This window comes from Bos javanicus, chromosome 3 (assembly GCF_032452875.1).
Source record: "Bos javanicus breed banteng chromosome 3, ARS-OSU_banteng_1.0, whole genome shotgun sequence".
NCBI classification, from domain to species: Eukaryota; Metazoa; Chordata; class Mammalia; order Artiodactyla; family Bovidae; genus Bos; species Bos javanicus.
The window spans coordinates 119,332,664-119,404,752 of NC_083870.1; the positions used below are offsets into that span (position 1 = coordinate 119,332,664).

General features: G+C 43.1%; 3 protein-coding genes and 1 pseudogene across 3 annotated transcripts; 1 reads left to right on the forward strand and 3 right to left on the reverse strand.

Annotated features, from left to right (window-relative positions):
• Nucleotides 1-10,694: 10,694 nt before the first annotated feature.
• LOC133245058 (olfactory receptor 9S13-like) lies at nt 10,695-11,675 on the forward strand. The gene has a single exon (XM_061412974.1). The coding sequence runs from the start codon at nt 10,695-10,697 to the stop codon at nt 11,673-11,675; it is 981 nt and encodes a 326-aa protein (XP_061268958.1).
• A 9,812-nt stretch (nt 11,676-21,487) lies between these two features.
• On the reverse strand, nt 21,488-22,343 carry LOC133245383 (acyl-protein thioesterase 1-like). The gene has a single exon (XM_061413262.1). It carries the CDS (start codon nt 22,177-22,179, stop codon nt 21,532-21,534), a length of 648 nt encoding a protein of 215 aa, XP_061269246.1. The 5' UTR covers nt 22,180-22,343; the 3' UTR covers nt 21,488-21,531.
• A 24,252-nt stretch (nt 22,344-46,595) lies between these two features.
• On the reverse strand, nt 46,596-48,957 carry LOC133245384 (olfactory receptor 9S13-like; annotated as a pseudogene).
• Nucleotides 48,958-58,330: 9,373 nt separating this feature from the next.
• LOC133245385 (olfactory receptor 9S13-like) lies at nt 58,331-59,303 on the reverse strand. Its single transcript, XM_061413263.1, has one exon. The coding sequence runs from the start codon at nt 59,279-59,281 to the stop codon at nt 58,331-58,333; it is 951 nt and encodes a 316-aa protein (XP_061269247.1). The 5' UTR covers nt 59,282-59,303.
• Between the last annotated feature and the right edge of the window lie 12,786 nt (nt 59,304-72,089).

Genomic DNA, 72,089 nt, shown 5'->3' on the forward strand with positions numbered 1-72,089 from the left:
GATTGAAATTTGTTGTGGCCACTGTACAGAAGGGTATGGAGTTTCCTCAAAAAATAGAAAAGAGAACTGCTATGTGATCCAGGAATTTCACTTCTGGGTATTTATCTGAAGAAAAGAATAAACCTAATTTTAAAAAATGTACACATTTCAATTTTTTTTTTCAGCATTCTTAACAATAGTCAGGATAAGAAAATAACCTAAGTGTCCATTGAGAGATGGATGGATAAAAAAATGTAATATACACATGTATATACACAGAGGCACAAACAAAATGGAATGAAACCCAACCATACAATAAGGAAAGCCCGCTATTTGGTACCACATTGATGGAATTAGAGGGTATTACCCTAACTGAACAGACAGCGAAAGTAAATGCCATATGAATTCACTTACATGTGCAATTTAAAAAGCAATGAAAAAAAAAAACAAAACTGAAGAAGACTCACAGACACAGAGAACAAATTGCTAGTTGCCAGAAGACAGGATGTTGAAGGGGATAAACATGTGAAGGAATGTAGAGGTATAAACCTTATGTATATAATAAATAAACCACTGGTGTGTCATACACAGCATAACAAAAAGTGGTTAGTAGTATTTTAAAACTTTGTAAGGGGTCACATGGCTATTAGACTTACTGAGGTGATCATTTCATAATGTATGTGAATGTCAAATCACTATGCAGTACACCAGAAAATAACATCGTATTAATCATAAACTATCAGTTCAGTTAAGATGCTCAGTCGTGTGCAACTGTTTGCGACTCCATGGACTGCAGCATGCCAGCCTTCCAGGTCCATCACCAACTCCCTGAGTTCACCCAAACTCATATCCGTTGAGTCGGTGATGCCGCACAACCATCTCATCCTCTGTTGTCCCTTTCTCCTCCTGACTTCAATCTTTCCCAGCATCAGGGTCTTTTCCAAGCAGTCCATTTTTCGCATCAGGTGGCCAAAGTATTGGAGTTTCAGCTTCAGCATCAGTCCTTCCAATGAATATTCAGGACTGATTTCCTTTAGGATGGACTGGTTGGATCTCCTTGCTGTCCAAGGCACACTCAAAAATCTTCTCCAACACCACAGTTCAACAGTATCAATTCTTTGGTGTTCAGCTTCTTTAGGTCTAACTTTCCCATCCATACCTCACTACTGGAAAAACCATAGCTTTAACTAGACAGACCTTTGTTGGTCTCTGCTTTTTCATATGCTGTCTAGATTGGTCCTAGCTTTCTTCCAAGGAGCAAGTGTCTTTTAATTTCGTGGCTGCAGTGATTCTGGAGCCAAAGAAAATAAAGTCTCTCACTGTTTTCATTGTTTCCCAACTATTTGCCATGGAATGATGGGACCAGCAAAAAAGCAAGAGAGTTCCAGAAAAACATCTATTTCTGCTTTATTGACTATGCCAAAGCCTTTGACTGTGTGGATCACAATAAACTATAGAAAATTCTGAAAGAGATGGGCATATCAGACTACCTAACCTGCCTCTTGAGAAACCTATATGAAGGTCAGGAATAAACAGTTAGAAATGGACATGGAACAACAGACTGGTTTCAAATTGGGAAAGGAGTACCTCAAGGCTGTATATTGTCACCCTGCTTATTTAACTTTTATGCAGGGTACACCATGAGAAATGCTGGGCTGGAGGAAGCCCAAACAGGAATCAAGATTGCCAGGAGAAACATCAATAACCTCAGATATGCAGATGACACCACCCTTACGGCAGAAAGTGAAGAGGAACTAAAAAGCCTCTTGATGAAAGTGAAAGAGGAGAGTGAAGAAGTTGGTTTAAAGCTCAACATTCAGAAAACAAAGATCATGGCATCCAGTGCCCTCACTTCATGGAAAATAGATGGGGAAACAGTGGAAACAGTATCAGACTTTATTTTTCTTGGTATTCCCATCTCTCTAAGAATTTTCCACAGTTTGTGTGACCCACACAGTCAAAGGATTTGGCATAGTCAATAAAGCAGAAGTAGATGCTTTTCCGGAACTCTATTGTTTTTTTGATGATCCAACACAAGTTGGAATTTTGATCTCTGGTTCCTCTGCCTTTTCTAAATCCAGATTGAACATCTACAGGTTCACAGTTCACGTACAGTTGAAGCCTGGCTTGGAGAATTTTGAGCATTACTTTGCTAGCGTGTGAGATGAGGGCAATTGTGTAGTAGTTAGAACATTTTTCAGCATTACCTTTCTTTGGGGTGGGAATTAAAACTGATCTTTTACAGTCCTGTGGCCACTGCTGAGTTTTCCAAATTTGCTGACACATTGAGTACAGCATTTTCACAGAATCATCTTTTAGGATTTGAAATAGCTCAACTGGATTTCCATCACCTCCACTAGCTTTGTTCCTAATGATGTATCCTAAGGCCCACTTGACTTTGCATTCCAGGATGTCTGCCTCTACATGAGTGATCACACCATCGTGATTATCTGCGTCATGAAGATCTTTTTTGTATAGTTCTTCTGTATATGCTTGCCACCTCTTCTTAATATCTTCTGCTTCTGTTAGGTTCATACCATTTCCGTCCTTTAATGAGCCCATCTTTGCATGAAATGGTCCCTTGGTATCTCTAATTTCCTTGAAGAGATCTCTAGTCTTTTCCATTCTATTGTTACCCTCTATTTCTTTGCATTGATCACTGAGGAAGGCTTTCTGATCTCTCCTTGCTATTCTTAGGAACTCTACATTCAAGTGGGTATATCTTTCCTTTTCTCCTTTGCCTTTAGCCTTTCTTCTTTTCACAGATATTTGTAAGGCCTCCTCAGACAACCATTTTGTCTTTTTGCATTTCTTTTTCTTGGGGATTATTTTGGTGACTGCCTCTTCTACAATGTCACAAACCTCCGTCCTTCAGGCACTCTATCAGATCTCATCCCTTCAATCTATTTGTCACTTCCACTGTATAATTGTAAGGGATTTGATTTAGGTGATACCCAAATAGTCTGGAGGTTTTCCCTACTTTCTTCGATTTAAGTCTGAATTTGGCAATGAGTTCATGTCCTGAGACACAGTCAGCTCTTGGTGTTCCTTTTGCTGGCTGTATAGAGATTCTCCATATTTGGCTGCAAAGAATATAATCAATCTGATTTCAGTACTGACCATCTGGTGATGTCCATGTGTAGAGTCTTCTCTTGTATTGTTGGAAGAGGGTGTTTGGCATGACCAGTGCGTTCTTTGGCAAAACTCTACTAGCCTTTGCCCTGCTTCATGCTGTACTCCAAGGCCAAATTTGCCTGTTACTCTAGGTATCTCTTGATGTCCTACTTTTGCATTCCAGTCCCCTTTAATGAAAAGGACATCTATTTTGGGTGTTAGTTCTAGAAGGTCTTGTAGGTCTTCATAGAAGCTCTCTACTTCAGCCTCATCAGCATTACTGGTTGGGGCATAGACTTGGATTACTGTGTTAATGAATGGTTTGCCTTGGAAACTAACAGAGATCATTCTGTCATTTCTGAGATTGCATCCAAGTACTGAATTTCAGACTCTTTATTTGACTATGATGGCTACTCCATTTCTTCTAAGGGATTCTTGCCCACAGTAATAGATATAATGGTCATCTGAGTTAAATTCACCCATTCCAGTCCATTTTAGTTCACTGATTCCTAAAATGTTGATGTTCACTCTCGCCATCTTCTGTTGACCACTTTTAATTTACCTTGATTAATGGACCTAACTTCCCAGGTTCCTATGCAATATTGCCCTTTACAGCATCAGACTTCACTTCCATCACCAGTACATCCACAACTGGGTGTTGTTTTCTGCTTTGGCTTCATCTTTTCATTCTTTCTGGAATTATTTCTCCACCAATCTCCAGTAGCATATTGGGCACCTTCCGACCTGGAGAGTTCATCTTTCAGTGTCCCATCCTTTTGCCTTTTCATACCGTTCATAGAGTTCTCAAGGCATGAGTACTGAAGTGCTTTCCCAGTCCCTTCCCCAGTGGACCATGTTTTGTCAGAACCCTGTGATTGTGGCTTTCATCTGTCTGCCCTCTGAAGGAGAAGGTTGTCCTTCTTTGATTCTAAACGTATTTTTCCCCTCCTACCATCTTGCTGGAGCTTCTCCTTTGCCCTTGGGTGTGGGGTATCTGTTTTTGGTGAGATCCAGCATTCTCCTGTTGATGGTTGTTCAGCAGTGAGCTGTAATTTTAGCACATCCTTCTACTCCATCATCTTGAAACAGCCACCAACTATACTACAACTTAAAAACTCTTCATGTAGCAACATCAACTATACTGAAACTTAAAAACTATTTATGTGGCAAGACTCACCTGAGATAACGGACATAAATAAAACAACTTAGATAATGGCTGGTATAGAAGAGATGATTGATGGATAAATATTCATTGTGGCCTGATAACTGATCATTCCAAAGAGAAATTAAATCTTTAAACTTTGTTCCTTGGTATTTCACCACAATTAAATATGAATGACCTAGTTTTAAATAGCAATAATAATTAAAATAATAATTTAAATACATGGCCAAAGTGTCCCCCTTGTGACTTTGATGTCAGTAGAAATAGTCTGGGCTTGAATGACTCAGATTTGACAAACAGTATCTCTCACAGAATAGAGAGGAGGGGGTCTGATGAAAAATCTTTGTTCCTGTTAGAGCAGAAGCTCTCTTGGGCTCCTGTTCAACCACCCTAAGGGCATGGATAACATTGCCTTGAACTCCAGTCATAGCATTCACATTTCTCATCTAGGATAGGAAAAATGAAGTATTCATGTCTGTATTTTATGTTTATATATTTATAGAAAAAAAAATCACCGCATCATACCTACTCATGGAATTCACCACAATCCAAGATAGATAAATATTTTTACCTAAATGTCATTGTCATTCTGCCCACTCCCAAATCTTGTTCTCCAAAGGTAATCATTATCATGACTCTATAAGTCAATGCCATTCATTCTTTTTCTTAATTTACTTATTTTTAATTGGTGAATAATTGCTTTACAGCTATCTATTCTTGATTCAGTTTTTACATAATGAACAAATTGATTGAAAATAGAACGCACCATGTCAAAGCATGTCCAAAGGACTTGGAAAAAAAGAAGGAGGATGGGGAGGGCGAGAGGCAGGAGGAGGAGGAAAAGAACCTGAAAAAATGAAGATTTCTTTTACTGACATCCCAATCGAAACTGCAGTGTTGTCAAATATCTAATAGAAAAATAACTAAATTCGACTACCTAAAAATACTTTGAAAACTTATAAGAACTCATTGGCAGTAGGAAACCCAAATGAAAATAAAAGGCATAGATTTAACACACTATCAGAATAAGAAAGGATGAGGAAAACAGACTCCTACTACTGGTTGTGATTCATTCAGTTCAGTTCAGTTCAGTCTCTCAGTCATGTCCGACTCTTTGCAACCCCATGGACTGCAACACCCCAGGGTTCGCTGTCCATCACCAACTCCTGAAGCTTGCTCAAACTCATGTCCATTTTTAAACCCACCTTGAACACCTGGGAGTCCTCAGCTGAGGGGGAAAAAAGTGTCTTATGCGTCTTTTGATTCAAGAATCCACATCTAGATATACACATTAGAGGTAGGGTAGGGGCGGGGGGCGGGAAGATCCATTACATAACATACTTTATTGAAAAAACAAAACAAAAACAAAGAAAAAGTGAGTAAATTAGTGTCTTTCTAAAGATGTGTTCACAAGCAGTTAGGCTATGTTTTCATGTTTAAAGCAATTTAAATAACTAAACTAGAAAATGGAAGGTTTGGGAAAGGTGATCAAGATCTATACAGAGTACATTTTGACATAAAGTTGGACAGAGGGCATACTCCTAAGGTAGGGAAATGAAGGTATATATTGCTGACCTTGCCAGGAGAAAGCAAGCTCCCTTACTACCCTCCTGTGTCAGTCACCAGGACCACCACACTAATTAACAAATCTCTAGGAAAACATTCTTCCTTGCCTCTACCTGGCTTCTGGAGACTCCTTGGCACTCCTTCCCCTGCTGCTGCATCACTCCAAACTCTGTCCCATCTTTACATGCCCACCGCCCTGGGTCTTGTCTCTGTATCATTTCCTCTTCTTAGAAGGACACCAGTCTTTGGATGTGCTGCTGCTGCTGCTAAGTCGCTTCAGTCATGTCCGACTCTGCACTACCCCATAGACGGCAGCCCACCAGGCTCCCGAGTCCCTGGGATTCTCCAGGCAAGAACACTGGAGTGGATTGCCATTTCCTTCTCCATGCATGCAAGTGAAAAGTGAAAGTGAAATTGCTCAGTCGTGTCTGACTCTTAGCGAATCCATGGACTGCAGCCCACCAGGCTCCTCCATCCATGGGATTTTCCAGGCAAGAGTACTGGAGTGGGGCACCGTTGCCTTCTCCTCTTTGGATGTGGGGCCCACCTAATGCAGCATGGGGCTTCCCAGGTGGCTCAGTGGTAAAGAACCTGCCTGCAATGTAGGAGACGTGGATTTGATCTCTGGATCAGGAAGATCCCCTGGACAAGGAAATGGCAACCGACTCCAGTATTCTTGCCTGGGAAATCCAGTGGACAGAGGAGCAGAGGGGGCTACAGTTCCTGGGGTCACAAAAGATTCGGACATGACTGAGCAACTTAACAACAATGAGCATGACCTCCTTCTAATAATTCATTAAAAAAAAAAAAACCTTAGTTCAGTGATATTTTATGAGTTTCAAGAGAATTTATATTCTGCAGTTGTGATTACAATGTTCTATCTATGCCCAGTAGGTCCGTTTAGCTAATATTTTGAACCAATTCTAACATGTGACTACAATTTTTCTGTTTCTTTTGTTAGTTACTGAATGAGATGAAAATCAACCATGATGGATGTTTTTCATTTCTTCTTAACTCTGTCAGTTTCTACTATGTATATTTAAAATCATATTGGTCACATAAAATTTAAACTTTCCAGATATGCACTTGGATTGAACATTTTCCATAATAAACATCCCTTTATAAGCATTTTTTCTCCTGAAATCCTTTTTGTCTAATGATTATTGAGATAGAGCTGCCTTCTTCTTATTTTTAGAATATTTATGATATTACTTTTTCTGCTTTTTACTTTCATACTTTCTGTATTTTAATGTTACACACATATCACCTTTATACTTTGGTTTTGGATTTCTGTCCAGGATTTAAATGTTTTGTTTTTGCAGACACATTTACTCAACCTGCACTGAAGGAAGGGCCACAGTATGACTTAGAGAGGGCTGTGTCATTTCCACAGGCACAGGATCCTGCACATCACCCTTCATCACACCAACATACCAGGATGAAGCAGAGGAAGAAGGCAGACTGTGGGCCAGGAGGACACACCTGCAGTCCTGGGGAAGCCTTTCCAAAGAGGGCCACTGGGTCGCTCTAAGTTAACTTGCTTCCCATTGGATTAACCCCAGTACTCCTGGAGGGAGATCGGGCTTCCTGTCTCCTCTGTTTGGGCTGAGAGGTATCAGAGGAAGTTTGGCCACAGGACTGCATCTTCCTGGGATCCGGGGAGTTGGGAGTCCCAGTGCACTTAGAGGCCAAGTAACAGCTAATTGGCCATTTGAGGCCAAGAGTCCCAGCTGCACCACACGGAGAGCATCTTCCCAGTACAGTGACCTAAAGATGCAGATGCCATGAATACTAGCCAGCTCAGGGGACAGGACAAAGAGGAACAGGTGAGTTGAGTCCATCCCACTTCCTGCTTGTACCAAGACTAAAGACCCGAGTGTTTCCTGCATCAACTTGGAGTACCTGGCCTGCCTCTCACTGTGACCGGAGGTGTCTTCCTCTGAAACCTTTCCAATCACACTTCATTGCACAGAAAGCTATACCTGAACAGGCTGGAGAGTCCTCTGTACCAACTCATCATCATCAACACAGCCCTGGGTCAGGAGCCCTGTCGACCCTGGGAGCAAAAGGTCCTTGGTGAGTCATGCCCCTTCTGACATCATCACTTAGCAGGGTGTGGGTCAGCATCACTGATAGATGAGTCCTGAGAGCCTGAAGCCTGATCAACACTCTCCCCCCACCCACCTACTACTATGAGCCGGGGTCCGTTATGGCAGAGGTCCGAAATTTAAAGCAAGTAGAAATAATAAGGGGTCTCATATAAATGCAGGCTTTAATCTAATGCCTGAGATTCTATATTTCTGACAATCTCCAGGTGATGCTGGTGCTGTAGAAGCAACAAGTTTACCTGAAGGACTCAAGTGTAGTTAATACAAATGGAGGCTTACAGACATCAGTAGACTTTTTGCTTTATCTGGGAAGGTACATCTCAGGCTCAGCTCACAAGTAGGTTTACTGAAGTTGCAACCATAAGCCCATTGAGTCATTTCAATAACTCAAGGCAATGTGTGAGTTTGTTTTCTCAGAAACCAAGCTCGGTTTCTGAGGTAAACATGTCAATCTCTACTCATGGGCTTCCTCAGACATCCTAGGAGTCACTGTTGTGATGATCAAAGGCCCCTGAGGTGGAAAAACTGTTCTGGAAACAGAACAGAAACCCCAGGGGACATAGAAGCAAGACAGCTGGCCTGGGGTGGTGGGGAGAAGATGGTCACTGTGGTCACAGTGAATCTATTGTGTGTATGGCCATGAGTGAACAGAATGGACAGCAAAAGTTTGGCCATGATGACTGCGACTGTTTGCACGGGACAGAGGTGGGAGGCAAGGGTGGGTGGCCATGGAGTGTAAGGCAGACCACCAACTCTGCTCTTAGCACCAGCTTCAAACACATATTATATTCAACCCTGCCTGAGCATCCAGGCCAGACTGTCCCCTCTGCCATCATGTGAGAGTTGGAGTCAAGTCTGCCAGAAGAGGAAAACTGGACAACCTACATGGTCATCTACCTTCTGTTTTGTTGGAAAGAATGAACTCTCTCAGACCACCTTCTAAGAAAACTTAAGGTTGAGGGAACTTCAGGATCATCAGTCCTCTATAGGCACCACTGACCACCCATCCTCTGCCCACACACCCCCACTCCAAGGCTAGCACTATGATGCTGCAGGTATGACCTCTAGAAAACATGAAAGAGCTCTAAAATTGACTTCCACCCTCTTACTAATCCTCTTTGTCTTCCTAGGAGGCACTATGGCTCTGTATCCATCTTCCTTCACCACTCCTTCTTATTTAGGATAGATCTTCCCCCAAGAATTCCTCTGGCCTTTACAGAGCTGGTTCCCATGTCCCATGTGAGTGTAGTGGTCAGCTCTGCTCAGGAAAGTGCTAGGCTGTGACAGGGACAGGAAGAAGCACCTTATGGAAGATCCAAAGGGTGCAGATGTGACAGTGTTGAAAGTGAAAGTATCAGTCGCTGAGTCGTGTCCGACTCTTTGTGACCCCATAGACTGTAGCCTGCCAGGCTCCTCTGTCCATGGAATTCTCCAGGCAAGAATGCTGGAGTGGGTAGCCATTCCCTCCTCCAGGGGATCTTCCTGAACCAGGGATTGTACACAGGTCTCCTACATTGCAGGCAGATTCCTTACTGTCTGAGCCACCAATGTTAATGGTTCCCATTGTTCAAAGTAATCAAGCCCTCGTGGTGTGCCAAGGAGCCAGATGCATGGAGTAAGGACAGAGAGATGACATACCCATGTGCTGAATGTGTGAAAGTGTCTGTCTTGCTGGGTCTGTGGCCATAGAGCTGGGCTGTCCCCTGTGCACAGATTGTCCAGTATCTGGACATTGCAAGAAAGAACCTTTAAAATATCAAAGATGCAGAGATCTCTAACAATGATTGCCATCAAGGTCCCAGCTCAGTGACAAAGATGCCAAGTTAAATCTCAGGGCCTGCGGGAGAGACAGGCAAAGCACCACACTAGCCTGGTGATGGCAGGGCCCTGATATGCTTGTAGATTAGCCTGGGGATAGAACTATCATTGAGTAACATCCTGATGGCAAGACGTGTTTAACACTTTCTGAAATTAAAGAATGAGTTAAAAAAAAAAGGGAAAGTGAAGTCACTCAGTCATGTCTGACTCTGCAATCCCATGGACTACAGCCTACCAGGCTCCTCCATCCATAGCATTTTCCAGGCAAGAGTACTGGAGTCGGGCGCCATTTCCTTCAGGGGCAAAAATGCAGGATAAGATACCAGAGAAGGTTCAGAAATGGCACAGCTCAGGATCAAACCCAAGGGAAGGGAGAACATGTCCTTTAAAGCAAGGACAAGGAGATGGAAGGCATTCTTACACAGCAGACTCTCAGCTGACGTGACCCCTGGAACCATCTCACAGCAAACACTCGGAGTCTCCCGCAGAGTCAGTGTTTCAAGCATACTTTGTTGCTGTTTAGGGGCTTGGTTGTGTGTGACTCTTTGTGACCCCATGACTGTAAATCTCCAAGCTCCTCTGTCCATGAGTTCTCCCAGGTAAGAATACCGGAGTGGGTTGCCATTTCTTCTCCAGGGGATCTTCCCAACCCAGGGATCGAACCTGAGTCTCCTGCCTTGCAGGCAGTCTTTACCTCTCAGCCACCAAGGAAATCCTCCAAGCACACTTAGATATTAGTAAATGAGAGGAAATGTTTGCCATTTCAGGTCAGTCTGAGTTCATCAGGAGACGAACAGGGCAGCTGGTGGTCTGTTGGTCAGTGGACTGTAAGGCCTTGAAGTGCTTCTGTTTTCCAAGAGAGTGTCCCCTTGTGACTTTGACCTGCTCCCTCTCACTGCGTCTCAGCTGCTCTCTGCTGTCTGCCGCTTGTTGCTCAGCTGAGAGCCATGTCACCCCAAGGCGATGGAAACCTCTCGGTGATGTCTTTGCAGGAGTTTGTGCTGGATGGATTTGAGGGTGGTCCACAGACCCAGGCCCTGCTCTTTGCTCTGTTCCTGGCCCTGTATGTGGTGGCTGTCCTGGGGAACATCACCATGATGGTGGTCATCACCCTGGATGCCCGTCTGCACTCCCCAATGTACTTCTTCCTCAAGAACCTCTCCTTTGTGGACCTGTGTTACTCATCTGTCATCGCCCCCAAGGCCCTGGTCAACTTCCTCTCCTCCTCCAAGGTCATCACCTTTGAGGGATGTATCATTCAATTTTTCTTTTTTGCCCTACTGGGCACCACAGAGGCATTACTCCTGGCCGTGATGGCCTATGACCGCTTTGTGGCCGTCTGCAGCCCCCTACACTACCCCATCTCCATGTGCCCCTCAGTGTGTGCCCGCCTGGTGCTGGTCTCCTACTGTGGAGGCTGCCTCAACTCCATCATGCAGGCCAGCTTCACATTCACTCTCCCGTTCTGCAGCTCCAACCACATCAACCACTTCTTCTGTGATGTGCCGCCTCTGCTCAAGCTTGCCTGTGCTGACACTACGACCAACGAGCTGGTCATGTTTGGCCTCTGTGGCTTTTTCATCGTGGACACCACACTCGTGGTTCTCGTCTCCTACGGCTACATCACAGTGACCATCCTGAGGATGCACTCAGGAGGAGGGAGACACAAGCTCTTCTCCACCTGTGGCTCCCACATGACAGCCGTGTCCCTCTTTTATGGGACCCTTTTTGTCATGTATGCCCAGCCGGGAGCTGTGGAGTCCGTAGAGCAGGGCAAGGTGGTCTCTGTCTTCTACACCCTGGTCATCCCGATGCTTAACCCCCTCATCTACAGTCTGAGAAACAAGGACGTGAAGGATGCCTTGTGGAGACTGGGGCAGAGACACACAGCCATGCGAAGGATGATAGCCAGAGAGACAGTGTCCTGAGAACAAGACAAGATAACTTCATGGAAGGGACTGGATTTGGTTTGGAAATTCATCCCCTATTTATCTAACCCACTCTTTCGTCCAGTGTTACATTCTACTGTTTATGAAGCAATGATGCTCCACAAACTGCAAGTGTGAGAAATAAAGATAGATAAGGCTTCTTCATTCCCCCTAGAGAACTAATGACCCATGTTACCCAAGACCTTAGTCTTGAAATCTGAAAAGCACAGTGGGCAGAGTGATTAGCAGAGAGTCTTTGAAACAGCATGCGTGTCCCAAGTTAAACTTCCTCTGGGGCAGGTATTAAACGACGCAAACTCTGATGCCTCTTTTTCCTTCATTCCTAAATCTATGTAATTATGTGCTCAGCAATCTCCCTGGACCACCTAGAAGAGGGCCTAGGACACTTGGCCTTGCCCCTTTCCTGGTGGTGGGCTGGGTCACCAGAGCCAATTAAGAGTTAGGAAGACCATGCTTCCCCACAATCCTGCATGTGCCTTCTCTTCTTCCACCTCTGCCTTCTGTTCACTGATGCTGCCACCCAACAAGGCAGCAGGGAGCACCTGTGCCCCTGCTTCAGAGGCTCCTAGTGCTCCCTGTCCTGGGTTCTCCCCTCAGACAGAGGCTGGGAGCCCTAGAGAGACAGCGTGGATACCCAAACTTCAACTGACACTTTATACCACCCAGCCTGGCAGGTGACACTTTCCCATTTGTGATCCTTCGTCAGCACAGACATCTCTGAATAAGGACGAAGGTCCTGGTAGCTGCAGCTGAGAGCAGGTGAGGAAAGGGAAGGTGCACTTTCTTGTAGAAAGCATAGCTCCTTGCTCTCTCTCACACTCCGTAGGAGCCTGGTCCCTTAAGCTTGAGCCGCATGTTCAGAGCTTCATCGTCATGCTCCATGGAACTCAACACACAGTCTGGACTCAGAACCCAGTGGCCTCCTTATGGCATCTTCTTTTGGAAGAGTCATCCACTCCCATGGTCACTACCAGGAGGTTCTCTTCTGGACACAAGGGTGGTCTGTCCCTAGTAGGGTCGGTCAGGATGGGCCCTGCCTCTCTGGTCACAGCTCTCCATCTTTTCTCTTTGCTCAGGAGGACCGTGAGGAGGGGCTCACACCCTGTCATCAGGCTGCCACTCACCGTTGCTCAGTTGGGACCTACTCAGAGGCCTCTATCCTATTCTTGTTCTCATTGTCTCATATTTGGGCTCCAAACTTAATTCTAAGTCTTCCATAAATTACTGTATTCTCTTGACATAATGATGCAAGTCTTTGAAAAGTTCCCCTAGTTTTCAGGAGCAAGATGACATGTCTCATGATTGTTTCATGCTGTATTATTCTATCTCCTATTTTCCTTTCTTCCTCTCTTTTGTCTCCTCTCTCCTCCTTTTCTCCCTTTCTTTCTTCCTTCTTTCTTTTCCTTTCCTTTCTTTCTAATCTCTCTCTTTCCCTCACCTATCTCTCTCTTTCATTTTATTGTTTTCCATTCCATGAAATTTCAGAAGAATTATCTTGGTCTTCTACCATATTAATTTAAATTTCTAAAGGAAACAGAAAAGTGCAATCTTTTTATACAAGTGTATATTTCTCATCAGACGTGCAAGTTAATGGTGCCAACAGTATAATGCCAGTGGTTCTTAGTAGAGCAACATTAATTTCCACTTTCAAATAAACCAGGGAAGCAAGTTAAGTATTAGAAGAAATAGAAATTGCCCTATACTGTGCAAGAAAATCATTTTTAAAACCCTGTAAGTTGGCTTTACTCTATGTAAACCTATGTTTCAGACTGTAGTGAAGGGAATTATACAATGTTAGAAGTAGTTTGTTTTTTGGTTCATCCTGTATAATGCTTTGCAAGCTGCTGACACATGCTTGGTTCTTTGTTCACATCTAATTCTGGTGTATAAATGGAGTTCAGTGTTAAGTAGACATTGAACTCCAAAATATACATGATTCAGCTCTCGTTTGCTTATTGTGTTTCAGTGGAAAATAAACACATCACATTTCAACACAAAACATTTTGCAGTTTTGATGCTGATCCTATAGTAAAGTTTAGAAGTTTCTACCTATTAATGTAAAAATCAATTGTTGTAACTAATTTTGAGTGTAGTTCAGTAGTGTTAGCATACTCACCTCACTGTGTATCAGATCTCCAGAACTTTATCATCTTGCAAACCTGGAACTCCATGCCCCTAAATAATAACTCCCTGTTTCCCCTTTACCTTCACCACTGGCGTTCACCATTCTACTTTCTGTCACCACACATGTGACTTCTTTAGATGGCCCAGATAAGTAAAGCATACGGTATTTGTCTTTTTGTGGCTGGTCTTTTCATTTAACATAGAATCCTCAAGGTTTACCATGTTGCAGCATGTGACAGGATTTCTATCATTTTCAGGGCTGACTAGTAATCCATCACATGTGTATACAACTTTTTGCTTATCCCTTCATCCACCTAGGAACACGTGGGTTGCCTCCACATTTCGGCTATGTTGAAGAACATGCTATGTAAATGGGCATGCAAATATCTCAGAGAGACTGTCTTTTTTCTTTCTTTTCTTTCTTTTAGTATATATTCAGATGTTCAATTGTATCATATGGTTATCTTTTCTCATTTTGAGGGAAATCTTATATGACTTTTCTAAGTGGCTGTATCATTTTGCTTCCTTCCAACAGTGCAAAACTCTTCCATTTTATCCACATAATAGTCAATATATGTTCTTTTCTCTTTCATTTGAGCCATCATAAATGATGGGGAAGTATTATCTCTTTTGCTTTTATTTCCCTAACCATTCGTGATTTTGAGCATTTTCTCATGTTTGATGGCAATCTATAGATCATCTTTTAGAGAAATAGCTTCAAGTATTAAGGTTTGTGCAAAAGTAATTGTGGTTTTGCATTGTTGAACTTGCCATTTTATATTGGAATACATTCTTAAATAAATGTGGTTATATTATACATCATTTCAATGCATGCTTCTCACTTTATATTTTTTGCTAATGTCATTACTTGCTGTGTATTTTATATTTATTTTAGACTAGAGAAATGCTGTTAGACAAAAAGTAAATCTGACTGATTTTCTTATTCAAGTTCAAAATGGATAGTAAAGCAGCAGAGACATCATGAGTAAAGCTCACAACATCAATAACGCATTTGGCCCAGGAATTGCTAATGAGCATAGAGTACAGTGGTGGGTCAAGAAGTTTTGCAAAGGAGATGGGAGCCTTGAAGTTGAGGGGGACGGTGGCCGGCCATCCGAAGATGACACCAACCAATTGAGAGGACCATCAAAGCTTATCCTCTTACAACTACACAAGAAGTTGCTGAAGAGCTCATTGTTGACCATTCTGTGGTCATTTGAAGCAAATTGGAAAGATAAAAAAGCTCAGTCAGTGGGTGCCTCATGAGCTGATTGCAAGTCAAAAAATCATTGTCTTGAAATGTCATCGTCTCTTAGTCTATGCAACAACAAAAAACCATTTCTTGATCAGACTGTGACTTGTGGGAGCGTACAGAGAAAGGTGGAAACATACATTACTATATATAAAATAGATAGCCAGTGGGAATTTGCTGTATGACTCAAGGAACTCAAATCAGGACTAAGTAACAACCTAGTGAAAGGTTGTTGTTATGAGAGAATGACACTGGGATTATTGGCCTCTGGAAGAGAGGAATTCATTGTGGGGCCAGTGACAAGGCTTCATTGATCAGAGCTTTTGTGTAACAAAGTTTTATTAAAGTATAAGAGAGATAGAGAAAGCTTCTGACTGACATCAGAAGGAGACAGAAAGAGTCCCCCCTTGCTAGTTTTTAGCAAGGAGCTATATACCTACTGCTGCTAAGTCACTTCAGTTGTGTCCGACTCTGTGCGACCCCATAGATGGCAGCCCACCAGGCTCCCCCATCCCTGGGATTCTCCAGGCAAGAACACTGGAGTGGGTTGCCATTTCCTTCTCCAATGCATGAAAGTGAAAAGAGACAGTGAAGTCACTCAGTCCTATCCGACTTAAGGACCCCATGGACTGCAGCCTACCAAGCTTCTCTGTCCATGGGATTCTCCAGGCAAGAGTACTGGAGTGGGGTGAGAGAAAGGAAATGTCTCAAAACTTAGAATTGCACCAGACACCTCACTCACAACATGCCTTTTGAGACAGCATTGGCAGAAGCTGAGTCATCCTGGGCCACAACACAATTGACATGAATCTTGAAGAAAGGCAGATTTCCAAGCAAATGCATAGTTCATTAACATAACTTAAGAAAGACATCTCCGTGAGCATTGGTCAGCTCAAGGTTTGAGATAAAGTTCAGTTCAGTCAGAACCAGGTGCTGTCATGACAACACAGAAAAGTAAAAAAATGTCATGGTCCAGGCATGGGTTGGAAAAGAATTTCCAGACATGAGACAGAATGAGAGGGAAATAAAGTTTATTAGAGTGGGAGATGTTGTTAGAACAGCAGGCCATCTCAAGGGAGATCCAACATTGAACAGGGGTCCTTAGTCCACTTTTATATTCAGGATACAAGAAGTAGGATAGGGGGTTTGAGGGTCATTTGCTGATTGGATGAGGCATGTATACAGGGCTGGGGGAAGAGTAAGGCAAACACCTTCTCCCTGTGTTGGGTAGAAGGGGAGACAGGTTACACTGTTCAGGAGGACCTGAAATCCATTAATAGTTACAACATGGAGGAGGGAAGGACGATAAGGGTCTGGTTTTCCATTCCTTATTCCAAAACCCTCCTTGGTTTTATTTGCTCTTTAGTCTCTGTGTCACCACGTTCCTCCCTCTCTTTATTTTTAGGGCCAATTCTTTGGCCCCTGTTGATACCCTGCTCATACCTACCTATCTACCTATTTCACTTCTCAGGCCTTTGGGAACCCAGTCTCAAAGGAAAAGAGGCAATGACTGCTTTGACTTCCTCAGGCTGTCCAGGGACGTACTGGGGCTCTGGGTTCCCTTTGTTTGCTCCTCATCAGGGTGCATTTATGGAGGGATCTGAGAGTCCATGGAGTGATAAGGTGACTTGTTTCAGTGTTGTCTGGGTGTTGGTGAGGGAATATTCTTGTCATACTACCACTTGGAGATTTGTTGTATTCTAGAAGAAATAAATGGCACCCCACTCCAGTACTCTTGCCTGGAAAATCCCATGGACAGAGGGGCCTGTTGGGCTGCAATCCATGGGGTCACTAGGAATCGGACACGACTGAGCGACTTCACTTTATTTTTTCACTTTAATGCATTGGAGAAGGAATGGCAACCCACTTTAGTGTTCTTGCCTGGAGAATCCCAGGGACGGTGGAGCCTGCTGGGCTGCTGTCTATGGGGTTGCACAGAGTCGGACACGACTGAAGCAACTTAGCAGAAGAAATAAACTTAACAAGAAAGTTAAAGGTACATGGTCCAAAGATTAATAGAAGTAGAAAACCTGCTCAGGGTTAGCCAGGAGAACCAGGAAGAGATATTGGTTTGTGACATTAGTGTTTCTCTAGGTACAAGAAGAGGCAAGAATTTGGGCTTATAAAATCTTTACCTGAAAACATCTGAGTTTCTGAAAGCCAGTTCTTCTGGGTTTTTCCCACAGTACAGAGTGCCTTATTTCTGATCTCCACCCTGAACTCTTTTCGGGGGTGTTGAAGGTCAGCAGTTTGCAGTGGTCATGATGAAATCTTTGTAGAAGCAGCTGGCAAGTGCCAACTTCCAGTCAGCAGGGTCCCTTCAGAGCCACATATTTGACCATGCTTTGGAGGCATTTCATGGCTGTTGTGTCCCAGGGTGCTGGGAAGGCTCATTCCCAGGTCTAGGGAAGATTCCATTGACGGGCCACACTGTGCTGTTATTGGACCAGGCCTTGCAAGTAGCAAACGTTTCTGGGCCATACCTTTCTTACTAGCCTCTTGGTCCAGGAAAATATTCCCTCTTGTTGCTTCTTCCCGTATCTAGAGTTACGTTATTAAAATCATTGATCTCATAAGGAACTTCATATCAGCATTTTATCACAGGCTCAGTCACACGTCTAGTAATGTCAGAAACAATCTTCTGAAACAAGTGACATAGAAAATAATACAGCTAGCAGGTATTAGTAAGGTCACAAGCAAGAATTTAAGTCAAGAGCTTTCATTAGATAAAGGTCAGTATACCCCAGGTCATCTGACTTAGTTAAATGATTATACCCAGGTATTAATCTCCTCGTTGTCCATCATGGAGCATCTGACCTTTATCCAAAGACTGGTTACTGCAGGCGGTCCTAAGATGTCAGAGGAATAGGACAGGGAGATCACTTTTTTCCCACAAATTCATCAAAAGAACATTTAAACGCTGAGTAAAATCCACAAAACAAATTCTGAATGCTGGCAGAGGACATCAGGCACCCAGATAAGCAGCCCATTGTCTTCAAAAGGAGGTAGGAAAATTATAAAAGGCAAAAAAAAAAAAAAAAGAGAGACAAAAGAGGTAGGGACGGAGCTCCGTCCTGGGAAGGGAGTCTTAAAAAGAGAGAAGTTTCCAAACACCAGGAAACACTCTCACTGCCAAGTCTGTGCTGAGCCTTGGAAGCACAGAGGACAACATAATAGGGAGGAAAAATAAGTAAACAATTAAAACCCACAGATTACGAGCCCAACGGTAACTTCCCCAGCGGAGAAGCAACGCAGATGCCTGCGCCCGCCACTAGCAAGCGGGGGCTGGGCAGGGAGGCACGGGCTTCATTGCTTAGACTAAGGATCAGGCCTGAATGCCCCCAAGGATAATCAGAGCGAACTAATTTGGGCTAGCAAGCCAGACTGTGGGATAGCTACCACGCGAAAAGCCCTAAGACACTGCCAGGCCCGTGCACAGAACAAAGGGCGGAACAAAACTAGCTGGCTGCAGACCTTCCCCCTCCGGTGACAGGCAGCCAGAGCCGGAAGGGGGCAATCGCAGCCCCAGAGAGACATTATCTATCAAACTGCAAGCAGGCTTCTTTGCTTACTAAGACTTCTTGGGGTTCTGGACAGTCATCTGCCTGAGAAGGTGCGCTGGTTGTAGACCCAGAAAACTGAGTGGCACGGACGGGAGAGGCGATAAGTCGCAGTGACCGTGCTCGCCAAACACCTCATCACCCGAGCTGCTCGGAGCTGGGAAGGGCACAAAACGCAGGCCCAACGGAGTCTGCACCTCTGAGGACTACCCGAGTGCCTGAACCTGAGAGGCTTAGACCTGGGAGGTGCATGCAGCCTAGGGCTGGCCTCCAGTGGTTCCCGGCGGAGCAACCTAGAGCCTGGGCTGTGTGGGCAGGGAGGGTGCACGCACCGTGAGCGGGGGCAGGCCCAGTGTGGCGGATACTGCGAGCACACGCCAGTGTTCCTCCCTCCCCACAGCGACGGAACAAGTGAGCCTAAAAAAAAAAAAAAAAAAAGGCGTCCACCACCGCCCCCTTGTGTCAGGGCGGAAATCAGACACTGAAGAGACCAGCAAACAGAAGCTAAAACCCAGGGAACCGCCTTGGAAGTGACAGGTGCAATAGATTAAAACCCTGTAGTTAGTACCGACTACATAGGAAGAGGCCTATAGATCTTGAGAAATATAAGCCAGACCAAGAAACTATCCGAAAATGAACTGACCCCACACTGCCCACAGCAACACCAGAGAAAGTCCTAGATTTATTTTTACTATTTTTACGATCATTCTTTTCTTTTTTCTTCTTCTTCTTGTTTTCTTTTCCTTTTCTTTTTTAACTTTTTTATTTTTTTTTTCAGAATTCAATTATATTTCACAATGATAGAAACCGCGAAAAAGACTTCCATTTTCCCACGTTACAGCACAGCATTTCAATGGAATATTTCTTGCCATAAGTTAGATCTTGCTGATTTGCGTCAGTGAAACAACAGTTTATATTCTTCAAGGTAAAGCAAAATGACTTAGTAAGTGATTGTTTAAAAACTGTGAATCCAGACATAAGCATATGGCTTCATCATTCACATGCTCTATGTAGTCCATACCAAGTCATTTCCATCATCAAGTAGCACCCATTTATGAAGATGCCATCCTAACACTGTCCTAACACTGCTGGAATACAGCAGAACAATGACCAGTTCAGAAATATCAAGTGTACATTTTTGGTGTGTATTAAACTGTGTGGTAACTACACCACATGTATTGAGTTCTGACTAACTGTTGTTACCCATAAATTTATTTTCAAGTAATTTTAACCAATAATTTGAAAAATCTGATTATTTAAAATTAAACAATTGCTATTTTTACATTTGCATAAAAGCTAACTTAAAAAGATCATTTGATACCATCTTTCTAAATTCCATATATATGCGTTAGTATACTGTATTGGTATTTTTCTTTCTGGCTTAATAGGTTCCAGTTTCATCCATCTCATTAGAACTGATTCAAATGTATTCTTTTTAATGGCTGAGTAATACTCCATTGTGTATATGTACCACAGCTTTCTTATCCATTCATTGGCTGATGGGCATCTAGAAAAGAGACACTGATGTATAGATCAGTCTTATGGACTCTGTGGGAGAGGGAGAGGGTGGGATGATTTGGGAGCATAGCATTGAAACATGTATAATATCATGTATGAAACGAGTCGCCAGTCCAGGTTCGATGCACGATACTGGATGCTTGGGGCTGGTGCAATGGGACGACCCAGAGGGAGGGTATGGGGAGGGAGGAGGGAGGAGGGTTCAGGATGGGGAGCACAGGTATACCTGTGGCGGATTCATTTTGATATTTGGCAAAACTAATACAATATTTTAAAGTTTAAAAATAAAATAAAATTTAAAAAAAATTTTTTAATTAGAAAAAAATAAAAAAGATGATTTAACTACAGTGAAAATTTTAAATGAGTCTGTTGGCAGAGAAAAGTAAAGCAAAATTTTTGAAAGGATTGTTCATTTCCTACAGCAGTCGGTTTCAAACATATGTGCAGAATAAGTAAATTCTATACTATGAGGAGAATCACCTTAGAGCAAATCATCTTAGAGACTGCAGTTTTTAAGATCCGTTTTAAATATTCCAGAACATACTAGAATATGAACTAACTATTCTTTCAGTTAATTACAGGAAAATACAACCACAGAATTATTTTCATTACCTGCACTGAAGATTCTAGTAAGTCTGCAGGTCCAAAATGTGGACTAAACTCCAGTTTAGGAAGTAGTGTACAAACTCTGAAGGGATGTCAGGTTTCTTTCTATAAGTATCAATACATTTTTAGCCCACCACATCTGTGATTCAGAATGTCAAATTACAGCATATATTGACTGTAGGTGTCCATGGCAAGGAGGCAATATTTGGTCTTTTATGAAGGATAAAAAGAAGAAAGAACATATTTCTAGAGAGGAAAAAAGAATATTAAATAGAACAGAAATTATATTCAGCAAACAAAAACCTGGTCCCCAACATAAAAGGGCCATAAATTCTAGAGAGCAATATTACTCTTTATGGACACTGAGAAGCATTATCCCTCTTATAAGGAATAATGTAATAACACCTCATTCTTAATATTATAATCATTAAGTATATAAGAACACATATATAAAAATATGGATACTGCATGGTGACTGTGTAATTTGGGGATGTGTCCATAGTCCTAAGCCACAGCACGTAAAAACCCTTTATGTCTTAACTGCTCATTTACACCTGAACAAGGTTTCATTAAGCATACTAGTAATTTTCAAGTGATGTAGTAAAAAAAAGTCCAGTTGCAGTATTTTATGATTTTGCTGAATTACATTTGGGAGAAAGAAGCTAGCTGCTTCATCTATTTTAATACTAGTGTATCCTGGATCATATCATACAAATACGTATAGATAAATGTCAAAGATCATACATTTCCCATGAGGAAATTTATTTAGTCTGTGTCATTGGTGTATATTTGCAAAACTTTTAACACTGCAAACATTAGAGGTTTCAAGGTCGGGCACAGGAAGAAGTGTGTGCTCCACTGGACGATGCTGGTGTGCACTTCTACACAAGGCCTCTTGGCAGCGCCAGCCAACTGGAGGTAGGAGCTTATCAATGAACTGCTTGATGTCCATCATTTCCTGTTGACATGAACTGTGCATCATGCCTGTGTAGGTTCTGAAGGTCACATTGGCTGGATTCACCAGTGTCTTCAGCTTCTCAGCAGTGAGAGAACCAAACATCAGGGTGACTAGAGGAACCAGGTCCCCGTGGCACTGAAGAATAGAAATCTCTCTGTTCACACCACTGGTAGGGCCCTGTGGAAACAAAGCCTGCAGTGGCAGCCAGTAGCTGAGAGTGGTGACCCCGGCCAGCTTCTGCTGTGTGGTCAGAGCCGTGTACAGAGATAAAGCTCCTCCCTGAGAAAATCCTCCCAAAATAATTCTGTTAGAAGGAATGCCGTTCTTCACCTCTTGATCTATCAAAGGTTTTACATTTTCTGCTGCCTGTTTAATTCCAGTTTCATCCTCCAGTGAATCTGGCAAAAGCCCAATAATGTCAAACCATGATGGCATGGCCATGTTCATATTTAATGTTACAGGCATAACTGGTGCATGCGGGCAGATGTATTTGATGTGGTCACTTCTGATCCTGGCAAAGGCTTCTGCCCATCCATGCCCTGTGTCTCCCAATCCATGAAGGAAGATCACGTGGGATTTTAGCACTTCTTGAGGTTCCAGTCAGATGTGCTTCTGGGCAAACAATCACATTCTACAGAACACAGTTGTCTCTTTCAGGTCAGACCATGAGAGTCTCACGGCAGCAGTGGCCTTCAGGATGGCAGGCACAATGGCGGGCAGCAGAGCCGACATGTTATTGTCATAAATACACCGGCTCCAGTGGCCGCGCCTAACTTTTTTTCAATTTTAAGTCCTCTATTACTCCTTTAATTTTCATTTTTATAACCTACTATTACTTTTCAAAAAAAATACTATTTTTTAAAGCAAACTTCATATATATATATATATATATATATATATATATATATATTTAATAACTTTTGTGACTTTGTTTTTTTTTTTTTCTTTTTCTTTTCTTTAATATTGTATTTTTGAAAATCTAACCTCTACTCTAGAATTTTAATCTTTACTTTTTGGTATTTGTTATCAATTTTGTACCTTTAAGAACCCAATCTTCAGTACCTATTTTAACTTGGGAGCGAGATTACTGGCTTGACTGCTCTCTTCCCCTTAGGACTCTCCTTTCTCTCCACTAGGTCACCTCGGTCTCCTCCCTCCCCCTTCTCTTCTCTACCCAACTCTCTGAATCTCTGTGTATTCCAGAAGGTGGAGGACACTTAGGGAACTGATTACTGGCTGGATCTGTCACTCTCCTTTTTATTTCCTCCTTTTATTCTCCTGGCCACCTCTGTCTCCTTCCTCCCTCTTCTCTTCTCTGTATAATTCCATGAACATCTCTGAGTGGTCCAGACTGTGGAGCGCACATAAGGAAGTGATTACTGGCTAGCTTGCTCTCTCCTCTTTTGATTCCACCTCATCTCATTCGGGTCACCTCTAACTCCCTCCTCCCTCTTCTCTTCTCCATGTAAGTCTGTGAACCTCTCTGGGTGTCCCTCACTGTGGAGAAACTTTTCATCTTTAACCTAGATGTTTTATCAATGGTGCTGTATAGAAGGATAAGTCTTGAGACTACTGTAAAAATAAGACTGAAAACCAGAAGCAGGAGGTTTAAGTCCAAATCCTGAGAACATCATAGAACACCTGACTCCAGGGATCATTAAGCAATAGGAGCTCATCAAATGCCTCCATACCTACACTGAAACCAAGCATTACCCAAGGGCCAACAAGTTCCAGAGCAAGACATACCACACAAATTCTCCAGCAACGCAGGAACACAGCCCTGAGCTTCAACATACAGGCTGCCCAAAGTTACTCCCAAACCATTGACATCTCATAACTCATTACTAGACACTTCATTGCACTCCAGAGAGAAGAAATACAGCTCCACCCACCAGAACACCGACACAAGCTTCCCTAACCAAGAAGCCTTGACAAGCCACTGACAAAACCCCACCCACAGCGAGGAAACTCCATAATGAAGAGAACTCCACAAACTGCCAGAATACAGAAAGGCCACCCCAAACTCAGCAATATAAACAAGATGAAGAGACAGAGGAATACCCAGCAGGTAAAGGAACAGGATAAATGCCCACCAAACCAAACAAAAGAGGAAGAGATAGGGAATCTACCTGATAAAGAATTCTGAATAATGACTGTGAAAATGATCCAAAATCTTAAAATCAAAATGGAATCACAGATAAATAGCCTGGAGGCAAGGATTGAGAAAATGGAAGAAAGGTTTAACAAGGACCTAGAAGAAATAAAAAAGAGTCAATATATAATGAATAATACAATAAATGAGATCAAAAACACTCTGGAGGCAACAAATAGTAGAATAACAGAGGCAGAAGATAGGATTAGTGAAATAAAAGATAGAATGGTATAAATAAATGAATCAGAGAGGAAAAAAGAAAAACGAATTAAAAGAAATGAGGACAATCTCAGAGCCCTCCAGGACAGTGTTAAATGCCACAACATTCGAATCATAGGAGTCCCAGAAGAAGAAGACAAAAAGAAAGACCATGAGAAAATACTAGAGGAGATAATAGTTGAAAAATTCCCTAAAATGGGGAAGGAAATAATCACCCGAGTCCAAGAAACCCAGAGAGTCCCAAACAGGATAAACCCAAGGCGAAACACCCCAAGACACATATTAATCAAATCAACAAAGATCAAATACAAAGAACAAATATTAAAAGCAGCAAGGGAAAAACAACAAATAACACACAAGGGAATTCCCATAAGGATAACAGCTGATCTTTCAATAGAAATTCTTCATGCCAGGAGGGAATGGCAAGACATACTTAAAGTGATGAAAGAAAATAACCTACAGCCCAGGTTACTGCACCCAGCAAGGATCTCATTCAAATATGAAGGAGAAATCAAAAGCTTTACATTCAAGCAAAAGCTGAGAGAGTTCAGCACCACCAAACCAGCTCTCCTACAAATACTAAAGGATATTCTCTAGACAGGAGACACAAAAACGGTGTATAAACTCAAACCCAAGACAATAAAATAAATGGCAACGGGATCATACTTATCAATAATTACCTTAAACGTAAATGGGTTGAATGCCCCAACCAAAAGACAAAGACTGGCTGAATGGACACAAAAACAAGACCCCTACATATGTTGTCTACAAGAGACCCACCTCAAAACAGGGGACACATACAGACTGAAAGTGAAGGGCTGGAAAAAGACTTTCCATGCAAATAGAGATCAAAAGATTGCAAGAGTAGCAATACTCATATCAGATAAAATAGACTTTAAAACAAAGGCTGTAAAAAGAGACAGAAAAGGACACTACATAATGATCAAAGGATCAATCCAAGAAGAAGATATAACAATTATAAATATATATGCACCCAACATAGGAGCACTGCAATATGTAAGACAAATGCTAACAAGTATGGAAGGGGAAATTAACAATAACACAATAATAGTGGGGGACTTTAATACCCTACTTGCCAGGAGCCGGTGAGGCATTCCGCTCGTGACAAAGGTCATGAGGAAGGAGGCTCGGCATATGCAAATCGAGCCTCAGGAGTCCGCCCGGATATTCTCGAGCATTTTCCCCCCAAAAACCAGAGTCTGCCTACTTTATTGCTTTGTGCTCTCACCTCTGACTTTACTGGGGGCTGTCCCCTACCACCATCTCGCTCTCTCTGTCAAAGAGTTAACTTACAGCTCCAATTAATAAAGTTCCTGGGCAATTAGGAGTGTTTAAATCCAAACCCCTCAGATGGCTCTCTAACTTGCCTGACAAGTTTACCTGGACTCCTACAGCTATGCATACGATTGTTTACAGTCTCCCAGCCTCAAGAGGCATGGGAAGCTTAAGATATTCAAATAGCTTACAGCCTCTCAGAGAGTTAGAAACTGTCAGAATAAACTAGTAAAGGATTTCATTCATGAGCCAATGCTTGTTGCCAAGTTTTCACATCCCCTGAATTGTATCCTTGAATATGTATTAATTAATAGTTGGTATGTAGAAAAAATAAGTAGTGGCCTTGGTGTTAGTAACTTTAGACCCTTAAGATAATAAATTCTTTTCTTTGTTGTAAACACATTACACATCCGCCCTATAGGAATGCAATTTTATCTTTGGAAGATGGCGCCAAACCTTAAAATAATTACTCTTAGAGAAAATAAGTCTTTGTTGATAAGTCCTTGTCAAGAGTCATAAAATGTTAATAGGCCTTCTGGCCAGAAGATGATGTAAATCACCTAAACCATTTGTATACGATAAATTTGCAAGAAAGAAACCGTGGTTTTTGATAAGAATCAAAGACTGCTGACTTTGCATCCCCTATTATCCTCTATGTGTAACTTAGGGTATAAAAGCCCCTGTTAAAAATAAAGCTACGGGCCTTGCTCACCAATGCTTGGTCTCCCCATGTCATTCTTCTCCTTAACTTCCGGCTGAAGTCTCCATCTAGAGCGTGGATATCCTCTGCGACCACTTATTTGCCTGGGCTTCTAAGACCCACTCGAGAAGGTGTCTAAGGTGGGGCACCTTCCGCTATTCAAGAGGGCGCCTGCGGCCTCCGTGGTCAGAGCTAACCTGGTATCACGGGTTATATTGATTTTCCGCATAAACCAAGCTACTCAGCCTCTTTTCTCCACTGAATTTTCCTACTGAGCTATCCTCATTCTATTACTCTTTATATCTCTAATTACCATTTGAATAGGTCGCCGTCGCCGTCTCCCCTTCGAATACCCTGGATCAGCCGGGGCTGGTCCTCGGCACCTACTCACACCTATGGATAGATCAACTAAACAGAAAATTAACAAAGAAACACAAACTTTAAATGATACAATAGACCAGTTAGACCTAATTGATATCTATAGGACATTTCACCCCAAAAGAATGAATTTCACCTTTTTCTCAAGTGCACATGAAACCTTCTCCAGGATAGATCACATCCTGGGCCATAAATCTAGCCTTGGTAAGTTCAAAAAAATTGAAATCATTCCAAACATCTTTTCTGACCAAAATGCAGTAAGATTAGATCTCAATTACAGGAGAAAAAATATTAAAAATTGCAACATACAGAGGCTGAACAACACGCTGCTGAATAACCAAGAAATCACAGAAGAAATAAAAAAAGAAATAAAAATATGCATAGAAACGAATGAAAATGAAAACACAACAACCCAAAACCTATGGAACACTGTAAAAGCAGTGCTAAAGGGAAAGTTCATAGCAATACAGGCATACCTTAAGAAACAAGAAAAAAGTCAAATAAATAACCTAACTCTACACCTAAAGCACACCCCACTCCAGTACTTTTGCCTGGAGAATCCCATGAACAGAGGAGCCTGATGGGCTGCAGTCCATGGGGTCGCTAGAGTCGGAGACGACTGAGAGACTTCACTTTCACTTTTCACTTTCTTGCATCAGAGAAGGAAATGGCAACCCACTCCAGTGTTCTTGCCTGGAGAATCCCAGGGACGGGGAAGCCTGGTGGGCTGATGTTATGGGGTCACACGGAGTCGGACACGGAAGTGACTTAGCAGCAGCAGCACACCTAAAGCAACTAGAAAAGGAAGAAATGAAGAACCCCAGGGTTAGTAGATGGAAAGAAATCTTAAAAATTAGGGCAGAAATAAATGCAAAAGAAACAGAAGGAGAACATAGAAAAAATCAACAAAGCCAAAAGCTGGTTCTTTGAAAGGATAAATAAAATTGACAAACCATTAGCCAGACTCATCAAGAAACAAAGGGAGAAAAATCAAATAAATAAAATTAGAAATGAAAATGGAGAGATCACAACAGACAACTCAGAAATACAAAGGATCATAAGAAACTACTATCAGCAATTATATGCCAGTAAAATGGACAACGTGAAAGAAATGGATAAATTCTTAGAAAAGTACAACTTTCCAAAACTGAACCAGGAAGAAATAGAAAATCTTAACAGACCCATCACAAGCACAGAAATTGAAACTGTAATCAGAAATCTTCCAACAAATAAAAGCCCAGGTCCAGATGGCTTCACAACTGAATTCTACCAAAAGTTTAGAGAAAAGCTGACACCTATCCTACTCAAACTCTTCCAGAAAATTGCAGAGGAAGGTAAACTTCCAAACTCATTCTATGAGGCCACCATCACCCTAATACCAAAACATGATAAAGATGCCACAAAACAAGAAAACTACAGGCCAATATCACTGATGAACATAGATGCAAAAATCCTTAATAAAATTCTATCAATCAGAATCCAGCAACACATTAAAAATATCATACACCATGACCAAGGGGGCTTTATCCCAGGGATGCAAGGATTCTTCAATATCCACAAATCAATGTAATACACCACATTAACAAATTGAAAAATAAAAGCCATATGATTATCTCAATAGATGCAGAGAAAGTCTTTGATAAAATTCAACATCTATTGATGATAAAAACTCCCCAGAGAGCAGGAATAGGAGGAACATACCTCAACATAATAAAAGCTATATATGACAAACCCACAGCAAACATTATCCTCAATGGTGAAAAATTGAAAGCATTTCCCCTAAACTAAGGAACAAGACAAAAGTGCCCACTCTCACCACTACTATTCAACATAGTTTTGGAAGTTTTGGCCACAGCAATCAGAGCAGAAAAAGAAATAAAAAGAATCCAAATGGGAAAAGAGAAGTAAAACTCTCACTGTTTGCAGATGACATGATCCTCTACATAGAAAACCCTAAAGACTCCACCAGAAAATTACTAGAACTAATCAATTAATATAGTAAAGTTGCATGATATAAAATCAGCACACAGAAATCCCTTGCATTCTTATATACTAATAATGAGAAAATAAAAAGAAAACTTAAGGAAACCATTCCATTCACCATTGCAATGAAAAGAATAAAATACTTAGGAATATATCTACCTAAAGAAACTAAAGACCTATATATAGAAGACTATAAAACAATGATGAAAGAAATGAAAGAGGACACTAATAGATGGAGAAATATACCATGTTCATGGATCAGAAGAATCAATATAGTGAAAATCAGTATACTACCCAAAGCAATCTATAGATTCAATGCAATCCCTATCAAGCTACCAACGGTATTTTTCACAGAGCTAGAACAAATAATTTCATAATTTGTATGGAAATACAAAAAACCTCGACTAGCCAAAGCAATCTTGAGAAAGAAGAATGGAACTGGAGGAATCAACCTGCCTGACTTCAGGCTCTACTACAAAGCCACAGTCATAAAGTCAGTATGGTACTGGTACAAAGACAGAAATATAGATCAATGGAACAAAATAGAAAGCCCAGAGATAAGCCCACACACCTATGGACACCTTATCTTTGACAAAGGAGGCAAAAATATACAATGGAAAAAAGACAATCTCTTTAACAAGTGGTGCTGGGGAAACTGGTCAACCACTTGTAAAAGAAAGAAACTAGAACACTTTATAACACCATACACAAAAATAAACTCAAAATGGATTAAAGATCTAAACGTAAGACCAGAAACTATAAAACTCTTAGAGGAGAACATAGGCAAAACACTCTCCAACATACATCACAGCAAGATCCTCTATGACCCACCTCCCAGAATATTGGAAATAAAAGCAAAAGTAAACAAATGGGACCTAATTAAACTTAAAAGCTTCTGCACAACAAAAGAAACTATAAGCCAGGTGAAAAGACAGCCTTCAGAATGGGAGAAAATAATAGCAAATGAAGCAACTGACAAACAACTAATCTCAAAAATATACAAGCAACTCCTACAGCTCAATTCCAGAAAACTAAACGACCCAATCAAAAAATGGGCCAAAGAACTAAATAGACATTTCTCCAAAGAAGACATACAGATGGCTAACAAACACATGAAAAGATGCTCAACATCACTCATTATCAGAGAAATGCAAATCAAAACCACTATGAGGTACCATTTCACGCCAGTCAGAATGGCTGCGATCCAAAAGTCTACAGGCAGTAAATGCTGGAGAAGGTGTGGAGAAAAGGGAACCCTCTTACACTGTTGGTGGGAATGCAAACTAGTACAGCCACTATGGAGAACAGTGTGGAGATTCCTTAAAAAACTGGAAATAGAACTGCCATACGACCCAGCAATCCTACTGCTGGGCATACACACTGAGGAAACCAGAATTGAAAGAGACACATGTACCTCAATGTTCATCGCAGCACTGTTTATAATAGCCAGGACATGGAAGCAACCTAGATGTCCATCAGCAGATGAATGGATAAGAAAGCTGTGGTACATATACACAATGGAGTATTACTCAGCCATTAAAAAGAATACATTTGAATCAGTTCTAATGAGGTGGATGAAACTGGAGCTTATTATACAGAGTAAAGTAAGCCAGAAAGAAAAACACCAATACAGTATACTAATGCATATATATGGAATTTAGAAAGATGATAACGACAACCCTGTATGCGAGACAGCAAAAGAGACACAGATGTATAGCACAGTCCTTTGGACTCTGTGGGAGAGGGAGGGGGGATGACTTGGGAGAATGGCATTAAAACATGTATAATATCATATAAGAAACGAATCATCAGTCCAGGTTCGATGCAAGATACAGAAAGCTTGGGGCTGGTGCACTGGGATGACCCAGAGGGATGGTATGCGGAGGGAGGTGGCAGGGGGGTTCAGAATGGGGAACACGTGTACATCCGTAGCAGATGCATGTTGATGTATGGCAAAACCAATACAATATTGTAAACTAAAATAATAATAATAATAATAAAAATATTAAAAAAAAATTTTAAGCCACATATATGTGAGGTCATATGGTATTTATTTTCCCTAAATGATTTCTTTCACAAAGGATGAAACCATCTAAATCCATCCATTTATCACAAAAAGCAGGAAAGGATTTCATTATTTTATTGTTGATGTAAGCGTCTTTTAATTTCATGGCTGCAGTCACCACCTGCAGTGATTTTAGAGCCCCCAAAAATAAAGTCTGACACTGTTTCCACTGTTTCCCCATCTATTTCCCATGAAGTGATGGGACCAGATGCCATGATCTTTGTTTTCTGAATGTTGAGCTTTAAGCCAACTTTTTCACTCTCCTCTTTCACTTTCATCAAGAGGCTTTTTAGTTCCTCTTCACTTTCTGCCATAAGGGTGATGTCATCTACATATCTGAGGTTATTGATATTTCTCCCAGCAATCTTGATTCCAGCTTGTGCTTCTTCCAGCCCAGCGTTTCTCATGATGTACTTTGGCATAGAAGTTAAATAAGCAGGGTGACAATATACAGCCTTGTACTCCTTCCCCAACTTTGAACCAGTCAGTTGTCTCATGTTCAGTTCTAACTATTCTTTCTTAATTCACATGCAAGTTTCTCAGGGAGCAGGTAAGTTGATGTGGCACTCCCATCTCTTTAAGAATTTTCAACGGTTTGTTGAAATTCACAGTCAAAGGCATTAGCTTAGTCAATGTAGCAGAAGTAGACGTTTGTCTGCAATTGCCTTGCTTTCTCCAAGATCCAACAGATGTTGCCAATTTGATCATTGGTTCTTCTGCCTTTTCAAAATCCATTTTGTGTATCTGGAAGTTCTCATATCATGTATTGATGAAGCCTAGTTTGAAGGAGTTCGAACATAACCTTGCCAGCATGTCAAGTGAGTAGTTGTAGGATCATTAAAACATTCTTTGATATTGCCCTTCTTGGGGATTGGAATGAGAACTGACCTTTTCCAGTCCTGTGGCCACTGCTGAGTTTTTCAGATTTTCTGGCATGTTGAGTGCAGCACTTTAACTGTGTTATCTTTCAGAATTTAAAATAGCTCAGCTGGAATTCTATCACCTCCACTAGCATTGTTTATATAAATGCTTCCTAATAATCACTTGACTTCACACTCCAAGATGTTCAGCTTTAGGTGAGTGACAACAGCATCATGGTTATCTGGGCCATTAAGATCTTTTTGTAGACTTCTGTGTATTCTTGCCACTTCTTCTTAATCTCTTCTGCTTCTGTTAGGTCCTTACCATTTTTGTCTGTTATCATGCCCATCCTTGCATGCAATGCTCCCTTGATATCTCATTTTCTTAAAGAGATCTCTAGTCTTCCCCATTCTATTGTTTTCCTCTATTTCTTTGCATAGTTCATTTAAGAAGGCCTTCTTATCTCTGCTATTCTTGAGACTCTGCATTCAAGTGGGGTATATCTTTCCCTTTCTCCCTTTCCTTTTGCTTCTCTTCTTTGCTCAACTACTTGCAAAATCTCGTTCTTTTTTACATTCTTTTTTTTTTTTTTTGATTTAGACTATCACGTGCCATTAAGTAGATTTCCCTGTGCTATCTAGCAGGTCCTTCTTGGTTATCTTTCTTATACACAGTAGTCTGTGTACGTTAATCCCAAACTCCTGTTTGATCATTTCTCTGCCTTGCACATTTTCTGTTTGGTAATTATAAGTTGTTTTGATATCTGTAAGCATATTTCTGTTTTGCAAATATGTTCAATGGAGTATTGCTCAGCCAGGAAAACAATGAAATAATGCCATTTGCAGCAACATGGATGGACCTAGAGATTATCATATGATGCAAAGAAAGTCAGACAGAGAAACAAACATTGTATCACTCATATGTGGAATTCCCTTGCTTTTTTTATGATCCAGTATATGTTGGCAGCTTGATCTCTGGTTCCTCTGCCTTTTCTAAATCCAGCTTGTATATCTGGAAGTTCTTTGTTCACATACTGTTGAAGCCTAGCTTGAAGTATTTTGAGTGTAATTTGGTTGGCGTATGAAATGAATGCAACTGTATGGCAGTTTGAACTGTTTGGCATGCCTTTTCTTTGCAAATGGAATGGAAACAGACCTTTTCCAGTCCTGTGGCCACTGCTGAGTGTTCCAAATTTGCTGGCATAGTGAGTGAAGCGTTTTGGCAGCATCATCTTTTAGGATTTGCAATAGCTCAGCTGGAATTCCATCACATCAACTAGTTTTCTTTGTAGTAAGGCTTCCTAAGGCCCAGGTGACTTCACACTTCTTGTTCTAGGTGAGTGACCACACCATTGTGGTTATCTGGGTCATTAAAATCCTTTTTGTATAGTTCTTCTGTGTATTCTTGCCACCTCTTCTTAATAGCCTATACTTCTGTTAGTTCCTTGCCGTTTTTGCCCTTTATTGTGCCTATCTTTGCTTGAAATGTTCCCATGGTATCTCTAATTTTCTTAAAGAGACCTGTAGTGATTTCTACCGGGGTCCAGCCCTGGTTGGATTCAGGGATTCCCTCAGGATGACGGCGTCGGTGATTAGAATAGCAATAGCTTAATTAAGTATTAATTAGAGATATTAGAGATATAAAGAGTGGTTAAATAGGGATAGCTCAGTGAGAAAATTCAGTGGAGAAAAGAGGCTGAATAACTTGGCTTACATGGAAAACCAATAAAACTCCAAGACAAGAGTTTGCGTCACCTACATAGGCTGCAGGCATCCTGCCATTCTCCCGAAGGAGAGGAGACACTAAGGCCTCCCTGGTCAGATCTTAGAAGCCCAGGCAAAATTAGTATGCTTGATGAGCCTCCATGCTCCAGATGGGAATTCAGCCAGAAGGTGAGAGAAAGAACGACATGGGGAGACCAAGCTTTGCTGAGCAAGGCCCATAGCTTTATTTTCAACAGGGGCTTTTATACCCTAAGTTGCACATAGAGGATAATAGGGGTGTGAAATCATGCAAAGTCAGCAGTCTTTGATCCTTATTGAAACCAGGGTTTATTTTCTGCAAACTTATCATATACAAATGATTTAGGTGATTTACATTATCTTCTGGCCAGAAGGCCTGTTAACATTTTATGACTCTGACAAAGGTTTGTCAACCATAAGACTTATTTTCTCCAAGAGTAATTATTTTAAAGTTTGGCGCCATCCTCTGAAGGTGTTAGATAAAGTTGCATTCCTATAGGGCAGAGGTGCAGTGGGTTTACAACAAAGGAAAGAATTTATTACCTTAAGGGTCTAAAGTTGTTAACACCAAGGCCACTAATTTTTCCTACATACCAACTATATTAATTAATAAACTTCCAAGGATACAATACAGGGGATGTGGAAACTTGGCAGCAAGCATTGGCTCAACAATGAACTCTTCTAGTAGTTCTATTCTGACAATTTCTAACTCTTCGAGAGGCTCTATAGTATTTGAATATCTTAAGCTCCCCGTGCCTCTCAGGGCTGGGAGACTGTAAACAATCGTATGCATAGCTGTAGGAGTCTGGGTAAACCTGTCAGGCAAGTTAGAGAGCCATCTGAGGGGTTTGTGAACTAAAACACTCTTGTCATGCCCAGGAACTTTATTAACTGGAGCTGTAAGTTAACCCTTTTTCAGAGAGAGAGATGGTGGTGGGGGACAGTTCCCAATAAAGTCAGAGGTGTAGGTGAGACCACAAAGCAGTAAAGTAGGCAGACTCTGGTTTGGGGGATAGATGCTCGAGAATTTCCAGGGGGACTCCTGAGGCTCGATCCTGCCTTTGCATATGTCGAGCCTCCTTCCTCATGATCTTTGCCACGGGCAGAATTCCTCACGCTGGCTCCCGGAAGATTTCCATTCTATTTCCCTCCCTCTATTTCTTTGCATTGCTCATTAAGAAGTCTTTCTTATCTTTCCTTGCTATTCTCTGGAACTCTGCATTCAACTGGGTATATCTTTCCCTTTCTTCTTTGCCTTTTGCTTTTCTTCTTTCTCAGCTATTTGTAAGGCCTCCTCAGACAATCACTTTGCCTTCTTGCAATTCTTTTTCTTGGGGATAATTTTGGTCACCACCTCCTGTACAATATGGCAAACCTCTGTCCATAGTTCTTCAGGCACTCAGGCTACCATATCTACTCCCTTGAATCTATTCCAAAAAAGCAAGGGAAATCCCAAAAAAGTCTACTTCTGCTTCATTGACTATGCTAAAGCCCTTGACTGTGTTGATCACAGAAAACTGTGGAAAATTCTTAAAGTGATGAGAATACCAGACTACTTCACCTGGCTCCTGGAAAATCTGTATGCAGCTGAAGAAGCAACAGTTCGAACCAGACATGGAGCAACAAACTGGTTCAAAATTGGGAAAGGAGTATGTCAAGCTGTATATTGCCATCCTGCTTATTTAACTGATATGCAGAGTGATATCTTACAGTGGCTGGTGTCAAATTCGTGGTATTCAAAGAAAATTTCACTCTGGGATCAAAGACACAGTCTCAATCATTCAGAGCTTTGTGCAGCAGAGAATTTACTAAAGTGAAAGAATAGGAAAGCCTCTGACATAGGCATCAGAAGGGGGAAGAAAGAGTACACCCCCCTCACTAGTTTTAGCAGGGCAGTATACACTTTTCAGTCAGCTGCTAAGAAGATAAAAAGAATACTTCAAGACTGTACAAGGTTGTAAGTTTTACCAGAATCCTTCTCCCACAGGGTACATCCCAAGACAACATCGATCCAAGGTTAGTTGAGGAGAATGGGTTCCTGGCAGAATATCTCTGGGTGAGACATATTGTTGCTGTGTAAGCAACAGATATGAGAAAACAGGTTCCCAGGCAAGATTTGCTACAATTATAATCATTAACATACAGACGAAGAAAACCATACCCATGATTAAGATATATTACTGCTGCACATTCATTAGTTCCATATCTAAAGAAAAGCCAGCTCTCTGGGGCAAGATACATTGTTGCAAAAGCCTTAATGAAAGCATGAGCAAGATATACTGTTGCCTGGGCAGCTTACATGATTAATGCAAAAGAATGTGAACAAAAATGTTCACCTCAACCTTAAAGGGGCCTTGGACTCCCTATCAACCTGCCTAAGTCTTAACTCTCTCAAGAGTACATCATGCGATATGCCATGCTGCATGACTCACAAGCTGGAATCAAGACTGCTGGGAAAAATATCAACAACCTCAGATATGCAGATGACACCACCCCAATGGCAGAAAGTGAAGATGAACTAAAGAGCCTCTTGATGAGGTGAAAGAGGAGAGTGTAAAAGCTGGCCTAAAGCTCAACATTCAAAAAACTAAGATCTTGTCATCCAGATCTCTTCACGTCATGGCAAATAGTTGGGGCAACACTGGACACAGTGACAGATTTTATTTTCCTGGACTCCAAAATCACTATGGATGGTGACTGCAGCCAAGAAATTCAGAGCAAAGGTATGACAAACCTAGACAGCATATTCAAAAGCAGAGATATAACTGCCAGCAAAGGTCCATCTAGTTGAATCCATGATTTTTCCATTAGTCATGTATGGATGTGAGAGTTGGACCATAAAGAAAGCTGAGTGCCAAAGAATTGGTGCTTTTGAACTGTGGTGTTGGAGAAGACTCTTGAGAGTTCCTTGGACAGCAAGGAGATCAAGCTAGTCAATCCTAAAGGAAATCAAATCTAAATATTCATTGAAAGGACTGATACTATGGTCTAAATGCCAATATCAATCTAGATCTGATAGTTAGAGTGCCTGATGAACTATGTAATGAGGCTCGTGACATTGTACAGGAGACAGGGATCAAGACCATCCCCATGGAAAAGAAATGCAAAAAAGCAAAATGGCTCTCTGGGGAGGCCTTACAAATAGCTGTGAAAAGAAGAGAAGCAAAAAGCAAAGGAGAAAAGGAAAGATATAAACATCTGAATGCAGAGTTCCAAAGAATAGCAAGAAGAGATAAGAAAGCTTTCTTCAGCGATCAATGCAAAGAAATAGAGGAAAGCAACAGAATGGGAAAGACTAGGGATCTCTTCAAGAAAATCAGAGATACCAAAGGAACATTTCATGCAAAGATGGGCTCGATAAAGGACAGAAATAGTATGGACTTAGCAGAAGATATTAAGAAGAGATGGCAAGAATACAAAGAAGAACTGTACAAAAAAGATCTTCACTACTCAGATGACCATGATGGTGTGATCACTGACCCAGAGCCAGACATCCTGGACATCCAGGCTTTTTAGTTCCAGACATCCAGACATCCAGGCTTTTTAGTTCCTCTTCACTTTCTGCTATAAGGGTGGTGTCATCTGCATATCTGAGGTTACTGATATTTCTCCTGGCAATCTTGATTCCAGATTGTACAAGTCAGGGTATAAAAGCTCCTTTTGAAAATAAAGTTACGGGTCTCGTTCACTGAAGCTTGGGCTCCCCATCTCATTCATTCTCCAACGCCATTCACCCTGAGAGTTCCCCTGGATCCTGCTGGGGCTGGACCCCGGCACCCAGGGATCATTCACAAGTAGAGGGGACAGGTGGCTAGTGTGTCATACCTGTTCAGCCCCACACCCCAAGAAGCAGGTATTTCTGTGGTGAATTCAAAGATTCTGAGTTCATGGTTTTGTGCTCAGTATTACTTGACCATTTCTCTTGACAAGCCCTTAGCAAGATAAAATAGTGACTCCTTCTGGTAAGCTGAAAACAAAGAGAAAATTCCATTCCCAAATCCAGGCTCTTTGTTTGTTTGTTTGAACAACAAACAAGCAGGGGGCTCCAGCCTGCTGAGGTCACCCAGGGCCATCCATGGGCATTGGTGACATGAGGAAGCCTTTAATCCGAGCCTAAGGGATGCACTTGATGAGGTCAAAGCAGCTGGACACTTCTCTGCAGTGGCACATAGCCTGTCCTAACAGTCGGCGCTAACCCTCCTAACTGAAAGTGTGGTCCAGAGACCAGGAGCATCACCACCACCTGCGAGCTGGTTAGACATGCAGACGCTCCAGTCAAACACACCTGTCGAATCAGAACTTGCTACTGAACAAGTTGCTCAGAGGACTCATTCACTGGCTAAAGAAGCACTGCTTTCACAACCTTGAAGCTGAGGTCGGGGTAGGGAGGCAGGAGAGTGGACATCACTCCAGCTGCTGAGAACAAGCCCTGGCTGCTTACTGTGGACAGAGCCCTGCTGCCCTTACCCTCCTGCAGCCCTGATGGGTGCCTGCCTTGACCTTACCTTTTCCAGGTGAGGGTCATGACACACCCAAGTGCACACAGCCAGGATCTGCTTTCCCAGGGCCTCCCAAGCTCCTGATCCAGGTCTGTGCTGATGAAGACCAGTGGACACTGAGGACTCCTGCCTCTCCCGCCTCTGGCTTCCTGTGCAGTGAACCAAGAATGGGAGGGGACACTTGGGGTCCCACCAAGAGTCTGGCTGCAGGAGGGCTCTGGGGCTTGGTGCAAGCAGAGAAGGGGATGAACTCAGCTCACCTGCCCCTCTACATCTTGTCCCATCGTCCGTGAGGTGCCTGGACCCTGGGGGTGCCTGCTGCGGAAGATTCTCTCCACCTGCCATACATGGGACTTGAGGCCACAAATGGCCAATTAGGTGAGACTTGGGCTCTGAGTGCATTGGGACTCACAACTCCCTGGGTCCCAGGAAGCTGCAGTCCTGAGGCCAATCTTTCCCTGACCCCCACTTGGCCCAAGGTAGGGGAGGTGGGAAGCCTGAGGTCCTCAGGAAATAGTGGGGGCCAACAGGGGAGGAACACAAGTTAGAGGGATCCAGAGGATCCCTCCTCTGAAAAGTCCTCAGGCAGCCAGTGTGATCTCCTGGCCCACAGCCCCTGCTGTCCTCCACCTCCACACTTGTATAGTGTTGAGACAAGTGGCATGCAGGAAATATTTCCCTGGGGCAGCAGCACAGCTGTCTCTATGCTTCAAGTGGCCATGCACTCAGTCCATAAAGAGTAAAGGTATCTTCTTAAAAAATATTTTAATTTGGAATAGAAATAAAAACCAAAGTACAAAGGTGGTGCATGTTTATTATTTTTTAAACTTAAATTTATTTATTTTAATTAGAGGCTAATTACTTTACAATATTGTATTGGTTTTTGCCATACATCAACATGAATCCGCCAAGGGTGTACACGTGTTCCCAATCCTGAACCCCCCTCCTCCCTCCCTCCCCATACCATCCCTCTGGGTCATCCCAGTGCACCAACCCCAAGCATCCTGTATCCTGCACAGAACCTGGACTGGCGATTCATTTCTTATATGATATTATACATGTTTCAATGCCATTCTCCCAAATCATCCCCCTCTCCCTCTCCCACAGAGTGAAAAAGACTGTTCTATACATCTGTGTCTCTTTTGCTGTCTCACATACAGGGTTATTGATGGTCCATGTTTAATATAAAAAGACAGTATATAAATAAAAGCCTGAAAAAGTTGTATTACAAGCATTCTAAGAAAAAGAATGCTGATGTGGCTCAATAATTATTACAGAAAGTAGGGTTCAGGAAAAAAAGTTACTAAAGAGGCATTTCACAAAGAAAGTTAAATTCAACTGGATAATGTGAAAATTAAAAAAATTTGTATATGACTAATAGAAATTTTAAATGTATAAAGCAAAAACTGATGCAATTAAAAGCAAATGCATATATCCAAATCATAGTTGATATTTTGTATACCTCTCTTAGTAATTGATAAAACAATTACCAGATAATAAACAGATAATAAATAGTATGTTAGAACTGAATTAAAATATCAACCATATGGACCTACTTGACATAAATAGAACAATACACTCAGCAACTGTAGAGTATATGGAAGCACATGGAAGATCACTGTATGAAGGTGAATAGTATCTTCTCCCCCAAAATCATCTACTTTGGAATGCAGAATGTGACCTTATTTGGAATTAAGGTCCTTCCAAATAAGTTAGCATGAGATCATGCTGGATTAAAAGGGCCTTAAATCCAATGACTGGTGTCCTTTTAGGAAGAGGAAATGACACAGAGACACAAAGACACAAGGACTAAGGGCATGAAAGACTGGCCAGAGGTTGGAATGGTGCAGCAAAGGGGAAGGAAGGAATGCCAAGGATACTAAGAGCCTCCAGGAAGAGGCGTATGTTATCCTAGAACTTTCAAGGGCAGTGGATGCTGCTGACAACTTGATTTTTAACATCTATCCTGCAGGCCTGTGAGAGAGTAAATTCTTGTTGCTATAAGTCACCAAGTTTGTGTTACCTAGTTATGGCGGCCCTGGTGACTGACACAGGAGGTGGTGAGGGAGTTTGCTTTCACCCAGAAAGGTCAGCAATACACCTTCACTCTCCTGTCTCAGGGCTATGGCACCTCTCCAGCTCTATGTCAAAGTGCACTCTGCAGGATCTTGATCACATTTCCCAATCCTTCCATGCTCTAGTTCACTTATTTCAATTGTTTTAAAAATGAAATTATGCCCCCAACTACTTATGGCATCTTCTTTACAGAGACTTTTAGGTTACTTCCATTTCCTTTTTTAAATTTGGTTTTTCAATATTTAAAATTTTGTAATGGACATTTTCCCCCTCCAAAGTGTATATATCTGGAGGTGGATTCCTGAGTAGAAAGGCATATTGTTTCTCAACCTCATTAACTTTCATATTAATCGTACATTATGGAGGTTCTTTTTCTTGAATCTTTCTTTTTGTTAACCAATTACTCTACTCAAAGGCTGGAGGCCTTCCCTTTTAAGAGGCTCTGGTTCTCTGGGACTGAAGCAGTCTATGACGTGCCCTAGTGACACAGTATTGGCTAAGGGTCAGCAGGGAGGTTATCCATGATAATCCCTCTCCTCTGTTGCAGTTTCTTCACCAAGTTTGTGTGTCTGGACTGTCCACAACTTTCACAAGGACAGGCGTGTGAGTTGTTCTTGCTGTAAATCATTCTGTCCTTTCACTGTTCTTGGTGAGAAATTCTTCCTTCTTTATCCACTCATGTGGCCAATTTTCTCTCAAAATGATTGTACCAATGAAGAACATCCAGCAATGTGGGAGTCCTTGTTTTCCTCATCCTTCCACCTTCTGATGGATAGGTTAATCTCTTCTCTTTTACTTTAATTTGATTTCCTAACTGCAAATGAGCTCCAGTAATTTATCAAAGTATTTTCATTTGAGTTTCCTTCTTTTTCTATCATATTTCTTTGCAAACGGCATTGAAAATGGGCTGAAAAGAATCAAAGTGGAGGTAAGGTGCCCATCGGTCAAGGCTGATGAGTAGCCAAGAGGAGATGGCAAAGCCCTGTATCCTGGTGGGGTTGGGGGAATGGAGGTACATTGTGTTTGAAAATTATTATGGATTTTCCTTTTAAAATTTGTGTCAGTGTGACAACACGCCCAATTCCACATTTTCTACAGAAATACAGTTGAATGACAACACATTCTATCTATCATCTATCTATCTATCTCTTTCTCTACTGAGAGAGAGAGAGAGAGGGATGGGGAAGAGGTGAAAAGAGGCAGGGATGAAGATCACTTGAGAGCTAGAATGTAAGTAAACACTATCAAAAGAGGTGTTTTTAGAAAATCAACCACTGTCTATACCCCATTAACAGAATGAAGGATAACTCCCCCACAACCACCCCCATACATGATCATTCAACTTATTCAAAAAAGAATTTGACAAAATTCAACATCTTGACATAAAAAAAAAAAAAAAACTCAATGAAGTAGTAATAGAAGGAATATACCTAAATACGTGGACCGTGAACTTCCAGATGTTCAAGCTGGTTTTAGAAAAGGCAGAGGAAAGAGAGATCAAATTGCCAACATCTGCTGGATCATCGAAAAAGCAAGAGAGTTCCAGAAAAAGCATCTATTTCTGCTTTATTGACTATGCCAAAAACTTTGACTGTGTGGATCACAATAAACTGTGGAAAATTCTGAAAGAGATGGGAATACCAGACCACCTGACATGCCTCTTCAGAAACCTATATTCAGGTCAGGAAGCAACAGTTAGAACTGGACATGGAACAACAGACTAGTTCCAAATAGGAAAAGGAGTACGTCAAGGCTGTATATTGTCAGCCTGCTTATTTAACTTCTATGCAGAGTACATCATGAGACATGCTGGGCTGGAAGAAGCACAAGCTGGAATCAAGATTGCTGGGAGAAATATCAGTAACCTCAGATATGCAGATGACACCACCCTTATGGCAGAAAGTGAAGAGGAACTAAAAAGCCTCTTGATGAAAGTGAAAGAGGCGAGTGAGAACGTTGGCTTAAAGCTCAACATTCAGAAAACCAAGATCATGACATCTGGTCCCATCACTTCATGGGAAATAGATGGGGAAACAGTGGAAACAGTGTCAGACTTTATTTTGGGGGGCTCCAAAATCACTGCAGATGGTGATTGCAGCCATGAAATTAAAAGATGCTTACTCTTTGGAAGGAGAGTTATGACCAACCTAGATAGCATATTTGGAGAAGGCAATGGCACCCGACTCCAGTACTCTTGCCTGGAAAATCCCATGGACGGAGGAGCCTGGTAGGCTGCAGTCCATGAGGTCGCTAAGAGTCGGACACGACTGAGCGACTTCACTTTCACTTTTCACTTTTCATTTTCATACATTGGAGAAGGAAATGGCAACCCACTCCAGTGTTCTTGCCTGGAGAATCCCAGGGACAGAGGAGCCTGGTAGGAGGCCATCTATGGGGTCGCACAGAGTCAGACAGAACTGAAGCGACTTAGTAGCAGCAGATAGCGTATTCAAAAGCAGAGACATTACTTTGCCAACACAGGTCTGGCTAGTCAAGGCTATGGTTTTTTCAGTGGTCATGTATGGACGTGACAGTTGGACTGTGAGGAAAGCTGAGTGCTGAAGAATTGATGCTTTTGAACTGTGGTGTTGGAGAAGACTCTTGAGAGTCCCTTGGACTGCAAGGAGAGCCAACAAGTCCATTCTGAAGGAGATCAATCCTGGACGTTCTTTGGAAGGAATGATGCTAAAGCTGAAACTCCAATACTTTGGCCACCTCATGCGGAGAGTTGACTCATTGGAAAAAGACTCTGATGCTGGGAGGGATTGGGGTCAGGAGGAGAAGGGGACAACAGAGGATGAGATGGCTGGATGGCATCACTGACTCGATGGACGTGAGTCTGAGTGAACTCCAGGAGTTGGTGATGGACAGGGAGGCCTGGCGTGCTGCGATTCATGGGGTCACAAAGAGTCAGACACAACTGAGCGACTGAACTGACTGACTGACTGACCGACCTAAGCATAATGAAAGCCATATATGAAAAGCCCACAGCTAACTTCATACTTGATGAAAACCCAAAAGCTTTCCCATTAGGATCAGAAACAAGACAGGACGTCCACTCTCACCATGTCTATTCAACACGGTACTGGAAGTCCTAAGCAGAGCAGCGAGGCAAGACTACAATGGTTAATTTCATGTTATATATTTTTTGACCACAAAGAAATCTTGAAAATTGTAAATAATTGTCAGTGTACAGTTCTGTGTCTGCTCAGTCACTTCAGTCGTGTCCAACTCTTCGGAATCCCATGGACTGATTCTCCAGGCAAGGATATTGGAGTGGATAGCCATGCCCTCCTTCAGGGGATCTTCCTGACTTAGGGTTCAAACCTGTGCCTCATGTCTCCTGCGTTGGCAGGTGGGTTCTTTACTGCTAGCACCACCGGGGAAACCCACTTAGTTCAGTAGCATTTTGTATATCTGCATTTCTGCACAACAAGTGTCCAGAATGTTTTATCTTGGACTCAGTTCAGTTCAGTTCAGTTCAGTTTAGTTCAATTCAGTCGCTCAGTCATGTCCGACTCTTTGCGACCCCATGAATCGCAGCACGCCAGACCTCCCTGTCCATCACCAACTCCCGGAGTTCACTCAGACTCACGTCCATCGAGTCAGTGATGCCATCCAGACATCTCATCCTCTGTCGTCCCCTTCTCCTCCTGCCCCCAATCGCTCCCAGCATCAGAGTCTTTTCCAATGAGTCAACTCTTCACACGAGGTGGCCAGGGTGCCAGAGTACTGGAGTCTCAGTCGCAGCATTTCTTCCAAAGAAATCCCAGGGCGATCTCCTTCAGAAAGCCTTCTTCACAGTCCAACTCTCACATCCATACATGACAGTATGACCAATCCCAAAGACGTGGACCGTGAACTTGCTGATGTTCAAGTTGGTTTTAGAAAAGGCAGAGGAACCAAAGATCAAATTGCCAACATCCACTGGATCATGGAAAAAGCAAGAGAGTTCCAGAAAAACATCTATTTCTGCTTTATTGACTATGCCAAAGCCTTTGACTGTGTGGATCTTGGACTCACCCCCTTTAAAAACATTCTCTTTCCACCCCCACCCCCCACCCCACCCTGCAACCTCACCACTGAGAACCACCTTTCTACTTTCTGTCTCTGTGAATGTGACTGTTTTACTGCATGTGAGTAATATACAGCCTTTGTCTTTTTGCATCTGGCTTATTTCACTAGCACAATGTCCTAAGCTTTATCTGTGTTGCATCTGGTGACAGGATTTTCATCCCTTTTAAGGTGGGTGCCTTTCCATCATACGTATGTGCATCATTTTGTTTATTATCTCATCCACAATGAACACGTGGCTTGTTTCTACCTTTTGGCCACCACAAATAATGCTGCTGTGTACTTGGGTTTGCAAATATCTCTTAGAGAGCAGTCTATAATTATTTTGGATACATACTCAAACGTGGATCATGTGGCAATTCTTTTTTTTTTTTTTTTTAGTTTTTTGGGGAAATTCTGTACTGTTCCCCATAATGGTTGCATCATTTTACTATCTACCAAAAGTGTATAAGGGCTCCAATTGATCTGCATCCTTTACAACACTGGTTATGTTTTTACCTGTTTTTCTTTTTTTGCTTCTAATACAGCCATTCTCACGGATGTAAGTGGTATGTCCTTGTGATTTGACTTGCATTTCCTCAGGGATTAGTGATGACGAGCATCTCCTCATATGTTTGTTGCCCATGTGTAGATCATCTTTAGTGAAATAACTATTCAAATCCTCTGCTCATTTTTAACAGGATTATTTAAGTTGTAGGGGTTCTTCACATACTCTGGATGTTACCCCATATCAGACACAAGAGTTGCAGTCATTCTCTCCCATCCCACAGGTCGCCTTTTCATGCTGTTATTTAAGTCTTTAATGCACAGATTTTAAGTTTAATGGAGTCCCTTGTGTCTCTTTGCACTTTTGTTTCCTGTGCTTTTCAGTTATATCCAAGAAATCATTGCCAAATCGAAGCTCATAATTATAATGCTATGCCAAGTATATTTTGGAGTTCAATGACTAGTTAACAAGGAAGTCAAATTATAATCATCCAGTAGATATGTACCACTGAGAATCTACTCTGTGGAGCTAGCATACAAAACGTTGTATAAGATGAACAAAGCAAAGTGAATTGCCTCTAACGTTGTACTGTGTTCATCACTACAATCTGAAATGTAGGTAATTTAGGAAGAAACAATCTACGATTTGCTGTTTTGTTTGTTTGTTTGTTTATTTTACATTTCTCTTGCAGAAATGTAAAGTTTTTGTTCCATCTAAAGTCAGACCTTTTATTTATTCCTAATTCAGGATAGATGCTGTTTTACTATGAATCTTTAACTGATTTCTTACTATGTATAACTTTAAATTCTACAGAATTAAGATAAGTCTACACTTGTGCATGGAATGAATATATATTATATGTATGCATATTCCAAATTTGGATCAAGTAGAAGACCCAAGAATATTCCTGTAACATTCCATGGAATGACGAAAAAAATCACAGCAGACAGACAGAGGATAGCGCGTGTGAGAGGGAACAGCTGCGGCATGAGACGACAACAAGGGCTATCATGGTGAGGCAGAATATTTGGGGAAGCCTCAAGTAACAGTTTGTTATCAGAAGAATACAACGATCTATGGCAGACGTAGAACTAGTTTTGGAGCCCAAAGTCAATGTGAATAGGAATCCAGCAGGAAGCTTGGAGGCGGTTCCACTTGAGTAATGGGGAGCAGCAGTCTGACAACTTAGCTGCCAGCCCCTCCCCCTGTCCCCCGGAGCAGGGAGAGAGGGGGGTGGAGAGCTGTGATCAGAGGGGCAGGGCACGCCCCCTGCCCCTACAGGGAACAGACCACCCTCTCGTCCAGAGGACCACCTCCTGGGAGTGACCATGGGAGTGGGTGACTCTCCCACAGGGAGACACGATAGGCAGACATAGTCCAGGCTGTGTGTTGGGTCCATGGAGCAGGGGCCTGGAGCTCTGAATGGGGAGGTCAAGACTCCCAGCTGCCCCAGGGAGTGTGGGACAGACAGCCAGGGAGCTGTGCTTCTACCAAGAAACTGCTCCCTCTCTCTACCCCCTGCTCTCTGCAGCAGCACCAGGACCTCTATCCTTATTCAGAGATGTTGGTGCTGACAAGGCTCCATTTCTTAGGGTCACAAATAGTCAGGACAGTATCACCTGTCAGGCTGGATGGTGAACTATGGGTGTCAGGCATCCATGTTGACTCCCTGGGGCTCCCAGCTGCTGTCTGAGGGGAGAAACCCAGGACAGGGAGCACTAGGAGCCTCTGAAGCAGGAGCACGGGTGCTCCCTGCTGCCTTGTTGGGTGGTGGCATCAGTGAACAGAAGGGGGAGGGGAGGAACAGCCCCGCTGCAGGATTGAGGGGAAGCATGGTCTTCCTAACTCCCCTAATTGGCTGTGGGGATGCCCAGGCTATCACCAAGGAAGGGGCTGGGCTGAGTGTCCTAAAGCCCCCAGCTAGTTGTCCCAGGGTAGATTGCTGGGTACATATTTACATTAGATTCAATAAAGAAGTGAAGGGATAAGCTCAGAGAGTTTGTCTAGTCCACATACCTTCACCAATTGATGTTGAACTGGGACGCATACTGTGCTTCAAAGACTCCCAGTTCATGACTCTGCCCACCGTTACACAAACTTCAAGTTCAGTGTCTTGCCCCACTGTGGGCCATTAGATTTTTGGTGGCAAAAAAGATGCCTTATTCATCTCTGCATCTTACACTTGTAGTGTGTGGTTCATGATGTGCTTCAAAGAAGGGTTGTATAAAAAGCTGGATGAAAGAATGAATTAGCTGAATAAAGAATGAATTCCTCAAACCAAACCCAGTGCCTCCCCTCAAGTCTTCTTGTCCAACTCTCAGGACACTGGGTCTCTCTGGTCACCCTCCGTCATGTGGCTGTGTGCTTCTGGCCCAGTCTCTGCAGGACATCCTTCACGTCTTTGTTTCTCAGACTGTAGATGAGGGGATTCAGCATTGGGATGACCAGGGTGTAGAAGACAGAGACCATGTTGCCCTGCTCCACGGACTCCACAGCTCCCAGATGGGCATACATGACAAAAAGGGTCCCATAAAAGAGGGACATGGCTGTCATGGCGATCCACAGGTGGAGAAGAGCTTGTGTCTCCCTCCTCCTGAGTGCATCCTCAGGATGGTCACTGTGATGTAGCCATAGGAGACGAGGACCACGAGTGTGGTGCCCACAATGATGAGGCCACACATAGCGAACAAGACCAGCTCATTGACGGCCGTGCTGGCACAACTGAGCTGGAGCAGGGGGATCACATCACAGAAGAAGTGGTTGATGTGGTTGGAGCTGCAGAACAGGAGGCTGAATGTGAGGATCGTCTGCACCCCAGAGTTGAGGCAGCCCCCACAGTGGGTGCCCAGCACCGGGCAGGCACAGACCAAGGGGTGCATGGAGATGGGGTAGCTCAGGGGGCTGCAGATGGCCACGAAGTGTTCATAGGCCATCACAGCCAAGAGGAGAGTCTCAGTCATACCCATCATGGAGAAGAAGAAGAACTGGGTGGCACATCCTGCCGGGGTCCAGCCCTGACTGATCCAGAGATTTTGAAGCGGGGACGGCGTCAGCGAGGATCAGAATACAATAGCTTCAATTAGATATTAATTAGAGATATAAAGAGTAATAGAATGAGGATAGCTCAGTAGGAAAATTCAGTGGAGAAAAGAGGCTGAGTAGCTTGGTTTACGCGGGAGACCAATAAAACTTCAAGACAAGAAGCTTGCACCACTTACGTAGGCCACAGGCATCCTTCCGTCCGCCCGAAGGAGAGGAGACACTGAGGCCTCCCCGGTCGGATCTTAGAAGCCCAGGCATAATTAGTAAGCATGGCAGGTTCCGCACTCCAGATGGAGACTCAGCCAGAGTTTGAGAGAGAGAGAGACATGGGGAGACCAGTCTTTCAAGGAACTGATCCCGATTCTTTATTTTCCATAGTCTACTTTTATACACTGAGATGTTATGCAAAAGTCATGCGGGGTCAGCAGTCCTGACTTTTATCAAAGTCAGGTGCTTCATACAAATGTATACAGAGGTCTTAAGGGTGTTACATAATCTTCTGGCCAGGGGGTCCTGCTGACAATTTATGACCCTCTCCTTGTGACAGCGGTCAGTCAACCAAGACACTTATTTCTCCAGGGGTGATTATTCTTAAAACAGATGCCACCCAAATAAAGTTACATTCCTATAGGGTGAGGGTGTAGTGGGTTTTAGTTAAGGAAAGAATTTACTTAGCCTAAGGTCTAACGTGATTTATATCAAAGGTTAATACTTATTTCTTCTATATATTCATTAATGTGTGTAAGGGCAGGGGATGTGGAGACTTAGCAACAAACATTGGCTCAACAAATGAAAAACCCTTCACCAACACAATTTCTAATCAGCCCACTATACTTATACTAATGGTTTTCTAATTTTTCTAAGGAACCTGTTTTTAGAAGGTTTAAAGCATCTTGTGCCTCTCATGATTGGGAGGCTGTGAGCAATCACATGTGGCGGGACAAGCCTGTCAGGCAGGCTAGAGAGCCTTCAGAAGAGTTTGTAGGTTAAAACAGTCCTATCACGCCCAGGAATTATTATTAACTGGAGCTCTAAGTTAACTCTTTCTCCAAAAGAGGTGGTGGGGGACAGCCCCCTGTAAAGTCAGAGGTGTAGGTGAGAGCACAAAGTAGTAAAGTAGGCAGGCTCTGGTTATGGGGGTAGATGCTTGAGGATTTCCAAGGGGACTCCTGAGGCTCAATCCCACCTTTGCGTATGTTGAGCCTCCTTCCTCATGACCTTTGCCATGGGCGGAGTGCCTCACGCTGGCCCCCAACAACATCCCTTAAAGGTGATGACCTTGGAGGAGGACAGGAAGTTGACCAGGGCCTTGGGGGCGATGACAGATGAGTAGCACAGGTCCAGGAAGGAGAGGTTCTTGAGGAAGAAGTACATTGGGGCGTGTAGATGGGCATCCAGAGTGATGACCACGATCATGGTGAGGTTCCCCAGGACGGCCACCACATACAGGGCCAGGAACAGAACAAAGAGCAGGACCTGGGTCTGTGGGCCACCCTCAAATCCCTCCAGCATGAACTCCTGCAGAGGCATCTCTGAGAGGTTTCCATTTCTGTGGGATGCCATGGCCCTGAGCTGGGGGACATGTGGCAGAGAGCAAGCGGGAGGCAGGGAGAGGGAAGAGGTGAGGGTCACAAGGTCATTCTCTCTTGGAGCACAGGGACCCTTCAGTGCCCAGTCCTCCAGGCGAGCTCAGATTGACCTGAAAAGGCAACATTTTCTCCAATTGGCTAATTCACAAATTTGCAGGGAGCACTCAGCCTGTGGGGACTCTGAACAGTCACTGTAGGGTGGGGTGGGGTGCCAGGAGGGTTGCAGAGCTGAGTGTGGAGTGCAGAAATGGCGCCACAGCCGCCTGTCTTCCCAGCGACACTGCCAGCTTTCTGCTCTTTTCTCACGTATCTAACCCTGCACGTTCTGCCCCTTCGTGTACTCTTCATTAATCTCAGAAAAGTTTCCTGGGTGTCTCTGCCCACCACGTCTTGGACAGGCCAGGAGCAGGGCAGGGGCCAGGTCTCCCTGGGCTAATGTTGGTGTTTCCAGTTTCTCTCCCCTGCATGCCTAGATTCCCATCTCAGCATCACTGCCTCTGAGCCTGGACTGGGGCATTATCTGCGAGACGAGTCCAGGGCTGGCCAGGCAGGAGGGTGTCCCCACTTCCCCTGCTGAGAGCAGACCTGAGTGCTTACTGTATGCATGGCCCTGCCCCCTTACCCACATGGTCTCCTCCCACTCCTGCAGCCCTGAGGGTGGCTGCCCTGAGCTTACCTTGTCCAGGTGAGGGCTGTGATTGCCCAGCCAGGAACTGCTCTCCCAGGGCCTCCTGAGCTCTTGACCCAGGTCTGTGCTGATGATAATCAGTCAGCACCAGGACCCCTGTCTACTGCCCTTTCAGCTCTGCCTTCCTGTATAGTGAAGGGAGAATGAGGGGGTGCCAAGGAGGGTGCCCAGGGTCTCAGAGAGCCTCAGACTGGTGCCCCAGATTCTGGAGTGGGAACTACTGGATCTTGGAGGAAGCTCATCTGCTCTTCCATGCCCTGCCCACACCTCTGGGTCACTCAGTGGGGCAAGGTGTTCTCCACCTGCAGGTCTGGGACTGAAGGCCTCTGATGGCCAATTAGGTGAGGCTTGGGCTCTGAGTGCACTGGGACTGCCAACCCCCAGGTCCCAGGAGCTGCAGTCCCAAGGCCAATCTTCCCCTAACCCCTCTCGACCCAAGGCAGGACAGACAGGAAGCCTGAAGTCTTCAGCAAGCAGTAGGGGGCCAACAGGAAAGGAACACAGACAAGTTAGAGGGACCCAGTGCCCCTCGTTGGATGAGTCTCCCCAGGGGGCAGGTGTGACCTCCTGGCCCTCAGCCTTCACTCCTGCCCATCCTTGGAGGTTGTCAGTGTCAGGAAAGGGGGCAGGTGTGCAATCTGTGCCCAGGCCAGCACACGGCCCTCTCTACTCCAGACTTAGAGACTCTGCCTCCACAAGCCTGAATTGTGGGCACATCCTTACCCCCTTGAATAATGGGAACGTGGAAATGGACTCTGAATCCCCTCTGTTGTTTTTGTTGTTGCTGGCATGTATAAAATTCTCCTTGTGTGTGTGTGTGTGTGTGTGAAATTTCAGAATAAACACATGCTTGATGAAATTCAAGAATTAAGATGTGATATAGTACAATGGGGACTTCCCAGGTGGTGCTAGTGGTAAAGAACCCACCTGTCAATGTAGGACACGTGAGTTCCATCCCTGGGTCAGGAAGATCCCCTGGAGAAAGAAATGGCAACCCACTCCACTATTCTTGTCTGGAAAATCCCACGGACAGAGGAGCCTGGAGGCTAGAGTCCATGGGGCCACAGAGTCAGACATGACTGAGCAGTTGAGCACACAACGGTACCATGGAAATACTTTTTCCTTTGGCCCCAGTAAAGCCTCGCCTCTCTTAGTAGTTGAGGGTGTCTGCCCAAGGTGTGTCTGCATGCATGAAGCCTTTCTTTTAGGATCTTTGTGTGAATCAGGTCACGCTGTCCTTAGCTCGTAGTTGGGGCCTTCACTTAACAGACAGCCTAGCAAGGGGATCTTCCCGGGTCAGTTCTGAACGTCTCCACGGTGTCCCCTGTGTGGGCGCAGCCAGCGTCACGGGTTTCCTGTCCTGACAGCCACTCCCTCACTCTCCTTCCTCTCACAAACCACGACTCAACCTATGTTCTTTCTGGGCTCCTGCTAATATTTCTGTGGGCTAAGGTCCTACAACCACAACAGGGGTCACTACGGCATAGACAGCTTGCTTTGTCTTTATTTTTTTATTAATACAGTCTATTTCCTCCAGAAATGTACAACTTATTTTCTTCCAATGGCTCACAAAGATTTGAATTCCCTTCCCCTCACCACGGCTCATCGTCATCCACCCTGACATTTGCACACTTAGCAGGCAGGTAGTGCCTATGAACGTGCTGGTCGCTCAGTCGTGTCTGACTCTGTGCAACCCCATGGATGGTAGACCACCAGGCTCCTCTGTCCATAGGATTTTCCAGGCAAGAATATTGGAGTGGGTTGTCATTTTCTTCTCCAGGGGTTTTCCCGACCCAGGGACTGAACCTGGGTCTCCTGCATTGCAGACAGATTCTTTACCGTCTGAGCCATCAGGGAAGCCCAGGCCTCTATTTCCTTGTGAGGCTGCATATTTTTTCACGTATTAATATTTGTTGACCATTGGCATTTCTGGGACTGGTTTCCTTAAAATGGTTTCCTGAGTCCTTGCTGCCCAGCTTTCAAGAGACCTGTGGGTTGGACTAGGCACCCCCATGAATTCTGTTACATCTGGAGGAGGGCACTGGGGGTGGCTGAGCCACACCTGAGGCGGGAGGTCCCTGCCCCAGACTGAGAGCCCCATCTTTGTCAGTAATTGATAAACAAGAAGACAAATTTAGTACTTATATATTATAAATGATTTAAAATATCAGCCAAGCATACTTTCTTGGTGTAAATAGAACATGACATTCAGAAACTGCAGAATATAAATTCCCTTGAAGAACATGGAACATCACTGTGGCAAGGTGAACAGTATCACCCCCTCCCTCCTCCCCCCACAAACGATGTCTACTTGGAACTTCAGAAAGAAAGTGAAAGTCGCTCAGTCATGTCCAACTCTTTGCAATCCCATGGACTGTACCCCTCCAGGCTCCTCTGTCCATGGGATTCTCCAGGACAGAATACTGGAGTGGGTAGCCATTCCCTTTTCCAGGGGATCTTCTCAACGCAGGAACTGAACCCAGATTTCCTGCATTGCAGGCAGATTCTTTCCCATCTGAGCCACCAGGGAAGCCCCCAAATACTGGAGTGGCTAGACTATCCCTTCTCCAGGGGATCTTCCCAACCCAGAAGTTGAACTGGAGTCTCCTGCCTTGTAGGCATATTCTTTACCAGCTGAGCTACCAGGGAAGCCCAAAGGGCATGTTGCTTCCCCATCAGGGAATTAAACCCCAGTCTGTCACATGACAGGCAGGGATACTCAACCACTATACTAAGAGGATGGCAAAGTTGCTCACTTGTGTTCAACTGTTTGTGACCCCGTGAACTATATAGTCCATGGAATTCTCCAGACCAGAATACTGGAGTTGGTAGCCTTTCCCATCTCCAGGGGATCTTACCAACCCAGGGATCGAACCCAGGTCTCCTGCATTGCAGGTGGATTCTTTACCATCTGAGCCAGTACGGAAGCCCAAGAATACTGGAGTGGGTAGCCTATCTCTTCTCCAGGAGATCTTCCTGACCCAGGAATCAAACCAGGGTCCCCTCCTTTGCAGGTGGATTCTTCACCAGCTGAAATACCAGAGAAGTCCTGGTAACTCAGACTATTACCCTATTTGGAAATAGGGTCTTTCCAAATGAATTAGTTAGGAAGAGGCCATACTGGATTAGAAGGACCCTAAATCCAAAAGACTTCCCTGGTGGCTCAGACTGTAAAGAATTTCATAATATGTTGAGAATTTTGGCATCTATGCTCATTAGAGATAATAGTTGGTAGTTTTTCTTTCCTGTTGTGACCTTTTCTGGCTTCTGTATCGGGGTACTGCTGGACTTGAATGAGTTTGAGAGTGTTGCCTCTTCTCCAACACTTTGAAGTTGCTTGAGAAGTATTGGCGTTGATAACTCTTTAGTGTTTTGTAGAATTCACCATGAAACCATCTGGCCTGTGGCTTTTCTTTCTTAGAAGGTTCTTCATTACTGATTCAATCTTCTTATCCATTTTTGAACTTTTTAGATTTTCTGTTTTTTCCTAATTCAGTCTTTGGAAGCCACATGATTGTGAACTTGCCCAATTTCTCGCAGGCTGTCAGTTTAATTGGCTTATAACAGGTCATAGTAATCTCTTAAAATATTTTGCATATTTTGTGTTGGTTGTAGCTTCTCCTGTTTCATGCTGCTGCTGCTGCTGCTAAGTCGCTTCAGTCATGTCTGACTCTGTGAGACCCCATAGTCAGAAGCCCACCAGGCTCCCCTGTCCCTGGAATTCTCCAGGCAAGAACACTGGAGTGGGTTGCCATTTTCTTCTCCAAAGCATGAAAGTGAAAAGTGAAAGTGAAGTCACTCAGCTGTGTCCGACTCTTAGCGACCACATGGACTGCAGCCTACCAGGCTCCTCCATTCATGGGATTTTCCAGGCAAGAGTACTGGAGTGGGGTGCCATTGCCTTCTCCGCGTTTATTTGGGCCTTCTCTTTTTCTTAATGTATCTGACTAAAGGCTTATCAATTTAGTTTATCTTTTCAAAGAACCAATTATGATTTCATTGATCTTTTCTAGTTTTTTCTTTTAGTCTGATTTATTTATTTCTGGCCTGATATTTTAAAAAGATTTCTTTGATGTGGACCACTTTTAAAGTCTGTATTGAATTTGTTACAACATTACTTCTGTTCTATGGTTTTTGTTTTTGTTTTGTTTTGGCCCCAAGGCATGTGGGATCTTAGCTCCCCAACCAGGAATCAAATTTGCACCCTATGCATTGGAAGATGAAGTCTTGACCACTGGACTTCCAAGCAAGTCCCTGGTCTGACTTTTATTATTTTGTTTCTTCTAGTAAATTTGGATTTTGTTTATTCTCTTTTTCTATTTTCTTTTGGTGTAAAGTTGGATTGTTTATTGGATATTTTTCTTATTTTATGAATTAGTTTGTATTGCTATAAACTTCACTCTTAGAACTGTTTTAGCTGTATCACCTAGATTTTCGATTGATGTGTTTTTCTTTTCATTTGACTCCAGGTATTTTAAAACTTTTCTTCTTTGATTAATTCAGTGATCTATAGGTAGTTTAAGTGAAAGTGAAGTCACTCAGTTGTGTCTGACTCTTTTCGACCCCATGGCCTGTAGCCTACCAGGCTCCTCGGTCCATGGGATTCTCCAGGCAAGAATACTGGAGTGGGTTGCCATTTCCTTCTCCAGGGGATCTTCCTGAACCAAGGATTGAACCTGGGTCTCCCGCATTGCAGGCAGACGCTTTAACCTCTGAACCACCAGGGAAGCCCATAGGTGGTTTAGGAACATATTGTTTAAGTCTCTGTGTTTGTCGGGTGTGTGGCAGTTTTATTTTTTTGCAGTTGGTTTCTAGTTTCATACCTTTGTGGTCAGAATAAAGGTGTGTTATGATTTCAATATTCTTGAAGTTATTGAGACTTATTTAGTGGCCTTGAATGTGATCTGTCCTAGAGAATATTCCACATGCACTTTGAAGAATGTGTATTCTGCTGTTTGGGGATAAAATATTCTGTATATAGCAATTCATTCTATCTGATATAATAGGTCATTTAAAAGCACTGTTTCCTTACTGATTTTCTGTGACATTAAAAAACAGCAATGTGATAACTACTTCACAAGTATTAGAATGGCTACTCTTAAAAACAAATAAAGAAAAGAGGATAGGCTGACTAGGAAGTGGAGAAATTGAAAGATTTTTGCTCTGTTGATGGGAATGTAAATTGATACAACTACTATGGAAAGTACTTTGGAGATTTTCTCCCAGATTAAAAAACCATTTACTATATGATCCAGTAATTGCATGTATGAACTTAGAAAGCAGTATCTATAAGAGATATTTGGACAGCAGGTGAAAGGTAGAAGTACCCTAGGTGTTGAATAGATAAACAAAATGATAGATGAATAGATAAGCAAAATGTGGTGTATATACATGATGGACTGTTATTCAACCTTTAAAAATGAAAATATGTTCATTTACAGCAATATGAATGACCCTTGAAAAAATTATGCCAAGTGAAATAACCAGAGAGAAAAAGGCATATTCTGTGTTTTACTTACCTGTGGAATTGAAGGTAGCCACTTTCATGGAGATAGAAAGTAAAGGTTGGCTATCAGTGGTGGAGGTGAGGGGAAAATAAGGAGTTGTTGCTGAAGGGGTGTGCAGTTCAGTTTTGCAGGATGAAATTTTCTGGAGATCTGTTACACAAGAAGGTGAATATATTGAGCAATACTAAACTGTACACTTATGATGGTTAGATGGTTGGAAGGCATCAGTGGCTCAATGGACATGAGTTTGGGCCAACTCAGGGAGACAGTGAAGGACAGGGAAGTCTGAAGTCTGGTGTGCTGCAGTTCACAGGGTCACAAAGAGTCGGACATTACTTAGCAGCTGAACATCAACAGCAAGCTGTACACTTATAATTGGTTACAACAGAAATGTTATTTTAAACACAATAAAAATCGTTAATCTTTTAAAAAAGTAAGGAAACAGAATTAAAACTACAACATGGTCTTCAAACGTAAGATGTTTATTCTACACTTAATTAAGATAACTAGAGCTATGTCAGGTGTATTTCAGAGTACAATGGCTAGTTAGCACTGAACTCAAATTATAATCAGCCAGGAGATATGTGCTGAAAACCTGCAATGTGGCACAGGATGCAATGAATGTATAGCATGAACAAACCTAATAAACTACTTCTAAAATTGTAAAGAGGTGTTCACTACAATCTGAAATCTGGGCAACAGACAAATGGAGATGTGCAGGGTTTTTACAAGTCATGTTTTCCAGACTATTGGAGAATTTCTACTCCATTGACTATCTGATGAACTTCCTAAATTTATTCCAAAGTCAGAATTAATGCTCTTCTACTAGAACCACTAGATCAGATCAGATCAGATCAGTCAGTCAGTCGTGTCCGACTCTTTGCGACCCCATGAATCATAGCACGCCAGGCCTCCCTGTCCATCACCAACTCCCGGAGTTCACTCAGACTCACGTCCATCGAGTCAGTGATGCCATCCAGACATCTCAATGAGGTGGCCAAAGTACTGGAGTTTCAGCTTTAGCAAGAGATCTCCTTCAGAATGGACTGGTTGGATCTCCTTGCAGTCCAAGGGACTCTTCAAGAGTCTTCTCCAACACCACAGTTCAAAAGCATCAATTCTTCAGCGCTCAGCCTTCTTCACAGTTCACTACATGACCACAGGAATCTGCTTTTGAATATGCTATCTAGGTTGGTCATAACTTTCCTTCCAAGGAGTAAGCATCTTTTAATTTCCTGGCTGCAGTCACCATCTGCAGTGATTTTGGAGCCCAGAAAAATAAAGTCTGACACTGTTTCCACTGTTTCCCCATCTGTGTTTCCTCATTTTGGATTCAGATTCTATGTGCTGTTCTTAGTCATGTCCGAATCTTTGTGACCCCATGGACTGTAGACCACCAGGCTTCTCTATCCTTGGGATTTCCCAGGCAAGAATACTGGAGTGGGTTGCCATGCCCTCCTCCAGGGGATCTTCTCAACCCAGGGATCAAACCCAGGTCTCCCTCATTGCAGGCAGATCATTTACTGTCTGAGGCCCAAGGGAAGTCCAAGAATATCGAAGCTGGTAACTTATCCCTTCTCCAGGGGATCTTCCTGACTCAGGAATTGAACTAGGGTCTCCTGCATTGCAGGCAGATTCTTTCCCAGCTGCATCACCAGGGAAGGCCCTAAGATATTATAAGTTGAAGAATTAAGATTAAGGTATTATAAATCCTGGAATATCCTTTTGAAAATCCACAGAATGAAGAATAAGAGAGAGAGAAGGGAGAAGAAGGAGGAGAAGGAGAAAGAAAAAAAAAGGAGAAGGAGGAAGGGAAATGTAAGAAGAGAAAGAAGGAGGAAGAGAAAGACTAGGAAGAAGAGGAGGAGGACCAGAGGAGAATGAGGGGCAGAATTTGGAAGATGGAACAGTCGTGTAGCATGAGAAGATACCAAGGCATGCCAGACCTGGAGCAGAACACCATGGGAACTTCTCAAAGAAAGAAATTCATTATATTAGACAAATACAGTAATATATGTCAGCATGCTCAGAGATGAGACAAATGGGGACAAGAATCAAGCAGAGACCTTGGAGTAGCTTCCTACTGAGTAACTGTGAGCAGCAACCAGATAAGTTAGCTGTCAGCCTCTCCCCACAGTCCTCCCGAGCAGGCAGAGAAGGAGATGGAGAGTTGTGGTTAGAGAGGCAGGACACATCCCTACTGACCATCCAGGGTAGAGACCACCCCTGTGTCCACAGGGCCACCTCCTCATGGTGACCATGGGAGTGGATGACCCCATCAAAGGGAGGCATAATGAGGCCACTGGGCTCTGAATCCAGGCAGCGTGTTGGGTCCATGGAGCATGAGGGTGGAGCTCTGAATGGTCAGGTCAAGACAGAGGGTCCAGGATCTCCCAGGGAGTGTGGGACAGAGAGCAAGGAGCTGTGCTCTCTGCCAAGAAAGGGCATCTTCTCTCTCCATATCCTGTCTCTAGGGCAGCCATCAGGACCTTCAGAGATGTTTGAGCCGATAAAGCACCATTTTCTGTGGTCAGAAGTAGTCTGGTTGTGTGGTAGACAGTCGCTGGATCTTTGGGTATGAGACATCCACAATGACTCCCTGGGGCTCCCAGCTGCAGTCTGAGGGGAGAAACCCTGGACAGGGAGCACTAGGAGCATCTGAAACAGGAGCACAGGTGCTCCCTGCTGCCTTGTTGGGTGGTGACATCAGTGAACAGAAGAGGGAGGGGAGGAACAGCCCCACTCAGGATTGAGGGGAAGCATGGTCTTTGTAACTCCCCCTAGTTGGCTGTGGTGACCCAGGCTATCACCAAGAAAGGGGCAAGGCTGAGTGTCCTCAGGTTCCCCTTCTATGTGGTTCAGGGGAGATTACCAACCTCATATTTACAGTAGATTTAGGGAAGGAGGGATAGGAATGGCCTGAGAGTTTATCTACTCACATACCTTCACTGGAAATTGTTGAACTTGGGACATAAATTCTGTTTCAATATTCTGTTCACTGCTCTGACAGTTGTGTTATTCAAACTTCAAGATTAGGGTCTTGCCCCATCATTCACCATCATTTTTCTGGTGCCTTATCTGATCTCTTCATCTCACACTTGCATGGGGGGCCCATGATGTGCTTCCACAGTGTTGAATGAAATGAATGAAAGAATCACTTGGATGAATGAAGAATGAATACTTCCAACCAAACCTCTGTCTCCCCCAGAGCCCTCATGTCCAGCCCTCAGGACATTCTGTCTCTTCAGTCACCCTCCTTCACGTGGCTATGTGCTTTTGGATCAGTCTCTGCAGGGCATCCTTCACGTCCTTGTTTCTCAGACTGTAGATGAGGGGGTTGAGCATCGGGATGACCAGGGTGTAGAAGACAGAGACCACCTTGCCCTGCTCCATGGACTGCACAGCTCCCGGCTGGGCATACATGACAAAGACAGTCCTATAAAAGAGGGACACGGCTGTCATGTGGGAGCCACAGATGGAGAAGAGCTTGTGTCTCCCTCCTCCTGAGTGCATCCTCAGGATGGTCACTGTGATGTAGCCATAGGAGGTGAGGACCACAAGTGTGGTGCCCACGATGATGAGGCCACAGAAGCCAAACATGACAAGCTTGTTGATGGCTGTGTTGGCACAAGTGAGCTGTAGCAGGGGAATCACATCACAGAAGAAGTGGTCGATATGGTTGGAACTGCAGAAAGGGAGGCTGAATGTGAAGCTGGTCTGCAGGATGGAATTGAAGCAACGTCCACAGTAGGAGCCCAGCACCAGGCAGGCACAGACTGAGGGGCGCATGGAGATGGGGTAATGCAGGGGGTTGCAGATGGCCATGAAGCGGTCATAGGCCATCACAGCCAAGAAGAATGCCTCAGTGGTGCCCATCATGGAGAAGAAGAAGAACTGGGTGGCACATCCCTTAAAGGTAATGACCTTGGAGGAGGATAGGAAGTTGACCAGGGCCTTGGGGCTGATGACAGATGAGTAGCACAGGTCCAGGAAGGAGAGGTTCTTGAGGAAGAAGTACATTGGGGAGTGCAGATGGGCATCCAGGGTGATGACCACGATCATGGTGAGGTTCCCTAGGACGGCCATGAAGTACAGGGCCAGGAACACTGCAAAGAGCAGGGCATGGTTCTGCGGACCACTGTCAAATCCCTCGAACACAAACTCCTGCAGAAGCATCTCTGAGAGGTTTCCACTTTTGGGGGGTTGCATGGCCCTGCGCTGGGGGACATGGGGCAGAGAGCAGAGAATAAGTGGGAGACAGCAAGGGGAAGTCAGTCTAAGTCAGATCATTTTCTCTTGGATAACAGGGGCCCTTCAGCACCTTACTGTTCACTGACTAAGAGACCACCAGCTACACAGTTCTGCTCCAGATGAGCTCAGGTCGACCTGAAATGTAAACATTTCCTCTGATGTACTAATTCCTAAGAATGCTTGAAACACTCACTCTATGAGATGGCTCCAGGGGTCCTGCTGAGCTGAGAGTCTCCAGAGTAAGGATAGCTTCCATCTCCCTGTCCTTGTTTTGCAGGACATGCTCTCCCTTCCCATGGGGATGGTCCTGAGTGGTGCCATTCCTGCACCTGCTCAAGTATCCAATCCTGCACCTTCCACCCCTATTTTACTCATTTTTAATTTTAGAAATCATTAAGCACCTGATGCTATCAGGAACGGACCCAGTGATGGTTCTAACTCCAGGCCAGTGTGGGAGCAGATCAGGGACCAGCCTTCACCAGGCTAAAGTGAAACTATGTCTGTCTCTCCTGCAGACCCCGAGACCTATTTCACCATCTTTATCTCTAATAAGACTGTGATGGCAACCAACAACAGAGTCCTCCACATCCTTGAGAATCTAAGGGTTCTTTCTTGCAAAGCCCAGATGTTAGGCAGTTCATGGGCAGGGGAGAGCCCAGCTGCATGGTCTGAGAACAGCAGGACAGGGGCTGTGACACATTCAGGACATGGCATTTCCTCCCCCATCGTTACTTTTGTGCTCCTGGCTCCTCTGCACACCCCATGGGGTGATTGCTTGGAGCAATGGGAGCCACCAACACGGTCACATCTGCTCAATGACTGGGCCCTCCTGCTGGGTGCTGCTTCCTGTCCCTGTCACAGCCCAGACCTCCCTTGTCTGCCTTGAGCAGGGCTGACCACCACACTTTCATCGGACATGGGGACCAGCTGTGTGATGGCCATGAGTGGTTGAGGGGAATCCTGCCCAAAGATGGAGGAATGAAAAAGGAAGTTGGACGCTGAGCCATCATGCTTCCTTGGAAGGCAAGCAGATTAGTCAGTGGGTGGAAGTCTATTTCAGAGCAGATTCCACATTTTGTAAAGGTTAGATCTGCAGTATCATGGAGCTGGCTCTCTTTGGATGGAGTGAGTTCCCTGGCAGTGGGGATATACAGGCAGAGGTTGGGTGGTCAGTGGTATCTGTGGAGGAGAGATTACCCCAAGCTCCCCTAAGCAGGGGAGGTAGTCTCTTAGAAGTAGTCTGAGAGGATCCATACTTCCCCAAAAAAGGACAGGTTGATTACAGTGAAGGCTGTCCAGTTTCCCTCTCCTGGGAGACTTGACTCCAACCATCACATGAATGAGATGGGACAGTATGACTTGGGATATCTAGGCAGGTTCACGGTAATATTGGTTTGGAGCCGGTGCTAAAAGTGGAGTTGGTCACTGCTGTACACTCCGTGGCTGCCCACCCCTTTGCTACCAGCCCTGACCTGTGCACACACTCACATTCACCAAGGCCAAGGTTTTGCTTCCATCTCTGCCCACACCTTGCTCATACATACAGCAGAGCCGTTGTGACCAGAGTGACTGTCTTCTCCCCACCACCCCATGCTGGCTGTCTTGCTCCTGTGTCCACTAGTTTTCCCAGCTTCCTGTTTCTGTTCCGTTTCCCAAGACCGTTCATCCACCTCAGTGGCTTTAGGTCATCAAAACAGTGACCCTTAGGATGCCTGGGGAAGCACATGAGCAGAGATCAACATCTTCATCTGGGAAGTCAAGCTCTTGGTTTTTTAAAAAAACAAACTCACACATTCCTTTGGTTGTTGAGATAACTCAGTGTGACTGTAGTGCTGGCCTCAGTAAACCTGCCTGTGAGTTGAGCCTGATAAATACCTTAATGGGGGAAGCAGAAGAATCCAGTGTTGTCTACAAGCCTCTTTTTTTAAAGACTGTTCTGCATCTATTCCTTGTAAACTGTAGCTTATCAAGTGTGGTCTGAGGTCTGATAGCAAGAGCATCACCTAAAGCTGGCCAGAAACGCAAGATCTCAGGCCACTGAATTTACACCTATGGCGATACAAGACCCCCTAATTATTTCTACTGTTGTTAAAGTCCAGAACTTCTGCCTTGACTGGCCCTGCCCAGTCCACGGGGCTATAGGTGGTGATGTGTCCAGGTCCAGGCTCCCAGGACTCACCTGTCAGTGATGCTGACCACAATCTGTTGAGTGATGATCACACTGCTCCTGTGATGTCAGGAGGGACATGACCCACCCAGGACCCTGTGCTCCCGGGGAGGACTCCTGACCCAGGTCTGTGCTGATGGTAATGATGTGGTGTTGAGCACCCTCCTCCACCATGTTCAGCTCTGGCCTCCTGTGCAGGGAAATGAGAGTGGGGAGGGTGCAGAAGAGAGCACCTGGGTCACAGTGATAGGCAGGCCATGTGCTCCAAGTGCCTGCTGCAGGAAGTGCTTGGCTCTTGGTACCAGCAGAAGATGGGCTCAACTCACCTGTTACTCTGTCTTGCCCCCTCAGCTGGATAGTATTCATGGCAGCTGCATCCTTGGTCCCTCTGCTGGGGAAGATGCTCTCCACTGGGCACAGCTGGGACTCTCATCCTCAATTGGCCAATTAGGTGAGACTTGGCCTGGGAGTGCACTGGGACTCCCAATTCCCTGGATCCCAGGAAGATGCAGTCCTGTGGCTAAATTTCCTCTGATACATCTCTGTCCAAACCAGGAGGGGCATGAAGCCAGAAATCCCCGTGGGAGCACTGTGGTCCACCAGACAAGAAGCAAGTCGTTTTAGAAGGACCAGTGGCCATCTTGGAAAGGTCTTCTCAGGACTGCAGGTGTGGCTTCCTGGCCTGCAGTCCTTCCTCCTCTGCTTCATCCTTGTATGTTGGTGTGGTAAAGAGCGATGGGCAAGACTCTGTGTCTGCAGAAGCTGCAAAACACTTCCTCATTTATAATGTGGCCCTCCCCTCAATGCAGGTTGAGTAAGCATATCTATTAAAACAAGATATTTTAATCCTGGACAGAAACCCCAAAACAAAGTATAAACGTGATATATGGTTAATATTAAAATATAGGAAGTGTGAAAGTAAAAAGTTGGAAAATGTAGTATCATAAATAGCCTGAAAAAGCCAACGCTGCTGTATTTCAATAATTATCAAAGTAGATTTCAGGAGAAAATTTTGCTCATAAAAGGACATTTTAAAATCCATTAAACATTTTTATTTATTTTTAATTGAAGATGATTGCTTTACAATACTGTGTTGGTTTCTGCCATACATCAACATGAGTCTGCTATAGGTCACATATGCCCCCTTCTTCTTGCAACTCCCTCCTAGCTCCCACCCCATTCCCCGCTCTGGGTTGTCATAGAGTCCTGGTTCGAGTTCCCTGAGTCGTAGGGCAAATTCCCACTAGTTGTCTATTTTACACATGGGAGTGTGTATGTTCCCATGCTACTATCTCCCTTTGTCCCACCCTCTCCTTCCCCCACCCCGTGTCCATAAGATTGTTCTCCTCATCTGCGTTTTCATTGCTGCCCTGCAAATACGTTCATCAGTGCCATCTTTCGAGATTATATATATATGGATTAATATATGATACTTGGTTTTCTCTATCTGACTGACTTCACTCTGCATAATAGGCTCTAGGTTCATCCATCTCATTAGCACTGAGTCAGATGCATTCCTTTTTATGACTGAATAATATTCCATTGTATATATGTACCATTGCTTCTTTCTCCCTTCATCTGTCAATGGACATCTAGATTACATCCATGTCCTCAGTTCAGTTCAGTCGCTCAATCGTGTCCGACTCTTTGCGACCCCATGAATCGCAGCACACCAGGCCTCCCTGTCCATCACCAACTTCCAGAGTTCACTCAGACTCACGTCCATCAAGTCAGTGATGCCATCCAGCCATCTCATCCTCTGTTGTCCCCTTCTCCTCCTGCCCCCAATCCCTCCCAGCATCAGGGTCTTTTCCAATGAGTCAACTCTTCACATGAGGTGGCCAAAGTACTGGAATTTCAGCTTTAGCATCAGTCCTTCCAAAGAACACCCAGGACTGATCTCCTTTAAATGGACTGATTGGATCTCCTTGCAGTCCAAGGGACTCTCAAGAGTCTTCTCCAACACCACAGTTCAAAAGTATCAATTCTTTGGCACACAGCTTTCTTCACAGTCCAACTCTCACATCCATACATGACCACTGGAAAAACCATAGCCTTGACTAGATGGACTTTTGTTGGCAAAGTAATGTCTCTGCTTTTGAATATGCTATCTAGGTTGGTCATAACTTTTCTTCCAAGGAGTGAGCATCTTTTCATTTCATGGCTGCAGTCACCATCTGCAGTGATTTTGGAGCCCCCATAAATGTCCTAGTTGTTGTAAATAAAGCTGTGATGAACATTGGGGTACACGTGTCTTTTTCATTAAAAGGACATATGAAATGAAATCGGAGAAGGAAATGGCAACCTAGTCCAACATTCTTGCCTGGAAAATTCCATGAACAGAGGAGCTTCGCAGGGTACAGTCCACAGAGTCACAAAGAGTTGCACGTGACTGGGTGACTAACACTGACTGACTCATAGTAAAATATTCAATTTTCAATTCTCAATATTCAAGTGGATGATGTGAAAATTTTAAATTTGTTTGAAACTAAAAAAGATTAAGTATATAAAGGAAAATCTGACAGAATTAAAAAGAAATGCAAACATCCAAATCATGGTTTATCATACTGTCTCAGTAACTGATAAGCAAACAGAAAAAATGTAGTCGTATGTAGATTTAATTCAACATATTACCTAAATGAGATTATTGGGTATAAATAGAACACTATACTCAGAAACTGTAGAATGTAAATTCCCCTGAAGCATAGAGAACATCACTATGATAAGGTGAATAGAGTCTCCCTCCAAAAAAAATGTCCACCCCAAAAATCAGAAATTGATCTTATTTGAAAATAGGGTCTTTCAAAATGAATGTGTTATGATGAAGTCATGCTGGGTTAGGTGGACTGTAAATCCAATGACTGATTTCCTTATAAGAGGAGGAAAGGACACAGAGACGTAAAGACACAGAGACATAAAGACAAAGGGCATGCAAAGACTGAGCGGAGGTTAGGGCAATACAGCAACAGGGGAAGGAGTGCCAAGGACACGGGGAGTCTCCAGCACCTAGGAAAAGGCAGGGAAGAATTTTTTTTTTTTTTAAGAAATTTAAAAGGCAGCAGGAACTGCTAAAAACTTGATATTGGACATCTATCCTCCTGACCTACGAGAGAGTAGGTTCCTATCGCTATAAGTTGCCAACTTTGTGTTAATTATTTGCGGTGGCCCTGATGACTGACACAGGAGAGCAGTGAGGGAGTTTGCTTTTACCTGGCAAGGTCAGCAATACACTTTCTCTCTCCTATCTCAGGGGTGTATCACCTCTCCAGCTCTATGTCAAAAAGCACTCTGCAGGGACCTTGATCACCTTTCCCAATCCTTCCATGTTCTAGTTCACTTATTTCAATTGCTTTAAACATGAAAGCATACCCTAATTACTTGCAGAAGCTTCTTTAGAGAGACATTTAGGTTACTTCATTTTTATGTGTTTTTTTAATAGTGCGTGTTGTGCAATGGATATTTTTTCCCCCTTTAATGTATATATATAGAGAAGGATTCTTGAGAACAAAGACATTTTTTCTCAACTTCATTAATTTTCATGTTAATTTTACATTATAGAGACTCCTTTTCTTCTATTCTTATTCATTTTGCCATCCCCTTACTCTACACAACTGAAAAGATAAGGCTTCTCTTTTAAGAGGTCCTGGTTCCATGGGACTGAAGCAGTCTATAAGGTGCTCCATGACCATGGTGTTGTCTAATAAGGTGAGAATAGAGGTTACCCTTGCCAATCTCTCTTTTCTCTTCTAATTCTCTAGAAATATAGTTTGTCTACATCCATAACATCCAAAGCAAAAGGAGGGGGATTTATTCTTCCTATAAATCGTTCTAGCATTTTGCTCTTCTTGGTGAGCAACTGCATTGCATAAGCTTCTTTCCTACATTAACAGTTATCTGACCACTTTTCTCTCAAACTGATTGTACCATCGGGCTGCAATCAGCAGTGTGGGAGTCTTTGTTTTCACCATACTCCCTCATTTTCTGAGTGTGTTAAATACACGTTGCTTTGTTTTAATTTGAGTTTCCTAAATTCACAATGAATTCTAGTAACTTTCTGAATTATTTTGGCCATTTGAACTTCCTTTCTTATTGTTGTTTTAGATATTTGACAAAACTAGTTTCAACTGTTTGCCCATGGACGGAGGACCCTGGTAGGCTGCAGTCCATGGGGTCGCTGAGGGTCGGACATGACTGAGTGAATTCACTTTCACTTTTCACTTTCATGCATTGGAGAAGGAAATGGCAACCCACTCCAGCGTTCTTGCCTGGAGAATCCCAGGGACGGGGGAGCCTGGTGGGCTGCTGTCTATGGGGTCACAAGAGTCGGACATGACTGAAGTGACGCAGCAGCAGCAGCAGTTTCAACTGTTTGCACTAAAACATACCTAGCTTTTTTTCAGGAATGGTCCCTCTTGCTTTTGCTTTTTAAAAAGTCCTCTACATATTCTTTGACAAAGAACTGTACAAAAAAGATCTTCACAATCCAGATAATCATAATGGTGTTATCACTCACCTAGAGCCAGACCTCCTGGAATGTGAAGTCAAGTGGGCCTTAAGAAGCATCACTATGAACAAAGCTAGTGGAAGTGATGGAATTCCAGTTGAGCTCTTTCAAATCGTTTTAGGAGGATGCTGTTGAAAGTGTTGCACTCAATATGCCAGCAAATTTGGAAAACTCAGCAGTAGCCACAGAAATGGAAAAGGTCAGTTTTCATTCCAATCCCAAAGAAAGGCAATGCCAAAGAATGCTCAAACTACCACACAATTGCACTCATCTCACATGCTAGTAAAGTAATGCTCAAAATTCTCCAAGCCAGGCTTCAGCAATACGTGAACCGTGAACTTCCAGATGTTCAAGATGGTTTTAGAAAAGGCAGAGGAAACAGAGATCAAATTTCCAACATCTGCTGGATCAATAAAAAAGTAAGAGAGTTCCAGAAAAACATCTATTTCTGCTTTATTGACTATGCCAAAGCCTTTGACTGTGTGGATCACAATAAACTGTGGAAAATTCTGAAAGAGATGGGAATACCAGACCACCTGACCTGACTTCTGAGAAATCTGTATGCAGGTCAAGAAGCAACAGTTAGAACTGGACATGGAACAACAGACTGGTTCCAAATAGGAAAAGGAATACATCAAGGCTGTATATTGTCACTCTGCTTATTTAACTTCTATGCAGAGTACATCATGAGAAATGCTGGGCTGGAAGAAAGCACAAGCTGGAATCAAGATTTCTGGGAGAAACATCAATAATTTCAGATATCCACATGACACCATCCTTATGGCAGAAGAAGAACTAAAAAGCCTCTATATGAAAGTGAAAGAGGAGAGTGAAATAGTTGGCTTAAAGCTCAACATTCAGTAAACTAAGATCATGGCATCCAGTCCCATCACTTCATGGCAATTAGATGCGGAAACAGTGGAAACAGTGGCAGACTTTATTTTTTGGACTCTAAAATCACTGCAGATGGTGACTGCAGCCATGAAATTAAAAGACGTTTGCTCCTTGGAAGGAAGGTTATGACCAACCCAGACAGCATATTAAAAAGCAGAGACATTACTTTGCCGACAAAGGTATGTCTAGTCAAGACTATGGTTTTTCCTGTGGTCATGTAAGGATGTGAGAGTTGGACTGTGAAGAAAGCTGAGCGCTGAAGAATTGATGCTTTTGAACTGTGGTGTTGGAGAAGACTCTTGAGAGTCCCTTGGACTGCAAGGAGATCCAACCAGTCCATTCTAAAGGAGATCAGCCTTGGGTGTTCATTGGAAGGACTGATGTTGAAGCTGAAGCTCCAGTACTTTGGCCACCTCATGCAAAGAGTTGACTCATTGGAAAAGACCTGGATGCTGGGAGGGATTGGGGGCAGGAGGAGAAGGGGACAACAGAAGATGAGATGGTTGGATGGCATCACTGACTCAATGGACATGAGTTTGTGTAAGCTCTGGGAGTTGGTGATGGACAGGGAGGCCTGGAGTGCTGTGGTCCATGCGGTCACAAAGAGTTGGACAGAGTGAATGACTGAACTGAACTGATCCTATTTTAGAATAAATTTGTTCTGCTGTACATAAATTCTACCAAGAATTAATGGCATTGATTTTAGAGTCAAGATAGTATTTAACTTTGGAGGACAAGAAATGGGATTTAGAAAAACTTCTTTGTCTGTGTTTGGGTGATGGAAAGATCCAGAAGTGGATTTTATTTTAGTATTGTATATATTATGTAATATTAGTATAAATCTGACATTTGTATTATAACTAAGCACTCATAAGTATAAATATAAGTATATTATACAGAAAGTATAATATTAGTGTGGATGTAAATATTCGTGTCTTCCATTCTGAGACCAGGAAGGTGGATGCTGTGGCTGGAGGTCTGGATCATCATCTCTAACGACAGTGTCATCCATGCTCTTGGTGTGATGGGGCAGGAACCCTGGGAACATCTGACGCAAGTGGAACCACTGCATTCTCATCAGACCACTGACCTGGCTCCTCCATGAGAGACACTGTTTGTCAGATCTGAGCCACTGATGCCAAGCCTATTCCCACTGAAATCGGTCCCTCCAGGTGGAAATTTGTCCGTGTATTTTGATTATTTCTCAAACAATTCTCTTTGATGATGGTAGTGAAGGTGAGTTGACAAGAGGCCAAGTGGAGGCAATGGGCCCTTTCAGTCAATGCTTATCATTGCTCAACGGGAGGTGGCAAAGCCCTGCATCCGGGTGGGCTCAGGATGAATGGTAAAGAGTATGGGGAAGGTATTGGGTTTTTTTTTTTTTTCTGTGTGAAGTTTGAGTCAAGGTGATACAAGATATTTATTCTCTTTCCTACTAAATAAGTGCTTTGATGACAACAAACATTTATGTGCATGATACATAAAAAAATGGGGGGGGGGTAGGAGAGAGAAAATAGTGTTACTGACTAGTATGTAAGTAAATTCATAAATAAAGCTAAGCACTGAAGAATTGATGCTTTTGAACTGTGGTGTTGCCTGGATGGCATCACTGACTGGATGGACGTGAGTCTGAGTGAACTTCGGGAATTGGTGATGGACAGGGAGGCCTGGCATGCTGCGATTCATGGGGTCGCAAAGAGTCGGACACGACTGAGTGACTGAACTGAACTGAACTGATGTAAGTAAATACAATGAAAACTTGTGATGTTTTGGAAATCAAAGACTGTAACTCAGTACATTAAGAGGATGGTGGGGGAAAATCCCAAGATCAGCTCAAGTAATGCAGGTGAGTGTTTTAAAAATCCAATTCCCTTTAATTGTATATTAAAAAACAAATAGAAAATGAGAGAAAAAGTTCAACTAAATGAAATCCACATAGGAACTCCCACAGCTAACATCATACTCACTAGTAAAAGCTTTTCTTCTAATATTAGGAACAAAATAAGAATGTCTCTTGCCACCTCTATTTAACATAGTACTGGAGGTCCTGACTAGAGCAGGTAGGCATGAAAAAGATATAAAAGAGATCCAAGTTGATAAAGAATTTAAAAATATCTATATTTACAGATGACATGATATTATGTATCAGATCAGATCAGATCAGATCAGATCAGTCGCTCAGTCTTGTCCAAGCCTTTGCAATCCCATGAATCGCAGCATGCCAGGCCTCCCTATCCATCACCAACTCCCAGAGTTCAATCAGACTCATGTACATCGAGTCAGTGATGCCATCCAGCCATCTCATCCTCTGTCGTCCCCTTCTCTTCCTGCCCCCAATCCCTCCCAGCATCAGAGTCTTTTCCAATGAGTCAACTCTACACATGAGGTGGCCAAAGTACTGGAGTTTCAGCTTTAGCATCATCCCTTCCAAAGAAATCCCAGGGCTGATCTCATTCAGAATGGACTGGTTGGATCTCCTTGCAGTCCAAGGGACTCTCAAGAGTCTTCTCCAACACCACAGTTCAAAAGCATCAATTCTTCGGCGCTCAGCCTTCTTCACAGTCCAACTCTCACATCCATACATGACCACAGGAAAAACCATAGCCTTGACTATCCAGACCTTTGTTGGCAAAGTAATGTCTCAGCTTTTGACTATGCTATCTAGGTTGGTCATAACTTTCCTTCCAAGGAGTAAGCGTCTTTTAATTTCCTGGCTGCAGTCACCATCTGTAGTGATTTTGGAGCCCAGAAAAATAAAGTCTGACACTGTTTCCACTATTTCCCCATCTATTTCCCATGAAGTGGTGGGACTGGTGGCCATGATCTTCATTTTTGAATGTTGAGCTTTAAGCCAACTTTTCACTCTCCACTTTCACTTTCATCAAGACGCTTTTTAGTTCCTCTTCACTTTCTGCCATAAGGGTGGTGTCATCTGCATATCTGAGGTTATTGTTATTTCTCCCAGCAATCTTGATTCCAGCTTGTGTTTCTTCCAGTCCAGCGTTTCTCATGATGTACTCTGCATATAAGTTAAATAAACAGGGTGACAATATATAGCCTTGACGTACTTCTTTTCCTATTTGGAACCAGTCTGTTGTTCCATGTCCAGTTCTAACTGTTGCTTCCTGACCTGCATACAAATTTCTCAAGAGGCAGATCAGGTGGTCTGGTATTCCCATCTCTTTCAGAATTTTCCACAGTTTATTATGATCCACACAGTCAAAGGCTTTGGCATAGTCAATAAAGCATAAATAGATGTTTTTCTGGAACTCTCGTTTTTTTTTCCATGATCCAGCTGATGTTGGCAATTTGATTTCTGTTTCCTCTGCCTTTTCTAAAACCAGCTTGAACATCAGGAAGTTCACAGATGTATACAAAACCCTAAATATCCATGAAAAATGTGTTAGAAATACAAAATTTAGCAAAGTGTCAATATATAAAATCAATACATTAAAATGAGAAGCACTAATATGCACTATTAATGAACTACATAAAAAGGAATTAATAAAACCAACCCATTTACAAAAATATCAAAAAGAATAAAATACTAAGGACTAAACTTAGCCAAGGGGACAAAAGACTTAGAGATATAAAACTAGAAATCATAGCTGAAAGAAGTTAAAGGTATTCAACATAAATGAAAGATATCCCAAGTGCATGAGTTGGAAGATGACAATATTACCCGATGTGTTCCGAGTTTCAATGCAACCCTTATCAAAATCACAATGTTATTTTTTTATAGAAAATGAAAACACATTTTAAATTCATATAGAGTCTCAAGGAGGCTATATGACCAAAACCAACTTGAAAAGAAATTTGAGGGTTTCAGACTTCTTTATTTCTTAACATAAAAGCTACAGTAATCAAAACAGTATGGTATTGGTACAAAGAGAGACTGGTTGAACAATAGGGCAGGATAGAGAGCTCAGAAGTGAACCTTCATGGTTTTAGTCAAATGACCTCCAACAAATGTCCCATGGAGAAAACACAGCCTCTTCAACAAATGTCATTGGAAAACTAGCTGTGTATGTACACCAGTATAAAGCTGGCCCTTTACCTTGCATCATGAACAAAAACCACCTTAAAATGGAATGAAAACCTAAATGGATGAGCCGAGTCCCTTAAATCCATGGGAAAAACATAAGAGAGAAGCTAACAGTCTTAGATTTAGGCATGGTTTCTTGGATATGACACCAACAGGATATGAAACAAAAGTGAAATAGACATGTGGGATGACATCAAACTTAAAAACGTGTTCGTTAAAGACTTAAATATTAATAACAGTGTGGAAAGGCAAGCTGTGGGGTGGGGGAAACGTTTGCAAATGTCCAATAAGAGGATAATATTTGGAATACATAAAAATTACTAGTTAAGCCAATAACCATATTTAAAATTTTCATATTACTTGAAGGCATTCCTCTAAAGATGGTCTACAAATTGCCAACAAACATATAAGAAAATGTTCAAATCACTAATCATTAGTGAAATAAAAACAATACAGAGATAATATTTTACAATCATTAAATGGCTGACATGAAAGAGAAAAGAATATGTGTTGGCTATTATGTGGAGAAATTGCAATGATTTTGCACTGTTGATGGGAAGAAAAATGGTGCATCTACTATGAAGAGTAATATAGGGTTCTTCCCAAAATCGAAAAAGAATTATTATATGATGCAATAAAACATCTAAATAGATACTAAAAAAAAGAAAAGAAAGAAAAGAGGTAGTCTGTCTAAGAGATATTTGCATGCCCATTTACATAGCAACACTCTTCCGCATGGTCTAAAAGTGGAGGCAACCCCAGCGTTCCTTGGTGGATGAAGACGGAAACAAAATATACACATGTGATGGGATACTCTTCAGCCTTAAAAAGGATGGAAATACAGTCAGATGCTTCAAAATGGCTAAATCTTGAGGACACTATGCTAAGTGAAATAACCAAACCCCCAAAAGACGAATGCTGTAGGTTGTACTTTTCTGGAGTATCTGAAGAAGTCACATTCGTTAGGACAGAAAGTAGAATGGTGGCTGCCAGTGGTGGAGATAATGGGGAACCAGGGAGTTATTGTTTAGGGGCATGGAGTTTCAGGATTGCAAGATCGGAGATCTGATATACAACAAGTTCAGAGATCTGATTTACAACAAGGTGAATATGCTAAACACTACTTAACTGCACGCTCAAAATTAGTTACAACAAA

What these genes read in the sequence shown, in the direction of transcription:
- LOC133245058 (XM_061412974.1), top strand. Translation starts at nt 10,695, where the DNA reads ATGTCACCCCAAGGCGATGGAAACCTCTCGGTGATGTCTTTGCAGGAG.
- LOC133245383 (XM_061413262.1), bottom strand. Translation starts at nt 22,179, where the DNA reads ATGCCTGTAACATTAAATATGAACATGGCCATGCCATCATGGTTTGAC.
- LOC133245385 (XM_061413263.1), bottom strand. Translation starts at nt 59,281, where the DNA reads ATGCAACCCCCCAAAAGTGGAAACCTCTCAGAGATGCTTCTGCAGGAG.